Source organism: Arachis ipaensis, chromosome B7 (genome assembly GCF_059453495.1).
Source record: "Arachis ipaensis isolate K30076 ecotype BB chromosome B7, ASM5945349v1, whole genome shotgun sequence".
NCBI lineage: Eukaryota > Viridiplantae > Streptophyta > Magnoliopsida > Fabales > Fabaceae > Arachis > Arachis ipaensis.
In genome coordinates, this window is record NC_142442.1 from 141,419,264 (window position 1) to 141,480,770 (window position 61,507).

The window sequence follows — 61,507 nt, forward strand, 5'->3', positions numbered from 1 at the left end:
TAACCATAACAATATGCATGTTCTTTATTTATTCTTATACAAGCCCTACCAACATACAAGAAGACATATAATGAGCCTAAAAAAGAACTTTAATCTTACAATTCTAACATTCAATGGAGCTGCTTTTAGCTTGTGCTGAAGAGATAATTTTTTATTGCTGAAAAAGGCACACTAAAAAGAATTTAAATATAGTAATCTCTTTTGTAAAACCGTGACCATAGCAGTCTATGATCGTAGTTTTAACGTGACCGTAACTTATCTATGGTCACCATATTGTAAAACCGTGATCATAGCTTACTCTATGGTCACCCTTTTGAAAAACCGTGACTATAGTTATCTATATGGTCACGGTTTTAGCGTGACCATAGTTTACTCTATTTTTTGAAATTTATTTTTCTAAAAGCATAATCACATCCCAAAAATTATGATAATCACAAAATAAGTCTAAAAAGGAGAATATTGTGTTGTGTGACTGTAGCAGATCGGGAATATTGTGAGAAGTTTATAAGGTTCCATAGGATATGTACCAATAGTGAGGATGAGAAAGACTATGAGTTGGTCGCCTCTGATCCTGAGGAGAGAGTTAGTTTCCCCCCTTTAAGTCGGACAGAGCGTCCGTTTTTCTATGCCTATGACTACTTTTTTACCAAGTTAGGTATTGCCCTTCCCTTTACCGACTTTGAAACTGAAATCCTTTGGACCTGCAATCTTGGGCCTTCATGAACTAGGAGTTAGACCTACTCTTTGTTTGCTTTTATACTTGTTCGTGCTGACAAAACTTGGGGCGGCCAAGAAGAAAGCTTCTTGGATCTCTTTCTGGGCTAATCAAGGCAAAAAGGTTTTTGCCATTTTCGATGACTCCTTCCATGACTTTAAGAATTTTTATTTCAAGGTCCAGGCTGTGGGTGAGGTCCATCCCTTCTTTTTAGATGAGAATAAGGAGCACTCCTTTCCACTTTGGTGGCAAGAGAATCTGGTAGTGTTTAAGTACCCCTTAGAGAGCTTAGACGAGGTGGAGAGGGCCTTTGTGGGTGTGTTGGAGGAGCACTGGGGGCGGCCTCCTCATTTGGACACGAAGAAATTTTTAGGGGATCCTGCCCTTCTCCGTTCTGAGCTAGGTAGTACCCGACCTTCTTTGATTTTTACTATCTTGCTTTAGTTGTAATGTTCGTAACCGTTTTGTTTCTTATTTTCCAGAGATGGCTTCGGGGTCTGATTCCATGAAATTTCTACGCAAAACCAAGAAGACTATAACTGCTCAGAATTTACAGAGGAAGGCGGCGGGGGAGAGCACCTTTCAACTTCCACCAAAGAAGTCAGACTCGGGTCTTCAAGGTCCGAGGAAGATTATTCCGACCCCTCACGTCCGTTTGGCTCCTACCGACCTGCCTTTGGCGAGTTCTGATGCTGTTTCCTCTCTTTCTTCCTCCGAGCCTGCTCCCAAGAAGCAGAAGATATTGGGAGCTATTGATATTAACGACAAGGATTTTGATGGTGGGCCTTCACTGAGGAGCATATTGCTCCTTATGGTTTTGTCTCTACTGACAATGTGTCCATCCTTAAGAACTTTCATTATATGGCCCGTAACTGTGTTCAGATGGCTAACCTGAATGCTGCTTTGGCGAAAGAATTTAAGAAAGTCCGTATCAATGCCACCAGCGCTTTTCTGGGAAGCGCTAAGGCTGAGTTTGAGAGGGTTGAGGGTTTGAAGTCTGAGTTGGAGGCGAAGAATGTGGGGCTGGAGCTTGCACTGGAAAAGGAGAAGTCCCGAGCTACAGCAGCTGAGGCCACCTCTAATTTGGCGGAGGAGATGGCGAAGAAGGCTAAGGAGAGCTATACCAGGACATATGCTGAGCTGCTTGAAGCGAAGGAGAAGCTTCAATCTTCTTATGATGATTACGCCGAGCTTCAGGGTCACATGGTGAATGGTATGACTGCCATGTACGAGAATTTGAAGGAACAGATCCAGGTTCTGGCTCCCAATCTTGACCTCTCTTTGTTTAGCATGGATAATGTGGTGGTGGATGGTAAGATTGTGCCTGCCCCAAATGAGGATGAGATTCCTGTGCCCGACCCGAAGACTAAAGCTTCCCCAAGCCCTTCTGCTGAGGCTACCCAGTCCGAGGCCGGCCCTGATGTGGAGATCGTAAATGGTCTGGATGGTTTTGTCGGGGCTATTCCGATCTCGGTTATTCCTCCTCCTCCTCAGGATGCGGCCACAGGGGCGAAGCTCGACCCTTTGTGACTTTTACTTTTATGTCCCTTTTCAATTTATGTACTTGATGTGGCCCGGTCTATGAGTCTTTGAACACCTTTTTATGTAATAGCTGGTAGTTAAACACTTTTACCTTATAGTTGCTTCTAGAAACTTTTAAGTTTTATGTTTAACCTTTTGGGGTTGTTTACTTTGTTCTTCAACAATTTGCGTGTAGCGCTTGGTTTTTATTCTCAGTCGCTTCTTATCCGCCCTTGATGGTTGGTTGTGGAAAACACTTTTACCCTTTAATTGCTCTTTAGCAACTTTTGAGCTTAATGTTCATCCTTTTTGATATTTTGGTCGATTGCTTTGGTAGCGTAGCGAATGTCTCCTAGGTAATGTTCGTGGTGAACCTTTACCTTTTCGTTGCATGGATTGAGCCTTTCTGGACATTTGGGTCTTACCTTTCAGCTAATTTTTTATAGCTTTTGTAGGTAGTATCTGAGTTGCTTGGCTTGCGGGTATGTTGATTAATTTGCTTTGCTTTGCTTTTTAGTTGCCTTTTGGCAAATTTCTAGCTGGCGTTTGTGTGTTCTGAACCTTTAGTTGCGTTCTTCTTTTTAAGTAGTGTTCCTTCCAAACCTCTACCTTTCAGCTTTTACTTAGCAACTTTTAGGAGTAGTGTTCGATTTCCGAACTTCTACTTTAGAGGTTCCTTTGAATGTCTGCAGCCTTTAGGTTTTGTCCGACCTTTGCGCGGTCGAGGCATACATTGTTCCTTTTTAGTGATCCTTTTGGTGGTCCGACTTCTCTGTCGGGCCTTTTCAAGTTATTTCTGCAACTCTGTTTTTAATCCGACCTTGTTGGGTCGCTTTGTACGAGTTACTTTTATAACTTCTCATATTAATTTGAACCTCATCGCTTCATCCTGCCGACCTTGTATGGTCGGGCATCGATTTTTTGCGTTTTTTCGAGCATAAATTAATGTGCCTTGGTAGGAAACTTTTTAAGGAATGGATGATTTTATTAAGATAAAATGCAAGAAATGAAATATCTATACATGCCTGGTTACCCTGTAGTTCGGGGCTCCCTTAGTTCTTGACCTGGTGCCTCATTAAAAAACCATTTGCTGGGAAAAAGAGTGCACCTTGGTTCAAGTCTTTCTAGCTGTAGTACGTTCTCAGGTTACAGACGTGCCATAACCTCGGGAGCTTCCGCCCTTGGAGGTCGGCCACCTTATAGTAACCTTTTCCTAGTACTTATGCAACCCGGTATGGTCCTTTCCAATTGGCAGCTAGCTTTCCTTCTCCCGATCTGCCTACTCCGATGTCGTTTCGGATCAGGATAAGGTCGTTGGTCATGAAGCTTCGTTGGATTACCTTCCAGTTGTATCTGAGTGCCATTCGACACTTTAGAGCTTCCTCTCTTATCCGAGTTCTTTCTCGGACTTCTGGTAGCAGGTCGAGTGTAAGGCCCAAGACCTTTGAAAAGTCTTATTTTGAAATAATCCCAAATTATATATTTATTTATTTATAGTTTTAATTTCAGAAATTATTTTTATTAAAAATAATTAAAGGTAATTAATTGGATTTGAAATAAATTAAGATTTTTTATCCAAACTCTACGTATAGATTATTTTTTCATTTATGATTTAAAGTTCTAGAAATTCGAAAATAATGAGGTTTGGCTATTTAAATTAGAATTTTGTCTAATTTTATAATTATTAAATTATTTTCTATATTTAAATTATAAAATTGGAAGTTATGAAATAATAAGAATTTTATATGATTTGATTTTAGATAATTTAATTTATATCATTTAATACTTTAAGATAAAGAGAAATTAATTATATTACCATGGATTTTCAATTAGAGTAATTTATTGAGAATCAATTAGTACTTTTATACGACAAATAATATTTTAAAGTAATTTTAGAGATTAAATTAGTTTTTCAAATATTAATACTTTATGCTTCAATTTTATTAAAATTACCAAAATATCCTTATACCTAATTTTTACCAAAACCCTAAATTACCCAAAATATCACCTTAACCCTAATTTGCCCAAAAACCTAGCCGCCAATGCTAAACCCCCTTCATACCCCACTAACTGAAGAAAGAAAGAAGGAAAAAAAAAGAAAAAGAAAGGAAAGGGAGGAACAGAGAGCAGAGGGCGTTGAGGAAGAAGGGGAAAGGGGGAAGAGGGACGAGAGGGAGACGGCGCTGACAGGCGTCACTGCCGCCGCACCGCCATGTCACATAGAGAAGAGAGAGGGAGAACCAAAGAAGGAGAAGAGAGAGAAGGTCGCGCTGCTACCTCGCCGCCGCTCGTCGTGCCGTGTCGCATCGCCGTCCAGCCAAGTCGAAGGAGAGGCATCGCCATCACGGTTGACTGGGCTAGCTGAGGGAGAGTGAGAAATGAATGAGAGCGCTCACGATGGAGAAAGGGGAGATGTCGCCACTGTACCGGTCACTGTTGAGCCGCCGGGCAGAAGCTTCCATGGCCGTTGCCGTCGAGCTCACAAGTGAGAGAAAGAGAGTTCGCAGGTGAGAGAGGAAGGTGTTGCGTTGCTGTTCGTTGCTGTGCAGCCTCTGCCACGCCTTGTCGTCGCTAGAGTTGCCACCGCCGTGTGCCACCGCCGCTTCTCACCGCCGAGGGGAAGCCTTGCCTACGTTGCTGCCTTCCGGGTCAGATTCACCGGTAACCTTGTTTCTTGCTTTCTTGAACCCTGTTCCACTTCTATTCTGTCCCACTGTTCTGATTATTGTTAGTGTCTTTGCTGCCTTACTCACTCAGATTAATGCTACCGCCGCCAGAACGGGTTTCCTGGTATGATTTCTGCTTCTTGCGGCTCCACCGTTCTGTTCCTCTGTAGCTGTAGTGAGTTTTCCATCTAAAACCCTTATAATTATTGTTGTCATATGCTTGTTCTGATTCAATTTTTGATATATGTCCTTGTCTTCGGTTTCTTGAAACTATTTCAGTCACTGGGTTGTTATAAGAGGTGTCGGGGCTGTTGTTGTCTCTATGGGGGTTATTGTTGTCACTGTCGCCATGAATTGAAAGAAAAGGGAATTATCACGATAAATTACGCGGACTCAGCTAACTGAGGTAGGGGTGCTTTTCTTAAACTTGTTTTATTTTCCAGAGTTGTTGTAAATCGATATTAATGCGTAAAATACATCTTTGGTGATTTCTTGAGTCTTATGAATTGAATAGAGTTGTTTTGGATGAATAAGATTATTAGTTTGATTGATAGATGGATCGATTGAGAAAGCTGAATATTCTGATTAGTTGACTGATGTTGTTAAAGTGGTTTTCCTTGAATTAATGGGAGAGATTTCATAATGGCATTTAGTTTAATTTTGGAAACAATTCGATTTTAGGAAAGGTTTAGTATTGAAATTTGATGTGATATTGAACCCGATTTGATATTGGAATTTGATTTTAAAATAAATTTAGAAATGACTTAGTATTTGGAAACGATTTGTTTATTGAGAATAATTTACTATTTTGGTAATGGTTCGAACAGGGTTTGAGGAACGGTTTGGTTTGAAACTGTTTGAGAAAACTGAAAGTTCTTAATTATTGATTAATGCTGTTGAATGAGGTTGATTTAAACTGCGATTTATAGGATTGGTTGATTGGATTCTGGATTTTGCAATTTCCCTGTGTTGAGTGTGGTTGTTGTGAAAATTATTATTGGAAGTGATTTTAATGATTAACAGGTGTTTGGTTTGGTTTAGTTGGGACCCGAAAAGGGTGGCAAAATCCGAGTTTTAGAGGAGATGCTGCCGAAATTTTATAAAATTGGAAGTTTTGTTTGAAGTAATTATTTAAAAAGATTTAGTTCTTAAACGTTATTTGTTTCAGATTGATTTATTTAGAAAAGAAAGAATTATGTTTTAAATTGAGATTGTTGATTAACGAAAAGAAGGATGATGAGGATTAATTTGAAATATGATTTTTGAATGAATTTAAAAATGGGATATGGATTGACGAATGATGATGATATTGAGAATGACTTAGATATTGATGAATGATGAATGAATTATTTATATGGCTTATGAATTTGAAATATCTGAGATACGAGGTTCCCTGGATTAAGTGCCGTGGCTTGCCACCACGTGTACCAGGTTGAAAACTCGATACTCTGTTGACCCTACGACGTAAGTGTGACCGGACACTATATAAATTCCCGGGAATGATACCCCCATTGAGCAATATTGATTATTTGAGAAAAAGCTATGCATAGACTCTTGGGGATGCACGTCGGGGGACAGTCTAAGGACAATTCAGACTTGTCGGGTTGGCTGGATAACCGACAGATGAGCCTCATCAGCCATAGGACAGGCATGCATCATATGCATTTGTATGCTTTGCTTGGGTTTGAACTTGTTTTGGTTTGCCTAATTGCTAAACTGTTCTTAACTGCTACTTGAACTATTTGCTGTAACTGCTACCTACTTGTGCTTTCTTTGTCTATCTTGTCTGTGTTTGTTCTGGCGTGCTACATTTGAGAATGAACTTGGATGCTGAATTAATGATTGTGTTGTTTGATTGCGTGGTTGATTTCTGATTGAGATTTTCTTATAAGTAAGGAAGGATTTTGGATTTCTGAAAGATTAAACATTGTTTCTTTGAAAAGGATTTTGAACGATTTCCTATTGGTTTTAAAAGATTCATAAGGCAATGATAATCACTGAGCTTGAAAATAGTTTCTTATTAAATATCTTCTTATGAAAACTTTGAAACTCCGTGGTGAGACCGTGTGGTTAGGTTCTCACCCCTTACAGCTTTACCTTTTCAGGAACCGGATGAAGAAGTATTAAGAAGAGTTATACTGCGTTTGGTTTATATGCTGTTGTGTTAATTAGATTATTTTCTTCCCTCGTCTTTGTTATTACAAGTTTGTAAGAGGGATAGGAATTGTATGTTTTATATGTACAATATATTAAATTACTATGTAAGGAGTTTTGTATATGAATCTATGCCTGTTTGTATTTTTCTTAAGATAACGTTATTTATTTCTGGTTTTTCAAAGAAATCAGCGATACAGTGTCGAGTCATAGGCTCCTATTTTAATATTTAGTATGTAAAGTAGTCGTAATACTTATTGCTATCAGAGTAGCGCAGCCGGAAGCGTGACTTCTGATAGTGAGGGTGTTATATCGAGCTCTTCTCTCTGTGCTTAGGAGTTGATTTCCTCATTGTAAAAGATCACCCTGGGGGATCCTTCGTCTACTTCGACAGAAATCATTGCCTCTACCCCGTAGGCTAGTTAGAAAGGCGATTCACCTGTGGTGGAATGTGGTGTTGTCCGATACACCCACAAGACTTGGGGGAGCTCTTCTGCCCAGGCTCCATTTGCGTCTTGTAGTCGGCGTTTCAGCCCGGCCAATATGACCTTATTGGCTGCCTCTGCCTGTCCGTTGGCCTGTGAGTGTTCTACTGATGTGAACTGGTGCCTGATTTTTAAGTCGGCTACTAGGTTTCTGAAACCTGTATCAGTGAACTGAGTTCCATTGTCTGTCGTTATGGAGTAAAGAACCCCAAACCTTGTGACAGTATTTTCGTAGAGGAATTTCTGACTTCGCTGGGCAGTGGCGGCGGCTAGGGGTTCTGCCTCAATCAACTTTGTGAAGTAGTTTACTCCCACTATGAGGAATTTGACTTGTCCTAATCCTTGGGGAAAGGACTTGAGGAGGTCGAGTCTCCATTTTGTGAATGGCCAGGGGGAGGTAACGCTAATAAGCTTTTCAGGTGAGGCTATGTGATAGTCGGCGTGCTTCTGGCATGAAAGGCATGTTTTTACGAACTCAGTCGCTTCCTTTTGTAAGATCGGCTAATAGAAGCCGGCTTGGATCACTTTTTTAGACAGTGCCCGAGCTCCGAGGTGGTTGCCACACATGCCACTATGAACGTCCTCCAGGACTTCGTTTGTGATGGAGGTCGGTACGCACTTGAGGAGGGGCGCCAAGATCCCTCTTCTGTACAGAACGTCGTGCATTAGGGTGTAGTATTGTGCCTCCCTTATCAGTCTTTTAGCGTCTTTCTTCTCCAGGGGGAGTGTTTCAGACTTGAGGTAGTTGATTATAGGGATCATCCACCCTTGGTCTTGGTCCGATATATATAACACCTTCTCCTTGCTCGAGGTTGATGGGTGCTGCAAGGTTTCTTGGATGAGGCTTCTGTTATTGCCCCCTGGCATGGTGCTGGCAAGTTTTGAAGGTGCATCAGCTCGAGCATTTTATTCCCGGGGTATGTGTCGGACCTTACATCCGCCGAAGCTCTTGAGCTGTTTCTTGGTTTTGTCCAGGTATTTCTTCATAGTTGGGTCTTTCACTTGGTAACTTCCCTCTATCTGTGAGTTGATTACTTGTGAGTCACTGAAGATGGTGAGCTTCTGGACTCCGACCTCTTTGGCCAGCCTTAAGCCAGCCAGCAGGGCTTCATATTCTGCTTGGTTGTTTGAAGCAGGGAACTCAAACTTTAGGGATAGTTCTATTTGAGTTTCTTGGTCGCTTTCCAAGATGACACCTGCACCGCTTCTGGCCTTATTTGACAAGCCATCGACGTATAGGTTCCATGAGACGGGGTTCCCGGGGCGTCGGTGTATTCGGCGACGAAATCGGCCAGATATTAGGATTTAATGGCAGTCCGTGCTTCATAATTCAGATCGAACTCGAACAGCTCGACTGCCCACTGTAGGATTCTGCCTGCCAGGTCCGTTTTTTATAGAATGTGCTTCATGGGTTGGTTGGTGCGGACTTTAATGGTGTGGGCTTGAAAGTAGGATCGAAGTCTTCTGGATGCGAGCACAAGGGCATAGGCAAAATTTTTTATCTTCTGATAGTTTAGCTCGGCCCCTTGTAAGGCTTTGCTGAAGAAGTAGATAGCCTACTGTCCTTTGTCGTCCCCTTGAACTAGGGCCGACGCTATCGCCCGACTTCCGACCGCTAGGTATAACACCAGTTCCTCTCCTTGCTTGGGTCAGGTCAGGATGGGTGGTTGCCCCAAGAATGATTTGAAGTCTTGGAAGGCTATCTCGCATTCTGGGGTCCATTCAAACTTCTTTCCTTTTCTTAGTATCAAGTAGAATGGGAGGGACCTTAGGGCTGATCCGGCCAAAAATCTGGACAAGGCTGCCAGCCTTCCATTTAGCTGTTGTACCTCCTTTACACAGGTCAGGCTTTTCATGTCGAGTATAGCTCGGCATTTATCCGGCTTTGCTTCGATGCCCCTTTGGGTTAGCATGAACCACAAGAATTTTCCGGCTTCCACTGCGAAGGTGCACTTCGTAGGGTTTAGCCTCATCCCGTGCTTCCTTATGGTGCCGAATACTTCGGCTAGATCGGACAACAATATTTCTTCCCACCGAGTTTTTACTAGCATGTCGTCCACGTAGACTTCCATTAGCTTCCTGATGTGGTCGGCGAATACCTTGTTCATTAACCTCTGATATGTGGCCCCCACGTTCTTTAGTCTAAACGGCATTACGATGTAGAAGTAGTTTGCTTTCGGGGTTAGGAACGAGATTTTTTCTTGGTCGGGTTTATGCATTGGTATTTGGTTATATCCTGAGTAGGCGTCCATGAAGGAGAGGTACTTGTACCCTAAGGATGCGTCGACTAAGGTGTCAATGCTTGGAAGGGGGTAGGGGTCTTTTTGGACAGGCTTTGTTTAGGTTGGTATAATCTACGAACATTCGCCACTTTCCATTTGGCTTTTTTACCAGTACAACGTTGGCTAGCCAAAGTGGGTATTTAACCTCTCTTATGAATCCTGCCTCTAGCAAGACTTGTACTTGTTCCTCCACAACTTTAATCTCTCTGGCCCAAGCTTCCTACGCTTTTGTTGTATTGGTCGAGATCCGGGGTATACGGCCAGTTTGTGGCACATCAGGCCGGGATCAATGCCGGGCATGTCAGCGGCTTTCCAAGCGAAGATGTCTGAGTTTTCCTTTAGGAGTTTGATAAGTAGCTCTTTTAGGTCCTCCTTTAGGTTCGCTCCTATACTTGTTGTCTTATCAGGGGTATCTCCGACTTGTACTTCCTCAGTCTCGCCTTCTGGTTGAGGATGGAACTCTTCGCGTACTCGGGCCCCACCGAGTTCAATGGCGTTAGTCTCCTTCCCTCCGGGGCCACCCTTCAGGTTTAGACTTTCATTGTAGCATCGTCGTGCGAGCTTCTGATCTCCTTTTATGGTGGCTATGCCTTTTGCAGTTGGAAATTTCATGTATAGGTGTGGAGTAGAGACTACTGCAGCGAGTTAGTTTAAAGTCGTCCAGCCTATGAGGGCGTTATATGCCGAACTTATGTCGACTACAATGTAGTCGATGCTTAGCGTTCTGGACTAGGCTCCCTTCCCGAAGGTAGTGTGTAGTGAGAAGTATCCAAGAGGTTGGATCGGAGTATCTCCCAGCCCGAATAAGCTATTGGGATATGCCTGTAACTCCTTTTCTTCGAGCCCGAGCTTGTCGAAGGCGGTCTTGAATAAGATGTAAGCCGAACTCCCCTGGTCGATCAAAGTTAGGTGGAGGTTGGCGTTTGCCAATATGATGGTGATTACGACGGGATCGTCATGCCCTGGGTGGCGTCTTCTTTGGAAAAAGAGATCGTAGGGAGGTCGGGTAATTGGCTCTCTTCTCCAACATGGTATACCTCTGTGAGGTGCCTTTTGCGGGATGATCTTGAGATCCCGCGTCCTGCGAATCCTCCATTGATCATATGGACGTGTCTTTCCGGGGTGTGAGGGGGGCGTTCTGTCCATCCTCCCTCTTCATCCATTCTTCTCTTCCTTGGGTCGTCCGTTCTATTGGCTAGATATCGATCCAGTCGTCCTTCCCGTGCCAATATTTCTATGACATTTTTCAGATCGTAGCATTCATTGGTGGGGTGTCTGTAGAGTTTGTGATATTCGTAGTATTCCGTCCGACTTTCTCCTCTTTTGTGCTTGATCGGGCGGGGTGGTGGGATCTTCTCTGTGTGGCATATAGTTGTAGACGTCTACTAGGGATACCCGGAGGGGTGTAGTTGTGATATTTCCTAGGCTTCTCTGTAGTTGACTTTTCCTTCTTTTTTGGCTCTTTGTCTTTGTCTCGGGAGGAGTAGGAAAAGTTGGCTCTTGAAGTTTCTCCCAGTCGGGAGTTTTCTTCCATGTTAATGTATTTCTCAGCCCGTTCTTGCACTTCGTTCAGGGAGGTGGGGTGTTTTTTGGATATGGACTGGCTGAATGGTCCTTCTCGTAGGCCGTTTATCAGCCCCATGATGGCTACTTCGGTGGGGAGATTCTGTATGTCGAGGCATGCTTTATTAAATCTCTTCATATACGTCCGGAGGCTCTCCCGCTCTCCTTGCTTAATCCCGAGTAGACTTGGTGCGTGCTTGGTTTTGTCTTTTTGAATGGAGAATCTGAACAGGAACTTCTTGGCGAGGTCGTCGAAGCCGGTGATCGACCTTGGGGGTAGGCTGTCGAACCACTTTATAGCTGTTTTGGTGAGGGTGATTGGGAAAGCTTTGCAGTGAGTTGCGTCGGAGGCTTCAGTGAGGTACATCTGACTCCTGAAGTTGCTGAGATAATGGCTTGGATCGGATCCGCCGTCGTATAAGTCCATGTCAGGGGCTTTGAAATCCTTGGGGACTTTTGCTTTCATAATTTCCTCGATGAATGGGTCTTGCTCTCTGAAAGGGCTGGTCTCGCGGTTGGTTAGAGTAGTGCGGGATTTGATATTAGCCTCGAGCTTTTGAAGTTTTTCTTCCAGCTCTCGGCGTCGTCTTGTTTCCCTTTGAAGAACTCGTTCAGCCTCCCGCTGGTGCTCGGCCTCTCGCTCGAGCTGTTTTAGGCGATCCTGTTGTTCGCGAATGGCGTCTAATATTTTCCTGTTTGGAGGGTGTTTGTCAACCTTGGAGTGGTGTGTCTCCTTGGGTGATGGTGAGGGGACCGCAGAGTCTGGGTTTTTCGTCAGCATTCCATCCTCCAGTCCGGACGTCGTCGTATGTCCGTTGTTAGGTGGGTTGCTCGCAATGATTGTGGGGTTACTTCCAGGTTCCCCGGCAACGGCGCCAATATTCCAGAGGGTTACCTGAAACGTTGAATTCGGGCCAGACATGGAATCTGGGTCTTCTCTGAGTATTGGTTTCTGACCTTCAGATGTTGAGGTGCCACCTTATCCGAGCTCCTCGTGGGGTTGGGTGGTGGTACCTGAAAGAGACTCCAATGCTTAAGTTAGCAAAAGCTTTAGGTAGGTTTTTAGTAGAATTGAAGTATGAGTTATACCTGGGGGTTCCAGTGTATTTATAGTAGTGTTTGGTGACCTCCCTTGGGATAAGATTCTTATCTTATCTTATATCTTTGTGGCTAAGATCATGTCTTCTAGTAGCCGCCCTCTAGTGGGCGGTGGCTTCTCCGCATTGGGTCTTTTTGGGCCTCCTGGTGATCTTCCGGGCTTTTTGAAGAGAGGTCAGCAGTGAGGGAACCTTTCTTGAGGTTGGTCCTTCTGTCTTCTATCGACGCGACCCTATAGCTCGGGTCAGGGTATGAACACACAGCTTGCCATATTTTGAATAGAACAATCATAAAGAAATTTTTGAAGAAAAATCCTTATGAACTCTGGAAATGTCACCCACCAAACTTGAACTATTTACATATCTTTGGATGTAAATATTTTGTTTTAAATAATAAAGAAAACTTGGGTAAATTTGATCCAAAGGCATATGAATGTTTATTTATTTGTAGGATATTCCACAACTAGCAAAGCCTATAGAGTTTATCATCAAGATGCTAGAATTATAGAGGAGTCCATACATGTTACCTTTTATGACACTAACTTGGTTCAAAGTATTTTGGAAGATTGTGATGCAGAAAATCAAGTGCAAGGCGAAGAAGAAGAAACCCAAAATCAAGAGAAAGAAAATTCTGGGCCAGCTGTATTAGAAATTGTTGCTGCAAAAAATTCTACAGGAGACAATTCTGTTTTGTCTTATGAAACTGGCAAAAATTCTGAATACCCTTGTTCCTTGAATGCCTCAGTGACCGAATCTGCTTCCAAGTCCACAAGACCTTGTGAGTGGAGATTCTTAAAGAACTATCCACAAGAATTTGTCATTGGAGATGTCTCTCAAGGTGTCAAGACACGTTCTTCCACAAGAAAAGCAAATGAAGAAACAAATCTGGCTTTTCTCCCTTAAATGGAGCCACAAAACATCAATGAAGCTCTCAATGACCCTTCTTGGGTGAAGGCTATGGAAGAAGAACTTGGTGAATTTGAAAAGAACCAAGTTTGGAAACTTGTTCCAAAGCCTAATGGGAAGAAAGTAACTGGCACCATAGTGGATATTCAGGAACAAGTTAGGAGAAGATGGTAGCATTGCTAGAAACAAAGCAAGGCTAGTGGCACAAGGATATGATCAAGAGGAAGGGATAGACTTTGATGAATCCTTTGCACCAGTTGCCCGAATGGAAGCCATAAGAATTCTTCTAGCCTATGCTGCTCATTGTGGTTTTAAACTGTATCAAATGGATGTGAAATGTGCTTTTCTAAATGGTGTAATAGATAGAGAAGTATATGTGGTATAGCCACCTGGTTTTGAAAATGAGGAATTTCCTAACCATGTTTCCAAACTCTCATAAGCCCTTTTATGGGTTGAGACAAGCTCCTAGAGCTTGGTATGAAAGACTTAGCTCTTTTCTTTGGAAAAATAGTTTTCAAAGAGGCATCACAGACACTACTCTATTTATTAAAAACTCTAATGCTTCCTTCATTTTAGTCCAAATTTATGTTGATGACATTATTTTTGGATCACCAAATGAGACCCTTTGTACTGAATTTGGAAAACTCATGACAAGTAAATTTGACATGAGTATGATGGGTGAACTTAATTTTTTTTCTTGGGCTTCAAATTAAGCAAATTGAAAATGGCATTTTTATTCATCAAGAGAAGTATGCCAAGGAACTAGTTAAGAAATTTGGTATGGAAAATGCCAAACCCATGGAAACTTCCATGCACCCTAATTCAAAATTAGAAAAGGGTGAAATTGAGAAAGATGTATATGAGACTAGGTATAGAGAAATGATTGGATCTCTTATGTACCTAACTTCCTCTAGACCTAACATTGTGCAAAGTGTTGGAATGTGTTCAAGATTCCAATCTAAACCAAAAGAGTCACATCTTTCTGCAGTTAAAATGATTATTAGATATGTATATGGCACATCCAATTTTGGTTTATGGTATCCTAAGATTGATGAGTTCTCTGTAGTTGGTTATTGTGATGCAGACTTTACTAGAGATAGAGTGGATAGAAGGAGTACTTCAGGCATAAGCTGTTTTTTTGGGAAGTCTCTAAACGTCTGATCTAGTAAGAAGCAGTCCACAGTGGCTTTATCCACTGCAGAGGCTGAGTATATTACTGCTTCTTCATGTTGCTCTCAGCTTATTTGGTTGAAAACACAACTTGCTGATTACAAATTAAATGTTGAAAATATTTCCTTGTTGTGTGACAATATGAGTGCCATAATATTTTCAAAAACCCTGTTTTACACTCTATAACTAAACATATTGAGGTGAGATTTCACTCCATAAGAGAACATATTCAAAAAGGAAATATTAGTATTCAATTTGTTAAATCAGAAGATTAATTAGCATATATTTTCACCAAACCACTAGCTGAAGACAGATTTTGCAAGCTTAGGACAAATCTAGGGATTTTAAGTCATGATTTCCTGTTTGCACATTGCTGATGTATTTGTTGAAGTTTTTATCTCTCAGGTGTGGATGAGACAATTCTGAGAAAATGAAGAATCATCTTACTGAAGGTTTCTTTCTGGGCTTAAATAGCACGTTCTGAATCATCTGGGTCAATCCTTCAGTTTAGATATACAATGGTCCAATATGTTTCCTTAAAACCCACAATCTTTGGGCCCAATGAGTGTTACATGATCCATGTGATTTTTTTATTTTGTTTTGTCTTTTAGTGAAAAAGTTTCTTTTAAACCTATTTTGTTTTATTTGTTAATAAAATCAAATCAATTCTTTCATGATGTCAAGTCTTTTCAAGGTCTAGTCATAGATGATACAGTTGCATGTTTCAAGAAATCTTATTTCTTGGTGCAGTTACCAACCATAAATCTTCTCTCTTCATAACTCCTTTCTTCATTTCTTCGGTTCCTCCCCACTAGTGTTTTGTTTCATTTAAAACCAGGGTTCACTCCAATGAGGAAGAAAACTGTCATCCAAAAGAGTCTAAAGGCAAAAATCCTCAAATTTCCAAAGAAGCCAAGACCCTCTACTCGCTCCCAAGACCAGACCTTTACACATTCTCCTTCTCCTCCTACCTCTCCTCTTCGCACATACCCCATGGCTCGAACCAAGAACCCTTCAAGAGTTCCATATTCCTTCAAGCCAACCGCACCTCCCAGCGCTCCTTCCAAGCCAAGCACTTCAAAAGGGAAGCGCCCTGCTATAGAGGAATCTGCGTCTGAACCTACAAGACCTAAACCTAGGTCTGCTCCTTCTCGTCCTCAAAGAGGTAATCCTCACATTCCTCTTAAATATGTTAAAGAGCCCATCATTGATCCTTTTGCACATAAATCTCACTTCATGGCATCCCACTCAAACTACAATCTTCACCGTTTTCGATCTGCCATGAATAATGATTTTTATAAAGGTATCATTGCTCACCGTACCATATGTCCCACCTTTTTGGTTGATTTACCAAATTTGAAAAAGAAAGATTTTGTCTTTGCTGAAAATTTTGAATTTTTTGACTGGAACCATATTTTTAAAATCAAAAAACCAGTTTACCCTGACTTAGTCAAGGAGTTTTATGCAAATATGGCTTATCATGAGGGCAATGTTTGTTCTGATGTAAAAGGCTGTGATATAGTTCTGAATAATGAAACTATCAGTGATTCTCTGAAATACACTGATGTTGGTGCCTGTGTCTACACATCTGGTAAGTGGGATGAAGGGGTAGGTCTCTCTTACAATGATGCTCTGGCCTATGTATGTGAACATATCTCTTTGATTGATGGCATCACTCTAACTCACAAACCTCATGGTTACATTCGTGCTCAGTTACATCGCATAGTGAACCATATTATCCTTTCTCAAAGTGGCTCATATCAAAGAGTATCTTTCTGTGATACTTTGGTGTTGTATACTATTCTCACAAAAACTGAAATTTCTTTTGCTTACTTAATAGTAAGGTATATGTTTAATTGTGTTAGAAATGAGAAATATATATCTCTTCCTTATGGCATGTTCTTAACCTATATTTTTGAACATTTTGGTGTTGACCTATCAAATGAGTCATATAAAAATAGACACTCATATCTAAAAGGAGGTGGTTCAGTGAAACAGCAGAAAAAGGGACCAACTCGAACTAAAAGGGTGGTTCTTGATGATGATGATGATGACTATGAACTAGAAGAATCATCTCCTCCATATGCCTTGGGTACTTCAGCCTCCACTGGACACAAAACTGTTTTGTATGAAGTTGTTAAGAATGTGGTGCAAGAGTTTGTCTCTCAGTCAAACCATCTAATTACTATGAGTAAAGAGCAGAGGAAACTTGCCACCAAGCGTGAAAAGTTCCTCAAAAAATCCAGAGATAGAGTGGTAGTCTTCTTGAAATTCATTGATAACCTCCAAGAAGATGACAATGCTGCCACTGATCCTGAAGACGATGCTGGTTCTGAAGAAGATGGTTCAGATGCCTGATAAGATCTCATGTTGCTGCAGCCTTTTAATTCCTTTTGTCTCATAAAAACTCTTGTCTTTTCCTTTTGGACTTCCTTTTATTTTGTCTCGGATGACTGTAAACCAATTAACAACTGTTAATTTTGCTTTTACTTTCCAAATTATCTGGACTATGTCTTAACTGTTTGCTGCAGGTTTGTTCATGGTGCGTTTCCTCCCTTGATGACAAAAAGGGGATTAGAATTGGTATATTAAGTATTGGTACATTGTGTTTGCTCATTGTGTTTGCTCTATTTTTTTGGGATGACTGGTTTTAATGTTATTGGTACATTTTTAGCTTTGTTTCATGAGCTGTTGAAATTGTTTGAAAAACTTGCTGAATGCTTCATCCATAAACAACAGATTGCAATTAGTATATTGTGTTTCCTATGTGAGTATGTAAACAGGAAAAAAATATCACAAATTCAGGGGAAGCAACTCTTGGAAAGGAAAGGGGGAGCAAATTCAAAAGCAAGTGACATCACTAAAAGGGAACTACTTTAATGTTGTTAAATTAAATCTCTTTAATCAATTTCATAACTATGTTTGTCATCAAGGGGGAGATTGTTGAGTTAAGAAATTAACTAATTTTAATTGACAATGACAAACATTATTTTATTGGGTTAGTCACCCAATTAGTTTTGATTATGTTTGATTAAGTGATGCAGGCCAAAATCAAAAGAAACAACAACCCAAATGCAAGGAAATAAAAACATAGCTGGTGGGTTATCGAACCAACGAAGCCCATAGAAAATAATGCAAAGAAAACAAGTTGGGCTGGGTGAATCATATCCAACCCAAGTCCAAGAAGCCTCCACCAAGTTGAAGCTTTCCAAAGCTATTGTTCACATGCTTGCTTTGGTCATAATCAGAAAGAAAGAGAAAGAGCTTTGTTAGTTCTTCTTGTTCTTTCATCAAAAAAGAAAAAGAGAGAAAGGTAAATCACAAAAAGCTAATGTCTAGTCACTCTAATCAAAGCAAGCTAAGCTAAGTCAGAGGTAAAAGTGATTTATTTCCAATTGCATGCAATTTACTTTCTTTACTTCTTCTCCAAATCTCTGCAACTCTAATTTGGGATAAATAGATAAAGTGTTCTCTGTTAATCACTGTTGTAAATCAAAGGCTAAAATTGTTTCTTGGGGACAAAGCACTTGCTCAAGGGTTCAGATTTGGGTTTACCATTGAAACATTTTTCTCTGCTAATTTGAGGTCTTCGGTCAAGCAAGAAGACAGCTTTGAAATTCCTAATTTGGGGGTTAATTAAAGAAAGTGAAATGACAAGCTTGAGAAGCACACAGCTCAAGGAGTTGACTAAGAAAAGATCCAATATAGCAACTTGTGAAGAGGTACAAAAAGAAAAATTTTGTTTTCTGAAGACGAAGGAAAGAGAACCAGATTTTGAGTTTGTTCTGAAGAGTTTCTCTGTGAAGAGTTCATCAATTTTGGACAGTTCTTTCTAGTTAAAGAAGCATTCCACCAATATGAAGAACTTAATCAGAGTCAGTTGAATCCGGTTCAACTTATAGCAACAGAGGCTGTTAATGCATCAATCCTTTTCATGTTCTACAGTTTGTATTTTATTTTCAATGTATATCTTTCTGTAATTTCTTGAGTGGAAAAAGGCTGAAAGAGAGAAATCAAGAAAAAGCCTATGAGTGATAAAAGGCTGAGTGAAACACTTGAGAGAAAAGCCTAGAGTGATTTTAGATTTCTTTAGGTTGTTTCTATTGTCTTGTATTTTGTACCTGTGAGGTGCCCCTTTCTAAGTTGGGTTAGCGCTTAGAGTAAAGAGTTAGGTATTAGCATAACCAAGTCAAGTTAGTTGACAACTTGAGAGAAAAATGATTGTGTGAATCCTATGTAATTGGTGTACGTAATACTTTAACTATAGTGAATATTCCACCACAGTTGTGGTGGAGACTGGATGTAGGTTGCATTGAACAAGGCAACTAAACCAGGATACATGCCTGTGTCATTCTTCTTCCCTTTCTTTAAGTTCTGTTTTTTGATATTTATGAGACAAAATGAAATTGTCTCATAAAGTTTCCGCTGCACAGTTTGAACAGATTCTAAGTAAAAGTTTGTAAGTAAAGGCTTATTTCATTAAAGTAAAAGAAGGCCATAGATTCAACCCCCTTCTCTAAGCCTTCTACAACCTTCATTGCTAAATACTCTACCAGATTCTTAGGAGACATTTTGTATCTCTTTTACTAATTTTGCTCCGAATGGTAAAGTGAGCATGCAACTTGTTAAAGGTGGCATTTTAAATGAAGAGATGATAAGGAAGATGCAGAATTTTTCGTCACATTCCGAAATGTTAGTCACTGAAAATAGGGGAAGAAATTAAAATAGAGTTCAAAAGGGTAGAGGTAAAAGTAGGAGTAAATCCAAGTCAAGATACAAGAATGTTGAGTGTCATTATTGTCACAAAATGGGTCACGTTAAAAAATATTGCTTTCTTTGGAAAAAGAAGAACAAAGGTAAGCAAGAAAAGAAGGATGATGGTGGTAATGATAGTGTATCTTCTATTTCAGATGATCTTCTTACTGTTGATATTGTTGATTATGAGTACAAGGTCAATCTTGTTTCTGATGATGAGTTTAGTTGGGTAATTGATAGTGGCGCCTTAATACATGTTACACAAAAGAAGGCATTTTTCACTTCTTATACTCCAGGTAATTTTAGAGTGCTTAAGATGGGTAATGATGGCTTGGCCAAGATTATTGGTGTAGGAGATGTTTGTCTTGAGACTAATATGGGAATGAAGCTGCTACTCAAAGATGTTAAACACGCTACCAGATGTTCGCTTGAATTTGGTTTTAGTTAAAAGGCTTGATAATGAAGGCTTTATAAACACTTTCGGCTTTGGACAATGAAAGCTTACTAAATGCAATTTAGTGGTGGCTCGAGAAAAAGGTACTTCAAGTTTGTATGTGATGCATTCCATGATTGCAAAAGGTAGTGTGAATGCAGTTGAAAATAAAAAAGTTTGTAGCTTGTGGCACGGAAGACTTGGTCATATTAGTGAAAAAGGACTTAGTTGTTTGGCTCGAAAGGATGCTCTTTTCGGTTTGAAGAATGCAGAGTTGGAGAAATATTCTCATTGCATAGCTGGCAAACAAAGAAGATTATCCTTCAAGAAGCATCAACTTTCAAAAAAATCAGACTTCTTGAAATTGGTGCACTCTGATATTTGTGGTCCTTTGAAGGTACGGTCTTTTAGTGGAGATATTTACTTTATTACTTTTATTAATGATCATTCAAGAAAGCTTTGGACTTATACTTTGAAAACAAAGAACCAAGCTTTGGAAAAGTTCAAACAATTCCAAGCTTTGGTTGAGAAGTAAAGAGGTAAAAAGCTTAAATGTATTCGCACTGATAATGGTGATGAGTATTGTGGACCATTTGATGAGTATTGCAAGCAGCAAGGCATTAGGCATGAAAAGACGCCTCCTAAAATACTAGCTGGCTTTTATAGAAAATTCTATTTGTTCTTCGCCGCTTTGGGTTGTGGGGCTTACTTCCTAGCCCCAGTGGGAATAGTGACTAGCGTTATAGGTTGTTGGGCGGCCGGAAGGCTGCCATGAGTAAGTAAGTTTGGGGGACCGAAGCCCCTTTCGATGACCTGGCACCGGACACGTAGCTTACCGAATCAGTTGCGACACCGATGGGAATGCATGCTACGAAAGATAGGGTAGAGTCCGATACATCAACCGTCTACTCAATATCCTTGTACGAGTCCACAATCACTACACGAGATGAACCTTGGTTTGGTGAATTGAAGTTGGCCTTAGGTGTAAAAGGACTCCCAGTTACTACGCGCGATCGTATACTCAGGTGCTTCCCGCCGGTTGTTGGAACGACGCGAGCTGGGCCTCCATTCAGAAAGATGAAGGGTCCAAACAAAGGTAAAAATAGGGGGTTACAAATGCCCCATCTCATTGGGGGCGAAAAACGAATCGACATCTCGATGTGATACAGCCTTTTCCATTTTAGTTGGGAAAGAACAGTGAAGTCCATCCGAATCGTCCAATGAAGAATAAGAGGAGAGCAAAGCGCCAATGGCGCGCGAAGTGCATGCAAAACAGGCACGGAGAAAATAAGTGTGGAGGATAAGCAGCCGAGCTCATTCCCTTCGCTTCCTGGGCCCCAAGCAGTGCAGTCTTTCCTGGCCAAATCCTTGATTGGGGGGCTTCTTGCTGCGCTACTTAACTATAGAAAGACTTTTTTTCTAGTCATATATATTAATAGAAAGATAGATCTATCCATCTATCCTATTCGATTTAGATTTATATAAGAAAGAATTTTTTTCATTCAACGTTTGATTCAAAGAACTGCGCTAAGCCCCCCTCCCCCCCCCCCCCGCGCTCATGAAAAGGCTCTGCTGCAATGGATGGCAGAGGGTCTGTAGTATCCAAAGCACTGGAGTGGTCCAGTAGCCAGGAAGGGGCCTAGAAGTGCCTACTACTACACCACACTACACTCGGCTCTACACATTTACAGAGCTAACCCCTGTCCAGTCCCTGGCATAGTGAAGGGGGCTTCCGTCCTTTTTCCCTATCCCCTCGCTTTGCTATAAAAGCAGGCTAACGGGGCCTTACTTATTCAAGGGGGAAGTGGAACCCCGAGAAGCACTGTATAGAGGAAGATCCTCGGCCCCTCCTCATTCTCTACAGGGTTCCAAACCTTTCTTCAACATAGGTGACAACGAGCGGGGCAGAGATGGAAGAGATCGAACACGAGAATAAGAAGCAAGCTCGCCTTCCTTTTTGATCATTTTGATAGAGAGGGATGGAGAAAGTGGACAAAACAGAGTAGCATTTCCTAGTTGAAAAGAGATGGGTTCTCTTCTTGCATTTCTCATCGAACAAATACGGAAAAAGAATCATATTGAAAAACGTTCCTAACCCACCAACCCCTTCCTTCGTAGAGCCGCGTATTGTAAGTGATCCGAACCTGCCCGGAGCGAGTCTCCCATAGAGGCAAGTGAAGTTGGTGAGCCGTATGATGGGTAACTATCTCCTGCGGTTCAGAGAGGACTCAGCTGTTAGTTAGTACCCCCTTTTGGGGTGGACCTTTCACTCTATTTTATTATATACGCTTAGCGAAAAGAATGTACACCTAGGACATGGATTTTATATGAACCAATGGATCGTGACAAGTTGTTACTACTAGCAATGACTTCGTCTTTCATTACTTCATCCTTTCCATATCCCTCCCCCTTATTCTCAGTTACTCATCAAATGGCACTCAGTTCATATCTTTAAGTTCGATCATTGACAAGGTTCAAAGAAAGGGTGGCCCATTGATAAAGAATGGATTCCAAAGCATAATGCTAGCAAGGGCCTCCGCTTTTCTTTTCATTAAAGACAGTTCCATCCGATTAGTTAGCTCGTAGTCAGTCTTTACTTAACTGAAAAAGCAAGAAAACGATGCGCGTCATTAGCCTTTCTCTAAAGTAGGCTTTTGCGCAAGTGCGCCCCCTACTTTAGAAGCCGTTGCTTATTCGTTAGCCTTTCTCTAAAGTAGGCTTTCGCGTAGCTCAATCCCTTGCTTGTTCCTAAAAGTCCCAATAATGGGGAACTGGCCTTCGGCTTCATAGCCTGCTTTCTTAGCTCTCGAAAAGGAATTCGATGTCAAATATTATAGAATAGCGTAGTCCAATACTTAGATCTCTGCTAATAGAAGATAACGATTCTTTCCTTTGGATGTTCGAACCAGTCATTAATGGTATCTAGAGCCCTATAGAATGAAGAAAGGCCTTTGGTTCACATAGTAACCAAACCTGTAGGTTAGTGGCTTACGTACCTATTGGTAAAGCCGGCCTACACAACCGTCTAGGTGGGAAAGAAATATGTTTTTCCTATGACTTGAGGCCACCGGGCCTTTTAGCTATGAGTGATTACGTTCCTTAAACATGCTGTAGGGTTCATCTTTTTATTCACCATAGGAGGACTCACTGGAATAGTCCCGGCTAATTCTGGGCTAGACATTGCTCTACATGGGCGAGCCCTCCCCTTTGTCGTATCTTTTGCCTTGCGGAAGGTGGGCCTAAGAGGGAGACTGGCCTTAGCAATAGGAGGTTCTTGTAAAGGTTTGGCAGAAAAGATGAATAGAACATTGATTGAAAGAGTTAGGTGTATGCTTACTGAAGCTAAGCTACCTAAAGTCTTTTGGGGTGAAGCGCTACTTACAGCGGCTCATGTGATCAATCTGAGTCCTACAATTACTTTGGACAATGATGTTCCAGATCATGTTTGGTTGGGCAAAGACGTCTCGTATAGTCACTTGAGAGTCTTTGGATGCAAAGCATTTGTTCATGTTCCAAAGGATGAGAGGTTCAAGTTGGATGTGAAGACAAGACAGTGCATTTTTATTGGGTATGGTCAATATAAGTTTGGTTACAGGCTTTATGATCCAGTTGAAAAGAAGCTTGTAAGAAGTCGTGACATAGAGTTTATTGAAGACCATACCATTGAAGATATTGATAAGGCAGAGAAGAGTCAATCACAAGAGAGTAGTGACTTGACTGATGTAGATCCAGTTCAGCCGCCTCCTTCATCAGAACTAGCAGAGAATCAAGATCAGGAGCATATGCAACAAAATGAGCCTTTGGTTCCTGTTGATCAGGAGATGGGAGATCCGATTGATGCTCCAGTTGATGATGATGCTGATAATCAACTTGAGCTACCTGAAGATCCACCAGGTTTCCATCCTAGGAGGTCTACTAGAGAGCGACGACCTTCAACGAGGTATCCTTCTAATGAGTATGTGACATTTACTGATGGATATGTGACCTTGACTAATGGGGGAGAACCTGAATGTTATGCGAAAGCTATGGAAGTTGACGACAATAAGAAATAGTTTGATGCAATGCAAGATGAAATGAAGTCCTTGCATGATAATCAAACATTTGAGCTTGTGAAGTTGCCAAAAGGAAAGAAAACTTTGCAAAACAGGTGGGTTAATAGGTTGAAGTATAAAGAAAATTCTCAATATCCAAGGTACAAGGCTAGATTGGTGGTCAAGGGCTATAGGCAGAAAAATGGAGTTGAATATAATAAAATCTTTTCATTGGTTGTGAGAAGATCTTCTATTAGGACTATTTTGAGTTTGGTTGCAAGTCTTGATTTAGAGATAGAGCAGATGGATGTGAAAACTGCTTTCCTTTATAGTGATCTTAAGGATGAAATTTACATAAACATTCTGAAGGTTTCATGGTGAAAGGAAAAGAGGATCATGTTTGCAAACTGAAGAAGAGCTTGTATGGCTTGAAGCAAGCTCCAAGACAATGGTACAAGAAGTTCAAGTCTGTTATGGGAGAACAAGGCTACAAGAAGACTACTTCTTATCATTGTGTATTTATTAAACAGTTTGCTAGTAATGATTTTATTATCCTTTTGATATATGTTGATGATATGCTTATTGTTGGTCAGAATGCTTCTAGGATTGATATATTGAAGAAGTAACTTGCAATGTAATTTGCAATGAAGGACCTTGGACCAGCAAAGGAGATTCTTGGTATAAGAATCGAGCGTGATAGAAATGAGAAGAAACTTTGGTTGTCACAGGAGAAATACATAGAGATAATGTTGTACAGGTTCCAAATGGAGAAAGCAAAGGCCGTTAGTATTCCTCTTGCTACACACTTCAAATTGAGTCGCAAACAAAGTCCGTCAAGTGATGAAGAGAAGAAAGACATGAAAAAAGTTCCATATGCATCAGTCGTGGGTAGTTTAATGTATGCTATGGTGTGCACAAGACCGGATATAGCTCATGATGTTGGTTATGTTAGCCATTTTGTTTCAAACCCAGGAAGAGAGCATTATTGGAATGCGGTAAAATGGATAATGAGATATCTTTGTGGTACTTCTAGCATGAAGTTGTGTTATGGAAGTGATAAGCCTATTCTAGTTGGTTACACTGACTCAGACATGGCAGGAGATATTGATTCTAGAAGGTCCATTTCAGGCTTCTTGATTAACTTTGCGGGTGGAGCTGTGTCTTGGCAATCTAGATTACAAAAATGTGTTTCTTTGTCTACTACCGAGGCCGAGTTTATTGCCATTACCTAAGCATGCAAGGAGATGCTTTGGATGAATAAATTCTTGAAGGAACTCAGGTTTACTCAAGAGAGGTATGTATTATTTTGTGATAGTCAAAGTGTTATACATCTTAGTAAAAACTCTACTTTTCATTCCCGATCCAAACATATTGATGTGAGGTATCATTGGATACGTGATGTTTTGGATGTTGAGTTATTGGAACTTGAAAAGGTTCATATTGGTAAGAATGGTTCTGATATGATGACCAAGGCATTACCAAGATGAAAGTTTGAAGTTTGTTGCTTAATCGCCGGATTGGCGGTTACCTCCACATAGTCGTGAGGGAGAGATTTGTTGGGTTTTTTGGGCTCCCTTCCTATGTAAAGAAAAAACCCAAATGTTAGTATCAAAATCCATGAATAGTTGAAGTGGCTGAGGTGAGTTAGGGTTGAGTGTGTGAGAGGTCTCATTTGCAAAAAAGAACACCAAACACTAGAGACAAGAGAAGAGAGAAAGTCATTTTCGCACATATACAAAGCTGTCTCTGTAAATTGGTCACTGCAGATTCGTTAACCATTGGATCAAGCTCAAATTTGGACAGTGTGTTCCAAACATCTGGTTCTTTGTTCTCACCGTTCGGATCTTGATTTTCGATGTTTATAGCTGGAGATATTGGCCACACACAACAGCTCTATTTTTATGGTATTTTCATCTTCTTGTTCCTATTTTGTAAGCTTTGAAGCTTGGGTTGTTTGGCTTGTTGTATGTATGTTTTGTGCAGTAATTTGTGACTCTCTTGTACCCTATTTTTCATAATAATGAAGCTATTTCTTGGTCTTGGTGACTCGTGGTTTTTACTTCTCTTATTGAGGAGGTTTTTCATGTTAAAAATCTTGATGTGTTAACTTGTCTCTAATTTTTGGTTTATATGATTTTTTCGCTGCTATTAGGTATTATTGTGCTGCTGTTAATACTTGTTATGGGTGAGTATTGTTACTCTTCTAATTTTTACAAGTAGAAAATAGTGTGTTTTATTTCTATCAATTTCAACATCCAATTTTTAGTTCGGATTGGCCAAGAACCTGTTCAATTTATGCATATATATTCTTATCTAACGTGCAAGTTTCATTTCATTCAATTACTTGTTTTTTAATTTATCGCATAATCTCTTCGAGAAAAATGACGTTTTGCGTCTGCTTTTTGTATATTTTCTTTTTATGATATAATTTTTTTTTATTTTTTATAGATCACTTTTAAGAAAAAAAAAATGGTATATATCGCATCTTTGATTTAGAATACATTGTATACATCAAACCTTTTTTATAGATAGACATCTTTTGAATGCTTATATAAATTAACACAAATATTAATATTAATAAATTTACACAATTAACACAATTGATAAATTAATTAAACACTAATGAACTAATATTAATAAATTACCTAATCTAAAATAAATAAAACTAATATTAGTAAATATATATTTAAAATTTAAATAAATTCTAAAATTACAACTTAAATAACATTATAATGTAATTCAAAGGAAAAAATAAAAATAAAAACGCAAACAAAATTATTATTTTTTAACATAACTAATCAAACAAAATTAATAAAAATTATATAAAATATATATATAAAAAATTTGAAACCTGAATAGTGGTGGTGACAGCTGCCCTTACAGAATTTAGGATTAAGGTTACTTAAAGTTATTTATAACAAAATTTAAAATAAATTATTATAGTGAAGATTAGGTTAGGGTTAAGATATACCTGGTGGTTGAAGGTAGTGCGGTGGTTGGAGGTGGCACCAAGGAGACTCATCTGAGGGAGGGGTAGTGCAGCGGCGAGAGAGATAGAGAGAGAGAGACGGACTGTGGTGGCTACGAACGGAATCCTCTGCATCGATGGCAACGTGCACAACAACAAGGAAGATAATGGCAAAGACGGCGACTTCGTGGAGCGGTGGCGACAAGCCTCCTTGGTGCGGCAGTAAAGGAGAGTGTGAGAGGAGGGAGAAAGAGGAGAGAAAGATTTCGAAGAATGAGGGAGGAAGCCCTCTCACGCTTATTATTTCTAACTATTAATCTCCACATACAAGTTATTGACACATACAAGTCTAAACAAGTTCTTTTAACCTAATTCACTTCACGGGCGGCCTCTTCTTAATACTTCGTGTTCTTCTTCTTCTTCTTCTCCTTCTTTTTCGTTATTTTTCTTTTTCATTATTGCCGTCACCAATACCATCTCCTCCTCCTCCTCCTCCTCCTCCTCCTCCTCCTCCTCCTTTTTTCATTGGAATTTTTTTTCCTCCTTTCTTTTCCTCCTTCTCCTCCATCATCTTCATCATCGTAATCATCATCGTTATAGTCATCGTCATCTTATACGTATCGTTGTCGACGTTATTGTTATCGTTATCATAGAATTTTTGCCATATTGATGACCTTGCTTGATCCGAAATTGATTTGGATGTGTTTTTGTTGATATTTCAGTCATTTTTGTGTGTTGTTTTTAAACTGAGTTTGTGTGTCGCAATCAATAAAGAAATTCGGTGTAGGAGTTACTAATCTGAATTATTATTGTGATGAATCTGTTCCATTCTCGTTTAGGTATATTTTGGAAATCCTTCGGTGTATTGTGAAAATTTTTCGGTGTAATTTTTATTATAATAAATTCTGTATAATTCAAAACTTTTTATCTTCTGTTGCTTTTTTTTTCTTATTTTTCATCATCATCATCATCTTATTTTTTATTATTCATCTTTTCCTTCTTATTTTACCTTCTCATTTGAATTTCTTCTTCTCCTTCCTTTTCTTCTTTCTCCTCCATCATCATGATCATCATCGTTATTATAGTCATGTCATCTTCTTCTTATACGTATCGTCGTTATCATTGTCGTCATTATTGTTATCATTCTCGTAGAATTTTCGTCATATTGGTGACATTGCTCGATCCAAAATTGATTTGGATGTGCTTTTGTTGATAATTCAGTCATTTTGTGTGTTGTTTTCAAACTGAGTTTGTATGTCGCAATCAATAAAGAAATTCAGTATAGGAGTTATGAATCTGAATTATTATTATGATGAATCTGTTCCATTCTCGTTTCGGTGTATTTTAAAAAAATTTCGGTGGATTTTGAAAATCTTTTGGTGCATTATGAAAATTTTTTGGTGTATTTTTATTCTGATAAGTTCTGCATAATTCAAAACATTTCTGTGTATTTGTAGTAAATTTCGGTGTAAAACTAAGACATTAATGTGTATTGTTAAGAATTTTCGATGTATTTGTACTGATAAGTTCTGCATAATTCAAAACTCGTCTTCTTCCTTTTCTTCATCTTCTGTTGTTTCTTCTTCATCTTCTTATTTCATTTTCTCATAATTCTTTTTACGAGAAAAAAATCAAACAAAAATGCAGCAACAACAATAGCAATAAAAAGAACGATGAAGAGGATGAAACACACGAAAGAGAAGAAATGCGAAGAAAAATGAGAAGAAGAAAGAAGAGGAGAAGGAAGAACACGATAGTGGAGAAAGCGCGTGTTGACATACTCTCTAATTATTTTTGTTAGATTTAGGCCAACTTATATACTAAAAACTTGTATGTGTAGTAGGCATACTATTTCTAATAACGGTCGGTTTTATTAAAAAAAACCGACGGTAAGGATTTGATCATGACTGAAACGATGCGTTCTAGTAAATTAATTTACTGTACGATCAAAAAACGCGTGCCTTTTTTATTTATTTTTTAGCCACTTGTTACCGTCTAATCTACCAATAAAATTGCTGGTAAAAACCGATGATAAATCTTAACAATTTTTAGCATATTTTTTTGTAATGATATTTCAAATTCCTGTTATGATACAATTCAGATATGTAAACTCTTTTTTTTTCATTAATAATTAAAAAGATGTTTAGGAGAAATCTAATAAGATAATAAATCATTTATATTAATCTTAGAGAATAATTATCTCTCAAAATCATTTATAGTTTTTGCTGATCTCCTGATTCAATTTATGCATATAAATTCTTATCCGACGTGCAAGTTTCATTTCATTCAATTATTTATTTTTTAATTTATTGTATTATCTCTTAAAAAATTGATGTTTTGCGTCATTATTTTTTATATTTTTTATAATATAATTTTTTTTATTTTTTATCTATCACTTTTAAGAAAACAAATGGTATATATTGCATTTTTCGTTCAGAAGACATTGTACATATAGAACTTTTTTATAGACAGACAACCTTTAAATGCTTATATAAGAGAACACATCTGAATTGTGATCTTTATTTTATATTTTTAACCTAAAGGAAATTATTTAAGTAAATTATGAGTTTCTAAAAAGAGAAATACTACTCTTCATGCATGGAGAAACAAAAAACTATATTGCAAGAACACATGATAATATATATCTCTCCAAACCCCCTAGATCTCCAAATACGAAGGGTTAGATTTTTTTTTGATAGACATCAGAGTATAAAGTGCAAAAAAGAAATTAGACAAAAATTATCCTAAAGAAAGCAATTTCAATTAAATATGTATAAAAACTTAAAGAAATACACGAGAAAATTAAAAAAAATATATTTCAATTGAAGTTTATGTCTTTATCGTGCCAATCTATTCGCACAAGTATTCGTTTTTTGAAACTTGTGAAAGATGTTTCAATTGCTTAGCCTACTACATCATTCTTTAATAGCGAAAATTAATGCTCTTGTTCTTGTAGAGTGTAACTCCATGGTTTCTTTCATGCTAAGTTTTTATTTAAAATTTTTTATACACTTTTAAATTTAGAAACATTTAGAGATGCCTAAATATGTTTTGAAACTCAAGTGCACTACGTTCGTTGCTGAATCATTTTCCGTTAACGACGTGCTGATGTGGCTTGATGACCTTGACTATTAGTAACACGTGTTACTTCGTAGTTTGGCCACGTATACTAGTATGATGTGAATTGAATGTTGTGCATCAAATTAGTCTCTTCACTAATTTTTCTCCTTTTTTTATAAATTCAAATTTCTAATATCTTTAAATGCACTAATTTTAATCCTATTTTTCACATGTTTATTGTTGGATATTCATTTTCTTTTTCCTTTCTTTCTTCCCTTTTGGAGTTGCTGAGTTTATTAATCCTAAAGAACACGATAAACCAATTTAGCAGGTCATAGTTGATCTTACAGATGACAGAGTTGATTATAGCTTTGAGTGCATTGGGAATGTCTCCATCATGAGAGCTGCTCTGGACTGCTGCCACAAGGTGAACACTGCCATAGCAGTGCCACACTGACTCAATTGTTCAAATATTACTCTAGATGGACATAACCATCAAAATATATGTTTTGCTGAATAGGAATTTGCTCTGCATTCAACAGTATACACCATACACACCTTTTTCTTCTCGGGTAAATTCAAACACATCTTTTTTATTAAGACAAATCGAGGATGACCTTTAAGAATTTGGGACTTCCCAATTTTTAATATTATTCAAAACTGAGGCTTATTATTACAATTTTTTTATTCTTTATAAGAAGCACCCTTTTTTTTTTTTCCTCAATTTTATTTGGTGAACTGAAACGTGCTTGCCTTTTCTTTTTCTCCCCAACCAATATACAGATATTGAATCAAAGTTAAGAAGAATTGAGGATGACCCCTAAAGGATCTGGGATTTTTCATTTGCATAGTATTATTTAAGGAGTTAATTTGCAAGCTAATCTTGCTTTGAAGCCTTTGTTTGAGAGAGAAGTGAGTGAAGACTAAATTTTATATTTTCTTGTAGTATCTTTTTTAATATTTTTTATCCCTACTGGTATATTTTTATCCCTCAAATACTTAGATATTTGCTCGGCATGTGAAGTTTTTTTTTTTTCATTTTTGTTAATACTGTCTTATTCTGTTTTGCTGATTTTGTCAATAGTTTAATTGAATGATTCTGTTAAAGATGGAACAATTTATTTGCTAATTCTATTGAATTGATCAATTTTTTTGCTAATTTTTTGGTTATATGTTCAATTTAGTTTAGATTCTTTGTTTAGTTTTTCTTTTGTTGAATTCTCTAGCTTTGAGTGCTGATTTTTCTGATTTATTTTTTGTTGCTAATAGTTTGAATTCTTGTATAGGTTTGTTATTTCCAGTGTTGCTGAGTAAATCACCTGATTATTAGAAGTTATTGTTATCAACGCACAAAAGAAACAAATATGTCAAGGCAAAGGACAAATTGACATCACATCTCTGAAGTTAGTTTAGAGTTAGTTACAACTAATCTTGGCTAATCTTTAGTTTCTAGAAGTACTTAGTGTTAGTATATATCATTGTTTAGAACTAAGATCGAGACAAGTGTATTCACTCAAATATATTAATTTTTGTTGTTTGAACTAAAAATATATCTAGCTTATAATGTAAATTTTATGATTTAGATTTCTTGAATTTCTCCTTTTTAGACTTATTTTGTGATTATCATAATTTTAAGATGTGATTATGCTTTTAGAAAAATAAATTTTAGAAAAATAAAATTTCAGAAAACAAAGTAAGCTATGGTCACAATTTTAAAATAGAATGACCATAGATAACAATAGTCACGGTTTTTCAAAACGGTGACCATGTAGTAAGCTATGATCACGGTTTTATAATATGGTGACCATAGATAAGTTACGGTCACGTTAAAACCACGATCATAGACTGCTATGGTCACGATTTTACAAAAGATATTACTATATTTAAATTCTTCTTAGTGTGCCTTTTTCAACAATAAAAAATTATCTCTTCATCACAAGCTAAAAGCAGCTCCATTGAATGTTAGAATTGTAAGATTAATGTTCTTTTCTAGGCTCATTATATGTCTTCTTGTATGTTGGTAGGGCTTGTATAAGAATAAATAAAGAACATGCATATTGTTATGGTTAGTGGTTTCTGTGATTAACTTGTTACTAACCGTTCCCATAACTAATTAATATGTTGCACTAATCTCTATGGAAAAAAATCCACTAAAATAAGAAAAATTGTAAAGTTACAAAAAAAAAAAAAAGAGTTAATTATCATTGATTTTGTAATTTTTATCATATGTGAATATTACTGTCTTAATTCAAAAATGACTAAATTCTCATTTTATCGGCTTTTTCATTTTAGCGGAATTTAATTCAATCTCTATATTTTTATCGTTTTAGCTTATTCAATTTTTGAATGTCAAACTATAAATAGTACTTCATATATTGCAACTAAGATCAATTAGTAGTGACAAGAATTTAATCATGCATGGTTATTACTGATCGACTAGTTTTCTCCACTCAGGTCCTTTTGAAGCACGGCAAGATAAGAAAATACTACAAAATCTCTATTATTGTTTCCAAATGTACTATGAACTATTATTGTTTATAGGTGAATATCCTGTATTTGCTGATATTCTTGCTGATCTCACGAATGGAACCAATTGCTGCAAGCACCGTAATAAGGAAGCATGTGAAATTCAAAAGTTGGAGTGCATACCACTTTAACGAAGCTACTTTTATGTTCCTCTGAGCAATGTGCATTTGTATGGGGAAAAACACAATGAGTGGCCAAAACCCAATTGCTCCAAGTAGGGCAAGAAATGCGTGGAAGAATGGCATGGCCATGGCAATTATTGTCCCAATTACAACGAATATTGTCCTCCAAACTAACCTAAACATGTTCAACCTGAATTTGAAGATCCACAATTTTGTTGGGTGTTCTTTGTTTATGAAATCTGAATGTGGCCACATTATGTTAGCACCCATCTCAACTATGCGAAAAAATGGTTGAGCCATCACCTGTCACATCATATTCATGTGATTATTCAAGTTGACAAAATTGATATACTAAGAAATCTTTGAAGAAATAATAGGAATGATATCAAACCTGATATGCTCCCACAATGTGAATGACAATGAAAACATTACCAAGAGCAACCAACCAAAAGGGCTCATAGAATCCAAAGCCAGTGAGGATGTTGCCTGGTGTGTGTTCCCCAAAAGCAGCATAGCCAAGTCCACCACATGCAAGGAACAATACTGTCATCATACTGATCCCTACAACATTTGCCTTCTTCATTTGTTGGTTCTCCGGTGGATCTGATTTCAATGTGTCCTAAATATATTAAACACCATGAAATTAAATAATGCCGTTAGTACCCATTTTTTATAATCCTGTATAGGATAAAATAAGTACAAGTAACATAGTGAGATTTATTACCATGATGTCATAAACAACAGTGGCAAAAGAACAAGCAAGTGCAATGTTTCCCATAGCACTAAAGACCCTCCAAATTTTATCTGCTTCAGTCACCTCTGCTCCAACTTTGACTCCAGTTAAACTAGTTGCTTGTCCTTTTCCTGCTCATACCCAAAATGTCTTTTAAATATTAAAATAATGATACTTTTGGATGATCTTTGAGCGGTCACTTGATCTCAACATATCTTTTTTTCATTTTAGTGTTTGAATGTAAGCTCCGTTCAGAATATAGGTACAAGTAATAACCTGAGAGCAGCACTGCTAGGGAAAGTCCACTTCCAATAAATGCATAACCAAAAGAGGTGATAGCAGCAATGGTTGAGAGCCATGTCAATTTGTGGAAGTCTGGAATTTGGGACAAGAATATTTGCCCAATCCCAAAACCAATCATGTAGGGATTATTTGAAAACTTGCAATAAGCATCGTGGCCTTTTTCATGGAAGCAAATTGCTTTCTTTATAGCCCTGTCACATGCACACACTTAATAAATAGATTCAAGGTAGTGCTTTTAATTATTATATAGATGTTATTAGTTTCTGAATTTTTGTAACTTACACCAAACTTGTTGAAGTGGTGATTGCATATCCCACTGTCACACCAGCCAGCTTCCCATATAGGATCAATCCACAAAACACATGCATTTTCCCACCTATTTATCCATTTGAGATTCAGAAATTCATTAAAATATGTACGCAATTTTATAAAAGTATTTCTCTTGCTCCCAACTAGAAAAAAAAAATACCTAAATATGAGTTGACGGCTTGCATATAAGTGTAGTTCCTCTTGCCAGTAACAGGATCAGGATATCTATAACAATCAGCTATGAAATTGTAAGTGAGAATGGAGATGCATGAACATGCAATCATAATGCCAATGCCTGCTATCCATCCAAGTTGGGCCATGGCCCATGCAAGTGCCAACACTCCTGCCCCAATTACCACTGTTATTATGTGTGTTGTTGCCGTCAATACATCCCCTGCACGTATAAATAAATTGGTGAAAATTTACAGATAATTGTTTTTAGAATTTAATTTTTGATATATTAACAGTATAAACAATAGATATAACAAAAAAGATAAACAATCAATTATAATCAAAGGTACGGTTAAAATGGATACATGATAAAACATGAGAAGATTTAAATCCTATGTTAAGAAAATTCTTAATATAGTCTTCAATTTTCATCAAAGTAAATATAAAATTAATTTTTATTGAATAGATTCATATTTTTATTAGGCAAATATGTGTTTTAATAATTAGCAAAGTTCAGGTACCTAGTGCACTGTTCTTTCTGATTTTCTTCTGAGGAATTGTTATACAGGTTTACAAGATACTCCATATGACAAGCAAAATTTGCTTTAGAAATAAAAATTTAATTTTAATTTTAACGCTGCCAATGAGTAATAGCTCAAATAGCATAGTCTCTCCATACTCAATTAAGAGGTTGCGGGTTCGAGTCTCCTATCTTTGGTAAAAAAAAAAAAAAATTAAGTAACGCTACATAAATAAAAATAACTACCCTTTATATTGACCGCGTACAACTGTATAAAACGATGTAAATACACCAAAATTAAACTCTAGAAATAAAGAAAAAAAATTCAAATATAATATGCTTTGATAAAATATTTTTTTTTCTTAAAAATAGCAATGTTTTTTCAACTATTTTACATGCATGTTAAAAATTAGTAACATGTGTAGAATACACATTGAAATATAAAATATACATTAAAAATATTTAAAATAATATATATCATTGATTTTTTGTATTCATATACTATTTATTTTTTTTGTGATATTAAATGCATTAAAGTTCTTATATTGTTTAAGAAATAGAAAATTGTTAGGCATGCACGATATGGAAGGTTCTATTTCCATTCAAAACGATTACATGATTGGTTACCTTAAACTTAAGAGTAGTGTGATTTAATCGTAAGAACTTATGCATATTATTCAAATTCCTCAACGCGAAACCGTTTTTTAAAAATTTAATAATACAATTAGCATAAAATATTTTTTTTCCTTCGAAGTTTGCATGATATTCAATTATTCATCCTTAGGATGAGGATCGGAGACATGGTGAAGAAGATAACTAAAAGAAAATGAAGAGAAAAGAAAAAGAAAGAAGAGTAATTAATTAGAAGAGAGAGAGATCGCAAACCGGTTCTTTTGGATCTGCCATCATCATCGACTTCGACACTTTTGTGTGTGGCGGGAACAACGTTAGACGCTGCTTCTTCTTCAATGTCCATCTAGAATCAGATCTTGTTCCTGATCCTGAATTGAATTGAATACGCGCTAATTGGTTGTGTTCTTGAAACACAAAAGTGATATGAGGAGGAAGTTATTTAAGTTACTGTCTGAAGAGTTAGAAACCTTTTTTAGAATGAAAGTAGGATCTCTGATCTGTTGAGTCTTCGCTGAAACAGAGTGTTCCTTGATTTTTGCTTTATTTGAATGCATGAGAATCTCTATAATACCAATATCACTAACAATCATTATCTCTTGTTATATTATGCCAATAATAGATACAATTTTATTTTCATATACCTCGCTATTAAATAAAAATAATTATTTTTTATATGGATAAAGTATTAATTTAGTTTTTAATGTTTGGATCAAATTTTATTTGAATTTTAAAAAATTTTAAACGAATTTAATATTATTCCCTTATTAAATTTTACTTGAATAATTAACGAAAAATTTTTTATATTAGTAATTATTAGTGTGTTAATTTTATCTACGTATTGAAACTAAACGATATATTGACTCTTAAATATGTTAATTATTGATATCAAATTTAACTGTAAGACAATATTAATATTTTTGCAATTTTTTAAGACTAAAATAAAAAATTTAAAACGTCAGTATTTAATTAAAATAATATTTTTTTATATGAATAATTATCTAAAATGACCGACATATATTAAATTATCATGTAAATAATTTGTGCATGAAAAATAATTTATAACAAATAATAAATTTCTCCTTCAATAAACAAGGAAAACTTGTAATTGTTGTTGATGATTTCTCTTACCAAAAAATTGTATTTTTTTTTCAAAAACCATTTAATTTGTATTAATTTTTAGTATAAATAAGTTTTATAAAGATATTGAATCATGTTTTTTTTTTCGGTGTCTTAATCATGTATTATCTTTGTCTACAAAATAAATTATTTTCGTTGTCGGTATTATTATTATTATTATTATTATTATTATTATTATTATTATTATTATTATTATTATTATTATTATTATTATTATTATTATTTATTTATTTAGCCTATCCAATAAGAGAGTCACTCCGATAAAGGCTTTTAAAAAGTCTTTTTTTTTAAATATTTTTTAATAATTAAAATTTAATACATATAATCGATTAAATTGTGTTATTTTTATTAAAATTAGATCAGACAAATTAATTTGACCAAAAAATGGTGAATCAAATTTTAAATAGGTCTAAATTAATATTATTTTTTATAAAAAATGACTACAATACCCTTATTATAAAAAATAAATAAAATACTTTTATTATATATATTAATTTTGAAAATCTTAAATTCTAGCCTTTTTTTTTTCTGTCGTCACCATTTTTTGGTCAAATTAATTTGTCTGATCTAATTTTGATAAAAATAACACGATTTAATCGATTATATGTGTTAAATTTTAAATATTAAAAAATATCTTTAAAAAAAATATTTTAGACATCTTTATCTAAGTGACTTCCATCCAATAATAGAAATATTGACTAGAATGTTTATGGTTTGTTTAGTTTATGTTTTTCACCTTTTTGTATATTTTATTTTTATGAATTTTTAAAACAAAATAAAAAGTGAAAATAATAAATTTTGCTTACAGTTTGTATGATCACCTACTTTTAATTTTCATTCACAATAATGTTCCAAAAACAAAAACGAATAAAATTAATAATGTCAACCATTTGAACGATTATTATATATTATTTTTATGGCTATTGCATTGTTGAATCAATATTTACAGTTCTTTTTCATGGATGAAACCAAAAATATCCGCAGTCAAAATTAAAATAGTAACCAATCATGCATCTTTCACTTAGCTTACAAAGCAGTTACGGCGTGATTGGTTTGCTTATCTTAAATTTTATTTTCAGTAAAAATGAAAAAGAATTTTGAAAAAATGTTTGCTTATCTTTCTTTTTCCTTTAGTTCCAAATTTTATTTTATTTTTATTTGTCTTGTACCAATATCACTGGATATATAAATGATAATTTTTTAATGGCAATCTTTCTTAAATTATTTCTTTGATTTGAATTAATATAATCAAACTAATAACATAATACAATTATTTGTAGCAGATTAACTAAATTAGCAAACTAAAATATATTCATAACTTTTATAATTTTATTAAAATATAATTATGTTATTTCTAGTTTTAAAATTAAAAATAAAATTTGAAAATAGCTAAAACACGCATATTTCCAATATTTGAAGATAAAACACGTTTCAACAAACTAATCACATTTCTTAAAATGTAAAAAATTAAAAATAATATATAGAAAATGAAAATAAGAAATATTTAGGCGATTAAGTGTTCACTTGAGTTTCAAAACATATTTAGGCGTCTCTAAACATTTCTTTTTTAAATTAAAATATTTTTTCCATTAAAAATCAACTTTGAATTCTTCACTTAAGTCTTAATCTAAAGTTAAAAGTGTATAAAAAATTCAGAATAAAAATTTATCAAGAAAGAAATCCATAACTCCTAATAATCTAACACTATGTGTTTGGAGATCTAGGAGGCTTGGAGAGATATATATTATCATGTGTTCTTGTTATATAGTATTTCGTTTCTCCATGCATGAAGAGTATTCCCCTTTTTTAGATACTCATTTTTGGGATAAATGACAGTATTAAGCCAGTTTGCATCAGAATTTATATGATTAAGTCAAACAAAAAAGTGAGACATGGATCAACCAAAAGCATATTTTTATATAATTCGAATCAAATATATTCGAACTAAAAAGCTTAGTAATTTGAATCAACCATGTTCGAATTAGTAAGGAAGTTTACAGTGTGAATAGTTCGAATCAACCTTATTCAAATTAGTGAGAAAATTTGCGGTATGAATAGTTCGAATCACACTTATTTGAACCATGCAGTGTGAATAGTTTGCAAGTGTGAATCGTTTTTATTCGAACTTCACCTTGCATGGTTCGAATCAGTGTGATTTGAACTATTCACACTACAAACTCCCTCACTCATTTGAAGGGGGTTGATTCGAATTATCTAACTTTTTAGTTCAAATAAGTTTGATTCGAATTATATAGAGACATGTTTTTGGTTGATCCATGTCTCATTTTTTCGTTTGACTTAATCATATAAATTTTGATGCAAGCTGGCTTAATACTGCCATTTACCCCATAATTTACTTAAATAATTTGCTTTAGGTTTAAAAAAAAAAAAAATCACAACTCAAATGTGTTCTTATATGAGCATTCAAAGGATGTCTGTCTACAAAAAGGGTTTGATGTATACATTGCCTTCTGAACAAAGAATGCAATAATATATACTATTTTTTATTAAAAGTAATCGATAAAAAATTTCTTTTATATGACGCAAAACATCATTCTTCTCGAGAGAGAGAATACGATAAATTAAAAAAACAAGTAATTGAATGAAATGAAACTTGATAATCGTTAGATGGGTAAACTATCAAAAAACGCATTCGAATAATTTGTCGTCGATATAAATGCATCTAAATTTTATTATTGATAAAAATATTTTTAAATAATTTAAAATATGATAAAAATATTTAAAAAGAATATTATTTTTTTATAAGTGACAAATAACTTTTGTATTTGATAAATCACTTGTGTATTTGATCTAAAATTTTATACGAATAATATTTAGATAACTGTTTAAAAAATACACGCAAAAAAGAGATACAAATTTGATCTCTATATTTTTATTTTTTTAAAAGTATTATTAGTTGTTGACAAAAAAATCACAAAAAAAAATATATACTTAGCAAAAAATCACCAAATTTTAAGAATAAAAAATATCTCATTTTTCTAATTATGTTTGTAAAAAATCGCATCAAAATTCAATTTCTAAAGCAGTTTTTGAGAATACATATTTAATGTTAGACATTTTTGTCACGTTTTTAAATTATTTGAGAAAATTTTTATTGATAACAAAATTTGAGCACATTTTTGTTAGCAACAAAATTATTTAAGTGTATTTTTAGTGGTTTATCCGATAAAAAATTTATATGCTTATAAAAACTGAAATTAAATCAGGGGATCAACAAAAACTATAAATGATTTTGAAAAGTGATTATTCTATAAGATTAATATAAATGATGTATTATCCTATTAGATTCCTCCTAAACATCTTTTTAATTACTAAATGGAAAAAAAAAGTTTACATATCTATATTGTATCATTATAAGGATATGAAATATCACTATAAAAAATATGCTAAAGAACATTAGATTTATCGTCGAATTTTATCAATAATTTTACTGACAGACTGGACGTGAATTTTATCATCCCACAATAATTACTATCGAATTTACAAAACCGCTCCTAAATCCGATGGTAACATGTGACGAGAAAATTTAGTGGAATGCACTATTTCGGTCATGATCAACTCGTTAGATCGGTTTTTTTCAATGAAAATTTTGAAAGTTATTTGAAATAATAGGCACGAGAGGGCCTCCTACCTCATTCTACGAAATCCCTCTCTCTCTCTCTCCTTTCACACTCTCCCTTGTTGTCGCACCAAAGGAGAACTGTCGTTGCCACTCCATCAAGTCGTCGTTGCCTTCCTCGTCATCATGCACACTGTTGTCGCCACAGAAGACTCCGTTCGATGCTGCCATAGTCTGTCTCTCTCTCGCCACCACACTCTCCTTCCCTCCGACGAGTCTCCCCAGCACCACCTCCAACCATTGCGCCACCTTTAACCACTGGGTATACCTTAACTCTAACCTAATATTCACTATAATAATTTGTTTTTATTTTTTTTGTAAATAACCTTAAGTAACCCTAATACCAATTTTTGCAATTACAGCCACCACCACCACTGTCCAGGTTTCAGAATATATATATATATATATATATATATATATATATATATATATATATATATATATATATATATATATATATTTATATTATTTGTGTTTATTTAATAATACTAAAAAATAATAATTTTATTTATATTTTTATTTTTATTTTTCTCTTTGAATCACATTATAGTGTTGTTTAAGTTGTAATTTTAGAATTTATTTAAGTTTTAAATATATATTTATTAATATTAGTTTTGTTTACTTTAGTATTATATTTGTGTTAATTTAGTGTACATTATGATTGAAATTTGGGTGTTTTGTTTTTGTTAGTCTATGTTAAGTTAGTTAGTTTCGATTAGTTTAGTTTAGTTTATGTAATTTACTTAATTTTTTATTTTATTAGGATTTTATTTTTCTTTGAGCATGATTAGTTTGAATCGTAGGTTGTTCGTGTTAGTACTGAAGTTGGTTTTATATTTCTAAATATATTAAATTGTTTAAGTTTTATGTTGGATTTTTTTTAGAATAGAGTTTTTGGATGGAAATGGGAGAAAGTTGTCTAGTGATGCCTTCTTGACCCCTTGTTTACTGAAAAATTACGGAGTAATAAGGAGATGCGCACTAGAACGGCTAAGATTTGATGTTTGCTTAAATATTTTTTTGTTTTAATTTATGTTTGTAATTGTTTCCTCTCTGAAAATTGATAAAAAAATTTTGTGAAGGTCTCTAAATGAAGGAGAAATTCTGTCAATTTTTTCATTAAAATCGTTTAAAAACATGTTTGATTTGTAAAAAATTAAAGATTACATTTGGTGGAAGTTTCTAATTATAGATAAAATTTTGCTGCTAAAAAATTTAATAAGTTGTGTTGTTGGTTGAATTCTAGGTTGTTTGTGACAAAATAATTCCAAGTCATCGTTTATGCATGTATGATAGGCATAACGCTCTAGCCGCTTTAACTTTTCCGTCAGCTCCGCCAATGTCGCCTCACGCTTCAACGACTTGGACTACACATATTAAAACTAACTAATAAAATAAATCAAGTAACAGTTAATTCAAGTAATAATTAATAAAGATTAGCAAACTACATACCAGTCTGCTCTTCGTCTTTATTAAAGTCGTCGACCCACCGTATACTTTGACGACCTCGGTGAAGCCCAGTTAGTTTTGTTCATCAGACGACGATGCATGAACCCCTCATCAGTACTAAAATAGACATCAAATCCTTCTTAATATCTGGGCGGAGCCAAATCATGTGGTGGTCGCGCCCCTCACGAATGTTCTGTATTATCTGCTAAAGTCGTCTAGCTATCTGGTGGTCGTAGATCTTCTTGATCAAGATATTATGTTCTCTATCCCATATAATGCTACAAAAAAAAACATTGAGTACCTTCGGATTCGTCAAATAAATCCAGCAGTAATCAATTTATTGTTAGATTTACCATCGAAAATAATCAGCCGGTATAAACCTCGCCGGTAAATGGTTACCGTTGAATTTAGCGACGGGATATGGTGAATATGAAAACGGATCTTGGTGGATGTTACCGTCGAATAATCTCACAGTAACATTTAGCGCCGCTTCATTCGTTTTCCCGCCATATTACTAGTGGATTCATCCGACGGTAAAACCAACGGAAATGTTATTTAAAATTTTTTAAAAAATAATGTTACCGTCAGAATAATTTCGACTGTAGTATTTTTATTTTTTTAAAATTATCTTTTTTCGTCTATTTCTAGTATGCTCTGATAATTAACAATTGAAATAGTGCTTCAAACCTAATGTTAAGTACGAAAAGTTTAAATTACAAATACCGAATGATGGTAATTAAAATATCTGAAACAATGCCAACTATATTACATTCGCAAAACTATATTTACATTCACTGAAACATATATTACAGATACGCAAAATTTCTTAAAGAAATACATATCACAAAACTATATTTACATTAACCCTAGTCAAATTCATCATCTTCTTCCTCTGGTTCATCATCCTCCTCTTCAGATGTAGTTTCCTGATTATCATCAAACTCGTCTTCCTCTTCTTCGTTGCCATCAACTCCGTATTCTTCTTGAATATCGTCGTTCTCTGGTGGAAGTGCATCGAAATGTAGTCTAAGGTCAATGATGTCATTATCCATAACAGCAAACCTAAAGGAGATCAGCTCACCAGTATCAAGCACCGTTTTCGAAGGAGTTGGATCGTCAATCTGGTAAGTTTCCTGACCCCTCTATCGTATCATCAAACACGATGCTGCCTTTTGGCTTAGTCATAACCACAACTACCCAACTAGACTTACATAAACTCGGATAAGGCAAAAAGTACACCTGTCGCGTGCATTTTGAGGTAAAATAAAAGGATCGCAGTGCCTATATTTCCTGGTTAAATTAACTTCAGTGATATCGTAGTTCTTGTACTTTCGTGTTCCTTATCGCGAGTTAGGATCATACCATTCACATTTAAACATACACACATTGTACGTAGTGTGACAGAAATATTCCAATTCAACTATGTTGTGCAACACACCAAACCAATAAGAATGACCACTGCTTGAATTTCCACGAACCCAAACTCCGGCGTTATCTGTTTTCTTCTATATCGACCACTGTAAGGTATGGAACCGATATCCATTAACAGTGTAAATCGGGTAGCTAGTGGCCTTATTCATTGGGTCCCAATAAGTACAACTAGTTCCGAATCTATTGTGTTAGATAGATGCACGCTGACGTATTCTCTGAACTAACCTGAAAAGTTGTACGATGATGTAATACGATTTGCCTCTTGAAATAACCTATATGATAGAATAGGATAAAGAAGTTTTGATTACATTAAGAAGTTAGAATGTTAATGATTACAATATTTACAAGGACTTAATAAACTCACATGAGGTCCGGTGAAATCTTGTCACAGTTAAGCAACACATGCAGATGTGTGACATCAATTTTCTTCTGCTCTAACCAGTAGTCACTGCCTATACCCATTGCAGCTCCTTCCGGAGCAAAGATTAGGTATGTTGTTCCAACCGACAATAATTCTCCCTTCTCATCATTCTTTGCAATTCTTGTTCTATGTGACTCAACATGAGGCTAAAAATAGAATGAGCAAAATGTGGATGTTTCCTTAACTAGGAATGCTTCGCAGATGCTACCCTTAATTTGACTCCTGTTTTTCACGGTGCGCTTGAATGAACCAATCATCCTTTCAAATGGGTACATCCACTGAAATTGAACCGGCCTACATAGTAATGCTTTGAGCGGTAGGTGGACTACTAAGTGTTCCATAATGTCAAAAAAGAATAGAGGAAATACCATCTCTAGCTTACAAAGTATGATAAAAATGTTCTCATGCATGACTGTGAGATCATTAATGTTAAGTTTGGTAGCACATAACTCCCTAAAGAACTCACTTATTTCTATGAGGGGTTTTCAAATGTTGGTTGAAAGTTCTCTGAACGCGACCTAAAGGAAAGATTCTATGAAAATGTGACAACCATGGCTCTTCAACCTAGCAAGCCTACCCTGTGACACATTTACACACCTAATCAAGTTAGAGGCATAACCATTAGAAAATCTCAATCTCCTAATCCACCTACAAATATTTCACCTCTGTTCCTTTGTTAGAGCAAACACCACCTTTGGTTTAGCCCACCACCCATTATTAAGTCTCCTTAAGTTCAGATCTGGCTGCCTGCAAATGTCTATCAAGTCTAACCGTGCCTTATCATTATCTTTTATTTGCTCATCGTCCATTACTGTGTGCATGATATTATCAAACACATTTTTCTCAATGTGCATCACATCAAGACAATGTCAAACCAAGTTGTCTCTCCAATAAGGTAACTCCCAAAATATACTCTTTTAATCCAATTATGCTCCGTGCTATATCCCGGAGGTCTCAAACCGGCTCTGTTTTCGATGATCTTTGGGATTCTACTAACATGATGCCAAACTTGCCTACCACTTATCTTCGCGGGTGCCTTTTGGTGTTCAATAGTATTCTTTTTGAACGAGTCCTTGTTGCACCGAAAATGATGATCCATGTCAAGAAATCTTCGATGCCAGACGGCTCTGAGTGGACCAACCTGACAACATCTCATACGCAAAAAAGTCGTTAATAGTCCACATCAACACAACACGTAGTTGGAATTTTGCCTTCGTCGAAATATCATACGTTTCGACACCTTGGATCCACAAGTGCTTTAACTCATCCACCAAGAGTTGCAAAAAGACATCTATTTTTGCCTTTGGATTGTTGGGACCAGGAATGATGAAAGTTAGGAACATGTATAGGTCCTTCATGCACATTTTGGGACTCATGTTATACAATGTCACGACTACAGGCCAACAAGAGTACGCATTACCAAAATTGGAATTCGATGATAACTCGTCAGAGTACAAAGCTAGTCTAACATTTCTCGGCTCACTCGCAAATGTAGGATGGACCCAATCGAAATACTTCTAGGCTTCTCTATGTGACGGGTGCGTCATGATTTCATCATCTCTCTTGTTGTTACTATTCCAGGTCATGTGAGGGGTCAAACTCATTTATGCATACAATCGTTTCAGCCTAGGGATCAAGAGCAAGTAGTGCATCTGGTTCATTGGAACTCTCTTTAACCGGCGTTTACCAATCTGTTCTCTGTCAACTTGGAACCAGGCGATTTACAAAATTTGCATCCAGTTAGGTCTACATCCCCCTTATAATACAACATACACCCATTCAAACAACAATCAATTTTCAACGAATTTAGACCTAATTTCGAAACTAGTTTCTTTGTTTCGTAGTGGTTTCGAGGGATGCCAGAAGTCCCGACAGGTACCAGTTCGTTACAAAGAGTGGCTCACTTATCAAAAGACTCTTACGTATGATTTGACTCCGACTTAATAGTCATCATTCTAACACATGTAGACAACTCTGAATGAACGCTTCCCTCGAACAACGATCTCACAACAAATTCTAATAGATGATAAAATATCTTTGTCTCTGGGTTAGGATCTTGTTTAGCCTCTTCCTGCTCTGTAACACCTATTGAATCAAACACCATCTCGTTGTATCTCTCTTGGTTACCCTCCCAAGTCATGCCTTCCATGTTTAGTTCTCTTTCTACCCGAACCCTTATTGATCGATAGTCAAACCTATTGAAATTCAAGCCAGACCTATTAATTTTCTGTTCGTCCACTTCTCCGTGCTCCGTCCATATCAAATACCCATCCTCGAACTCAGGGACAGATCAATATTTAACTATGTGGGGGCAAGTGCCCCTATTGAATTTTCATTAAATTTTATCTAGAATACATAAAAAAAATATTTGCCCCAACTCAATAAAAAAATTTGACCCATTAATTTTTTTTCTTAGTTCACACTTTCCAATGTATATAAATGAAAAAAAAAAAAACATAAACATTAATCAATAATAGATATATAAAAGCACCAATATGAAACACATCAATTCAATTTTAGTTGATGAATCTATTATCATTAAAAGTAGATAGTTACATTACAGATAATATTAAAATAAAATTATTTTTTATTTACTAATTTAGTGTTTAACAAATTAAAAAAATTAAATAAATGTAACGAAGAGTCAAAATTTGACTCTATTAAATACTTTTTTTATTATAAAAGATTAAAAATTTATCCATGAAATATATATTTAGTTCGCTTAATATTAATAAAAAATTAATATCTAAATTATTTGAATATTTAAAAATAATTTTAGATTTTTAGTATGTTTATGTAAATAAATATTACCAAAGGATTTTTCTTATAAATTACCTATATCAAAATTTGTAGCAAAATTTTAAAATCTAATTAATGGTTGAAGAAAGACCAAAAAAAGAATAGATTGAAAATAAAATACAAAAAAATGTTGTCTGAAATCAAATGACTTAGTTTTTAAAATAAAAAAAATATTTTTACAGAAATTGATTGAGATTCGAAAGAATATTATTTTTTATTGATATTTTTTTAAATTAGTTAAGGTTTGTCAGTAACAACAACATTAGTTGAAAAAGCCTATTCTACTATAAATATTATAAAGAGTCGATTTTGTAATCATATGAAAGATGAATTTTAAATAATTGTTTAATAATATATATATATATATAGAAAGAAAAATATTTGATTGTATTGACAATTGAAAGAAAATATAAAACCTATTTAACTTACTATTTTAGTGTTTAAATTTATTCGTTAGATAATTTTAAAACTAATTATATTTTACAATAACAAAATATAATTATAAAAATTATTGTCATATTATATATACATTGCCCCCACTGACAAAATTTTCTAGATCCGTCACTGTTTGAACCCAATATGGTAAAGGTGAAGCGTTATATTCACAGGTCCTAACCACTTAGTCAGACGACACTTTTTACTTGGACACCTAGATACCCCTTCAAACTTAAACGATTCCATGATGAACACATGCCCAACAAACGCATCAACCCCCTTAAAGAATTCAGGTTTTAATCCCCCCTCTCCGTCCACCGTTATCTCTATCATACTTCCAGAGGCGATGACTTGGAATTATTTTGAATCACACAACCTAGAATTCGACGAACAAGACAAAATTATTAAAGTTTTTATAATTTCTGACAGAGCATATCCTATAATTAGAATCTTCTGCAATCCAAACAAGTTTTAAAATAAATCGCACAAAATTTCGGCAGATCTTTTCCTTAACTCAGAGACATCCATCAAATAAATATAACAATTTTCACAAAGAAAAGAATTACAAGCATATATTAGAACAAACACAAATTCAATAACATATCAAATAAATCATAACCGTTCTAGTGCGCAACCCCTTATAATTCTACAATTTTTCAGCAAATAAAGATTTTGAGAAGGCGCTTCTATGCGACCTTCTCCCACTTCCATCCTAAAACGCTATCCTAGGAAAATTAAGTCAAACATAAAACTTAAACAATTGATTATAGATAGAGATAGAAAACCTACCTAAAATACGGATGCACATAATACAGAAGAAACGAGATCCAATTAATCTCAGATAAATAGCACCGTCCTAATAAAAAAAACTTATTAAACTCACAAGATGAAACTAATTAATTCAACAAATTACACAAAGTCAAACACTGTTAATCTCACCTTACTTAACCTACATTAACTTAATTATAATTTCTATTTACTTTAAATTAACATAAGAAAGCATAATCACAAACTGCATTACCCTATTTTAATTAATAATTTGATAATAAAGTACATAACAAAATTCTACACTCATAAAAAAAATGAGAAAACTAAAACCACAAACTCTATTACCATAATTTAATTAACAATTTGAAAAAATACCTAACAAAATCCTAAAGTCACAAAAAAAATCTGAAAAACAGTAAAAAGCCTATACCAAATCCTAATCACAAACTTTATTACACTAATTTAATCAATAATTTCATAAATTATTTAACAAAAAAAATCCTAAACTCATATAAAAATCTTAATAAAATTAAAAAATTATCCCAAACTTACCTTTGATGGTGGCTGCAAGATGTGATGGAGTAGTGTTGGTACCAGTAGTGACGGCAACACTGACGGTAGCGGCGGCGTTCACAACCTCCCTAGCAGTGACTAACAGCTCCAGCGACAATAACATCCAACGGCGGTGGCACCAGAGACTTCGACAGGTAACGGCAACGCTGGCAGCACCTCCTTTTACGGCGGAGCACGAGAGAGAGAGAGAGAGAGAGAGAGAGAGAGAGAGAGAGAGAGAGAGAGAGAGAGAGAGAGAGAGAGAGAGAGAGAACTCAGACAAGTGAGGGAGAAAAAGTTCGCATTTGAATTTTTAACCAGTTGCCGACGGTAAATTCGTCGGTAACTGTGGCGCCAACAAAATCATATTTCATGCCACTAATCACCGTCGGATTTAGTATCGGAATGTAAAATTCAACGGTAAATATTTTCGGGTCTAAGTTACCTTGTATCCGATGCAAAACTTGCCGCTATATCCGTTGGTAACCGTTGACACTAAATCCAACGGTTCTCAGCATTTTTCTAGTAGTGTAAATTTTTTCTGCACAAAGTAATTCAACAACATTATTTAAACAAAATAAAATACAGTTAGTTCAATAGCATTAGGTCCTTACCACCCACTTCTGAAACCATTACTCTCTGGTCTCAGCAAGAATCTTCGTATAACTCGGTCATGGGTTGTCGTACATGGTCTTAATCACATTGGAGATCTTCTCTGTACATGTATTGTTGTTTGGTGCAGACCTATCAATTAAAAACATAAGATCAGCAAACACATAAAAACACATAAAACTTAACAAATTCAAAATAGATTGCGGATAAAAAAATATTAAAATAGTACTCACGCCTGCATGTCATTAGGCCAAATCCTCATCCGTATGATGGGCGGTGGTGGAAGAGCATCTGGCTAGGATGCATTAGAGGAATTACCCACTGCAGTCTCTATCGTTGGAGTTAGAGCGGGCGTAGCAGAAGGAGGCATGTAGTTGGGGTTCGGGACCATGATGAACTGCTAGCCCGGTGGTCCCGCCTATGACGTTACAGGGATCAACGAGGTAGTCGGAGTACAGGGTGATGACTGAGAAGTCATTGGGGTACCGGTGGAAACCCTCCCTCTACCACGACCATGAGACAGACTTGTGACACCTCTGTTACCTGTCATCATATCTGCAAAGAGAATACTAATTAAATCAGCATAGATACAACCCAAATCCTTCAACATTTATATTATTTCAAAAAAAATTGACATAACCTCCCCTAAAATGGGATATATATCTACCTTTACGATTCTTACAAATCCAACTAATCTCAATCCACAACTTCAGTTATGCAAAACTCAATTAAATTCACAATATTTCAAGCAAAAATATATTAATTTGTTTATATTATTGTATACATTTATAAGGACATCATATATATTGATATTTAAATCTCAAAGAATGTCATTATGTAAGTTAATCATTATACATTTATTTAAAAATATAGGAAATAAAGTTAAATTTCACCAAGATTTAAAAAATGAGTGTTAATTGTTGCCCTAAAATAAATTATTTCTTCAATAACTATACATATGAATTAGAATAATTCTACAAATAATGCACTTACATTAACATAGTAAATCAATACAATCTAGTACTTTAAATCTAAGGTATCTTAACAACTTAAAACCTCTAGCTAAAATTAAAAATTAAATCTAACTTGAAGATAATACTAATTATCAACTAAAACACAAATTAGACATAGAGGCATATAATCAAGCATTTGGGATACAAAAGTATCAAACAACAAGAAATAGTACTAACCAAGTATTCCTTCAACATCAATTCACACAAATCAGCATCAATGACACAACAATCAGCAATACATTGTAGAAATTCAGTAAAAAATCAATCAATCAAATCCAAACAAATTCAAATTGAAATTCAAGAAACATAACATGTTGAACTATATATAAACTAACAGCAATTTCTAATAAGAAAAATCCTAATCCTAATAATCTAAATCATCTAACTAGCAGAAAATAATGATAACCAATTCCACTTACTAACTAGAAATTAACATATAACTAAATCCTAAATTAACTTGAACAGAGAGTGATCATGGAACCTGAGCTTCGAACAGAAGAAGTTTCGGTGAGGGGGAGAGGAGGCAGCAAAAGGAGACTGTAGAGGCGCTGCCGGCAGGGCTAACGGAGTGGTGGGGAGAGGAGAGGGTTAGAGAGAGAGAGTGAGAGAAGAGAGGTTAAAGAGAGAGGAGAATTCAAAATGAAGGGGGAGAGGGTTCGCACTTCGAATTTTAGGGCTTGTTATCGTTGGATTGACTGGCGGATAAATCTGATGGTAATGCATTGCAGGTCACCAAAACGCAGCATTCCACTAACTGGGTTTATCAGCGAAAAAATCTGCCGGTAAATCCCAAGCTACATTTCACACTTATTTTTTCCGTTTTTCCTTTAATTATTATTGACAAATTTACTGTTGAAAATAGAAATCCGCCGGTAATTATTTGACCTAACAATTTTGACATCTAAATCGTCAATAAATTTACCAATAAAATTGATACTAATGTGTAATATTAAATCTGACGATATTCAACATTTTTCTTGTAGTGTCAGTTATTTTCTTGTCGTGATATCAATAATTGTGATGATTATTATTATTGAGCCAACGACTAAGAATTTTCTCACTCCACAATCCACATATATAACTTAAGATCATAATATAATTAGTACGATACACATATAAGAATTTTCACTTCATATATAACGTAAGACTATAATATAAGTACCATATATAGTCATATAGATAATGCTTCTTTCCAGTGGTATTGTAGAAGAGATGAAGCTATATTTTTGTTAAATTGTGCATGCATGATAATAAATTTATTGTTGTTTTTTGACTTTTTGTTCGGCCACGGTATTTTCTGACCCGTTAGATAAAAGATTAATTTGTCGTGAAACGAAATTTTATTTAAAGATTTATTGCTGACTAATAAGATATTGTATAAGATAGAATTCAAATTTTCGACACTTACTTAAACGGATGAGAGAGCTAACCACTCGATCAACTCAAATAGGTTATTATTGCATTTTTATCAAAATCTAAAGATTATTGAGTAGGATTGAGGTTGTAACTAAGGAATGGAATGCTGGGGTAGGGGTTTAGAAATTAGAATGCAATGATGATAGTTACATGCTAAGTGGTGGGGTTGGGGGTGGCAGTGTGTGATAACCACAAGCACAATAGAGAGAACATCATTATTATTCTTATGACAAGCATAGTTTGACAAAAATTAAATAAATAAATAAATAGATAAAGAACATATATAAAAATAAAAAGGGACCAAAAGCATGTTAGTGGTGCAAATTTAATGGTTATTATGTGAAACTTTTGCTATTTGTGGTGGTTGGAATATAAAGGGGCAATGTAACTTGATTTAATTTGTTACACAAAGGTGCAAAGATATACTATTATAATTATGATGGAATTGAGCTTCAAATTCCAAAGAGAAAATTCCACTCCCCTCCTCTGTCGGGATGTTAAAATGACACTTCCTTTTCCTCTATTTTATAAATGTACATTCTCCTCCCTTCTAACTTTTAAAAATATCTTCTTTAATCCATTTTAAACCTTTTGAGTTAACTAATGTTAACTTTATCCATTTTTTAAAAAAAAATAAATTATTTTTTTAAAAAATACCCATTAGCAAAAATTTTATTTTTTATCATTAAATTTTGCTTACCAAAATACTCTTTAATAAATTATTCTTTTATTGATTAAATTGTATTTTTAAAAAAATTTAATAATTATATTTTTTTCAAAAATACCCTTTAATAATTTTTTAATTATTAAATTATAATTTTACCAAAATTTTCGTTAATAATTTTTTTATATTTTACTATTAATTTTTTGATATCTATATATATTATTTTAACATTAAATAAAAAATTTTAGTAAGATTGTTTTTCAATATCAATATATATTAATTTTTATACATATTAACAGTAGTAAGATTTTTTTATTTAATGTTAAAATAATATATATTGATATCGAAAAATTAATAGTAAAATATAAAATTAATTGTTAACAAAAATTTTGGTAAAATCATAATTTAATAATTAAAAAATTATTGAAAAGTAGGTATCTTAGAAAAAATAATTTAATTATTAATTTTTTTAAAAGTATTTTGGTAAAAATACAATTTAATCAATAAAAAAGTTTATTAAAGGATATTTTGGTAAGCAAAATTTAATGATAAAAAATAAAATTTTTGCTAATGGGTATTTTTTTAAAAAATAATTTATTTTTTGTTAAAAAATGGATAAAGTTAATATTAGTTAACACAAAAAAATTAAAATGGATTAAAGAAGAGGTTTTTTAAAAGGTAGAAGGGAGGGAAATGTATATTTATAAAATAGAGGGGAGGGGAGTGTCATTTTAGCATCTCGTAAGGGAGGGGAGTGGAATTTTCTCAATTCCAAAAGATAGATATTAATATGCAACTTGGCGCAAATTATAATTTTTTTTTTACCGAAGATAGGAATATTCGAACTCGCGACCTCTTAGGTGAGTATGAAGAGATCAGACTATGTCATTTGAGCTATATAACTAGAAGAGACCGATAAGTAGCGAGAAATCCTAGTTTTGTTAACTCTGCTTTAAAATGATTGCTAATTTGAATAGAATAATAAACTAAAGGATCAATGTATATATCTAAACCCTAAAATTAAGATCCTATATATTAGGATTTATAGCTTGCAAGTCAAACAATTAAAGACCACGAATTTATTTGTGTCATTGCTCCAAAATACAGTGATGAGTAGCATTGATATGTTACTGTCAAAGAGAAGAAGCCACAAACTAGAAAAGCTGCAACAAAGTAATAAAGATCAAATTAGGTCCCCTCCCAATACTTGTGTTATGTGTGGAATTTTAATTATTTCATTTTTTTATTTCTAAAATATGAAAATGTCTCCCTTATTCGAACCCTATATACACAACCAAAAATAGAAAATGAAAATGGCAAATTGCTACTAGTTTTGTTTGAAAATATTTTTTATTAGACAAAGGGCTATGACTGCTGTTCTATTGGTCTGCTATAACTCACAGAACTAGCCAAACAAAAGATAAGTTGGTGTGCTAACTGTTATATTAGTTAGAATTTCGATTTAACTCTTAAAATTTTTTTATATTATATTTTTAAATGAGTCAACTAAATCTGATAATTTTATGATTTAAATCTTGTTATAATTTTACATTTTACATACTTAATTTACCGTTCCAATTTCACATAAAATCTCAATTTCTTTTTACCTTGCTTCTTATAGTAACCCTTACTAACAGAAGCTATTTGAATTCGTCAAACGATAAGTACAATTAGGTCGAAACACACAATGATATACTTAGCAGCAATTATCTTTATTGTTTTTGAATATCTCGCGTCAAAATACTTTTTGCAGGTATATTTTGGAGAATCTTTCTATAGAAAACAAATGTAATATTTTGGACGAGATCTTTTGTATTTTTGATCACATACTTTTTAATGTTAACTACTTAACTATATTTTTTCCAAAAATAGTAAGTTTACAAAAAAAATTAATTACCAAATCAGTTATTATCATGTGTATATTCAATTATATTAGGTGTATACTAAAATCAGCACTAATATAAAATATATATTAAAAATAAATTAAATAACACATAAATATACACAAATATATAATAATTTATTTTAATAACTAGTTTTAGTATACCCATAATATTTTTGGTGTATATTAATTCATATATTTTTCTAACAAAATAATCAATTATGTCACAATAGAATAATCAAATCAATCATAATAGAATAATAAAACCTGTTTATAATATTATAATAAAAATTTGTATAAAATGTCAAATATATATATATATATATATATATATATATATACGTAATAATTGATTAGTAATTATTTTTTATATACATTTTTTTTTTTTTTGGTTTTTGGTGAGATTCAACTTTAGGTCATTAATTTTGAAAATTCTCTATTATGGGTTACTCACGTAGGGCCATAGACCCAACAATCCAATCCATGAAACTTGAACCATAACTTCGTACCCCAACCCCAAAAAAAAGACAACACACACACCAACTCGAATCCTATTGTGACGAAAAAAAAAAATTTAATCCTATTTGTGGCTAACCAAGTCATCGAGTTTTTGCGTTTAAGATCTTTACAATACCCAAACAAAAAAAAGAAAGCATAAAAAAAACATTTAAAAAATACGATAAATATATAAAAAATTCGTTATTAAAATATTTATTATTTATTTGTATATATTTATATATATTATTTTAAATATTTTTAATATATTTTATATTCTAATATATATTTTATATAAATTATTAATTTTTTATATATGCGTAACATAACTTTTTTTTTTGGAGTAATTTTTTTGTGCTCCAGGAGAAACTTCGTTCGTTATTTCCAATAAATTTTTATAAACTAAAAAAGAAAAAATATAAGAAAAAATAATAAATAATAAAAAGACTAGATACCGTAAAAGAAATAATTGACGTTTTAGGGTGTGTTTGGTTTAACGTTTGAGTTATAAGATTGCACTTTCTGAAAAGTTTCGATTTTTTTTTTTTTAAACACAAATGTGATTTTATATTTCAATTCCCGTTTACTTGAAGCAATAAATGATAGTTTCTGTGTTATAGTTAAAGTTGGAAAAATGATTGAAGAAATATAATTTTTTCTAACTTTATCCTTCATTCTTATGTGATGTATATTGTTGTATGTCTTTTTTTATGTGAGGTATATTGTTGTCTTTTTTAATGAAATTTTTAGTGTTTATTATTCATATAAAATTTTTAATATTTTTACTAATACAATTTTTTATGGAACTTTTCTTTATTATTTTTTGTTTGGTTCGTATAATTTTTATCAGGGTTCTTGAATTAAAGTATATTTTGTTTATCATTGTTAATTTTTTATAATATGAATTGTGGGATTTCATTAGAAAGGTCAAATTAAATAAAAAAATAATATTAAAAAATACTAAAAAAATTATGAATGAGTATTAAATTTTAACATATAAATTTAAGTTCTTTTAAAAAAATTATAACCAAAAGAGTGTTGAAAAACATTATGGTTTTAAATAATATAAATTTATATTTTTTTAATAATTTTTATCTAAACCTGATTTTAAATAATAAAATCCAAACAACATTCATTTTATTATAATCTATTTTCATATAAAAATTACCAAATATAAATCACGTTAGCATTAATTTATTTTTTATCAAAATAAAATTTAAAAAATTAATTTGATACAAAAAAAAATTTTAAACTTTAATTCAAACACACACTTATTTCATATTAAATAAAAAAAATTGATAACTTTAATTTATGTCTTTAGAACACATATTAATTAAATCTTTTAATTTATTAAGTGTACATATATGCTGTACTGTTGGCAGTGGTTGCATGAAATTTAAGTTAAATTATGAATTATGAATTACATAAAATCAGATAATATTATAATAACAACGACCTTAACTCATGGCTCTCTTACATTTAAAAACTTTTATTCTCTCTCTCTTTCTCTCTCTCTAGACACACACATACACTATTGGTGGATAAAAAAAGCTTCAATAAAGGGTAAGGGTTTCGGCACCCACATTATTTCATTTGATTTGAGCAGCTTCCTTCAATAACTGAAATAATATTAAGATAGTGACCAAATAAAGAAAATAGTAATTAATATTAAATATTAACAGATCATGAAGAATATATAAGACATCTAACTTATTAAAAGCGTTACTTATCGTTAGTTGCTCACCTCATCAAATCGTATGGTGAAATTAAATAATAAGCATATATATGATCATAAAATGGCTGCAAATTAAAATTAGTATAGTGAAAAAAACTTTTCATTAGTCAATATAAATTTAATTTTAATATACTGATAGTTAAAATATTTTACATAATTGTTCAATTATATATGTTTCTTTTTGAGTTATCGCAATTTATGTAGTTAATACAAAAAAATAATTATTTTTGTTGATTTAGCATTACGTACTTAAAAATACGTGTAAAATTATTTTATAATGACAATGTATCAAAATTAAATTTAAGTTAATATTAACCATTTTTAAATTTTTTTTTATTATTTAAAAAAAATTAGAATTAAGACTTTAAAATTTATAATTTAAAATTAAAAAATAGTTTATATTAACCAAAAAAATTTTGATTTATTGGTTGAGCTCATAATATAATATAGGTTTAATTACTCTTTTGGTCCCTATAGTTTTGCAAAATTTTCAATTAGGTCTCCATACTTTTTTTCCTTTTAATTGAGTTCTTGTACCAATTTTTTTTTTAATTAGGTCCCTATACTTTTTTTCCTTTTATTTGGTCCCTGCACCAATTTTTTTTTGTTGGGTCCCTATAAAATTAATCCAATTACTGCTAATAAGGACCTAATTGAAAAAAAATTCGGTGCAGAGACCAATTAAAAGAAAAAAAAGTATAGGGATCTAATTGAAAATTTTGTGAAACTATAAAGACCAACAGAGTAATTAAACCAAAACCCTAGTTTTCAGCACTCTCTCTCCTCACAACACACTAAACACGCTGAAAATGGAGGCTATGGAGGGAAGAACACTCTCTCAAGTTCTCTCCCTTTTATCTAAAAAGTGATACCTGAAAATAAGTCTCAAGCTTCTTCTTCAAAGTTATATACTCTTGCTTGATTTGTTGGAAAGTCCTGAAGCATCTGAAAAAGACAAAATGTGTATAATCGCATTGCCAATAACACATATATCAATATAATATTGTTAATAGTAGAAATTATACATAAAATTAGTTTTTTTTTCTAATTATTTTTCAAACATTTTGATATACTAATATGGCAAAAAAATATATTGCTGCTAGATTATAATTTTGCAGAAAAGTTTGATGAGGAATTACCCGTCATAATTTTGTACTTCACAATATTCACCAAATCCGTTACATTCATTCTTCACCTTCTTTGCTCCGATGCTGTACGTATGCATGTCAAAGGAATTGAAAACATATTATTATTATATTTTTTGGTTCACAAACATTGAAGTTTCTAAATATTTAAAAGGATAAAATATAGTTTTTGTCCCTCAAGTTTGACAAAAGTTTTAAAAATACTCTTAAATTTTATTTTATTTTAATTTTGTCCCAAAAATTTTCGATTTGCATCAAATATACCCTCAACGGCTAAATTTTTTAAAAATTTAAGATCAATCTAACAATAATGCATGAAAATTATGTTTGATTTGCTTGTATTTAGAGTTATTCTTATGAAATTATTGTTGAATTGGTCTTAAATTTTTTGAAAAATTAGTTGTCAGAGGTATATTTGATGCAAATCGAAAATTTTTAGGACAAAATTGAAACAAAATAAAATTTAGAGGTATTTTTGAAATTTTTGTCAAACTTTAGGGACAAAAAGTATACTTTACTGGTTTACCCTATTTAAAAATATATTTAAGTTTCTGTGCTCTTCAAAATCTAAGCACATTGATTTTTGAGTCTAATTTGTTCTATTTTAAAAATTCTCTCATGTTTAATTTTTTCATTGAGTCTGATAGATCCAAATCAACATGAGAGATCGATATGTTCAAATTTTAAAAATATCATAAATTTAAATGTATTTTCAAATTTTTAAAGACTTAAATGTCCAAAAATAAAAAAGTTAAAGACTTATTTATCATTTTCTATTATTATTATTATTATTATTATTATTATTATTATTATTATTATTAGGTTTGAGTAGGTACCTTGAGCAACTTCCCTTGAATTGATGCATGTAATCGTCTAATTTTGTGAAGTCAGTTGGGTTACTCAAACTGAGTAGGAATATAAAGATATATCAGAATTGTTACATTTATGATATAATATAATATAATATAGATACACTATTGGTGGCTTACAGTGCTTGATCAATGTTGTAGATCAATCTTGCAGAGTCAGTGTAGAAAAGGGTCACAACTTCTTCCACAAAATTGGGATTATCATTGTCTTGCAACTCTTCCAGCTGAATGAATTGCTCATCCAAATATCCCTAAATATTAATATCAATATCAAATTATGATGATTATTAGTTAACTTTGTACCAAGTTTGTTTTATTTAATGTTTGTATCTTTATTACTAGATCCTGACAACCACATTTTAACAAACACAAAACTCAAAATATTACAATTCATCTACATTTCGACCAGGCGCTTTTTTTTTTCTAAAGATAGAAATACTGGCACTACAAAAAAAAGAGCTATTTTAACGTGATTTTTTTTAACAGTTATAGTTAAGTATAAAAATTAATATATATTTTTGACAAATATTATAAATATTAAATTTTTTATGTTTTTTGATGAATAATTTGATTGTAGAAAATTACTCCTTAATTTTGACACTCATTTATTTTCAACTTACTCTATTATTCCTTTTTTTCGTTGAGCTCCGTCAATTTTGGCATCACACTGCTCTTAGTTTAGGATCATACTACTCATTCTTCATCTTCAAAATCTCAGTTTATTCTTCAGTTTCAAGATTTCATCTCATTCTTTGTTAAAAATTTTTGTTGAGAATTTTTTATGGTCAATAAGTGTCAAAATAAATAGTATTTTTTACGGTTAATAAGTATCACAAAAAATATATTCTCAAATTTTTCTAACAAATTATTTTTGACGGCCAATATTTATCAAAATAAGATTTAAACTTTTTTTTACAATTACTTATATGTTAAAAATACTACTTTTGACAAAATTTTTATTAACATATTTTTATAGTTAAAATAGTGTCAAAATTTATTTTTTTTGACACATAATAATCTTAAAAAATAGTCTATATTGTTGTAGTGACGAACCCAAGACCTCTAGATAAGTATAAAAAATTATGTCATTTGAGTTATAATTCGTTGGCGACCAAGCACATTTTAAGAGACATAAACTTGAATTATATCTATTAACATAAAATAATTTTGTAGTGACTATGATTTAGTCATATGCATATTTTTATATGAATTATATGATATAATAAGTGGTTGTAACTTGTATGTATCATACATTTTTACTAATGTGATAATATTTTTCCCTATTGGATGTTTGTGTCAAAATAAAAAAGATATTTAGAAAAAGTCCATGCTTTAATATCCAATGCAAATTAATTTTAATACGAGAGATACATTAGTGTAATATGTTAATATTGGGTTATAATAGTGTATATATGTAATACACTATAGTAACAAGAAAAATTATCATTACTGATTTTTAATTTTTTTTTTCATTCAGATAAAAAATTATTAAATTTCAGTTAATTGAAATTGTTACTAACAATTTTTTTTTTAAATTAAAAGCGTTACTAATGATTTTTCCTTTTTCAGTAACTATTTTATATTAACGAAATTTATCAACAAATCCTAATATTTTAATAAACCTCAGATGATAACTCAATATTAAAAAAAAATCAAGTCTTAATCCAAGCCATTTAACTTTATTTTGTGGTAAAATTTTGGTTTAATTACTCTACTGGTCCTATAGTTTCGTAAAATATTTAATTAGGTTCCTATATTTTTTTCTTTTTAATTGAGTGCTAGCACCAATTTTTTTTTTTAATTTGGCCCCTATATTTTTTTTTCTTTTATTTAGGTTCCTGTACCAATTTTTTTTTTAGTTGGATCCTTATAAAATTAAGTCAATTACTACTAAGAGAGACTTAATTAAAAAAAAATTGATACAGAAACCCAATTAAAAAAAAAGTATAAAAACCTAATTAAAAATTTCACAAAATTATAGAAACCAACAGAATAATTAAACCTAAAATTTTCCGCTGAAAAGTTTCTGGAAACTAATTAAAGGACATATATAGCTTTAAGAAAAAAAATCGCAGCCGCTAACTTTATTGATGTAGACATTTTTTTACAAAAAAAAAAAATAAAAAGAAAAAAGAAAAAAATATAAAAAATAGGAATAACAAACTTATTAATTTACACACAAAAAAAAAGGTGCAAATTAAATTAAATACCTGATCAAGAAGTGAGCTTCGTATGAAGGCAGCTTCTCTCTGCAACCGAACCTTGTCCATAAGCCTTTGATAAAATAAAAAATTTAATAATAAATAAATAAATAAGACGATTATAATTGATATGAGTATTATAGTTTTTCACTTGTTCTAGATCGATGGCTAACTACGTTGTGCAGCAATCAATATTTATAGCATTGCATTGAGGGATATAGTATCAATACACTACACCTTTTTTTTTTTTTAAATAAAAAATTGTTCGTTTTCTTGGTATAGTGATATCAAAAAACAAAATAACAATTAAAATAAATAACAGAATACCACTAAGTAACTATCATTCACTCATTCATTCTTTTTTCTTCTTCTATCGAAAGCAACCCTAGCTTTATATGCATTAATGTGTTTATTAATTTATTTGTATTTATTAAATATATATATATATATATATATATATATATATATATATATATAATAAAATTAAAATAATTGATAGGATAAATATCTTATGTTTAGTAACTTTTTTTTTATAAATGATATATAATGATATGTATATATTTAAAAAAAATTAGATACTAACTCTTAATATTCTCAATAATATAAAAAATATATGTGAATTTAATTTTAATATATTAATAGTATAAGTATAAAATAATTATTATTATTTACGTTAATAAATAATAAAAAATAATTATTTTATTAATATAACGATACATAACTAAATTTATACAAAAAAAAAGTTTTTAATATTATTTATACATCAAAATTAATATGCTCTTATAAATTGATTGCTCTAAAGTAGAAGATGCACCAAAAAGGCAAATTGCTGAACGAACATATTATCATCATTATCATTTAGGAGTTTCTATAACAGTAGCACTTTTCATCATATCATAAAATTTCTGCATTTCAGAAAAAAATAAATAATTGAATATATATTTTTGAAGGCATATATTTCTTTTTCGGATAGTTCAAGAATCAAAAGCAAAAGCAATCTACCAGGGATAGAGCCAACTGGTGCATTTCATTCTGGGACAGCTATAACTTGTTTGATATGATATCAAAAGTGCAAATGTTAGCGATGATTTTGCTGTAGTATAATTTGTCGCTAATTAGCGACTATCTTTTAGTCAATTTTTTCTATGGAATTAGTTTTTACTGTAGTGATGGATTTGCGGCTATTTATTTGGTAGCTAAAAATTTTTTCGATGAATTAGCAACTATTGTGTTTTTTCACTGATCTGCGACTTGTAATTAGCGAGGAAAGCATTAATTGCTAGGCAGTAGTTAATCCGTCACAAATTAAATTTGGCGTCAGATTAACGATGATTTTACGACTATTTTTGTGGTAGCTAATCAGCTATATTCTTGTAGCGGATAGATATGTATTTTTTAAATTAATTAATTAATTGGTTGTGGCTTAATATTATTAGGAGATGGAACAAAAAGAACTTCAAACAGATGATGAGAACACAATGCTAAACACACATTTTATTATTGTTTCAATGAAAATATGCTGGACTCAATTTTATTTACTATTTCAAAAGTAGTAATAATATAGAATTTACCAAATAAATTTAAAATTTACGAAAATATATAAATCAGGGTACTGAGTCATCAATTTGCGCATTGTGCATATCTCTGGTATTGAGTTTATATTCTATTTTTTTTATGTATTTCGGGTACTAAGACTTCATACACATACAGACTGAGTTTT

General features: G+C 33.6%; 2 protein-coding genes across 3 annotated transcripts; both read right to left on the bottom strand.

Annotated features, from left to right (window-relative positions):
• Window positions 1-32,153: 32,153 nt before the first annotated feature.
• LOC107606284 (amino acid permease 8-like) lies at window positions 32,154-35,718 on the bottom strand. Of its 2 annotated transcripts, XM_021106580.2 has the most exons (8): window positions 35,591-35,718; window positions 35,376-35,491; window positions 33,960-34,193; window positions 33,773-33,866; window positions 33,464-33,681; window positions 33,179-33,318; window positions 32,846-33,073; window positions 32,154-32,757 (listed from the first exon to the last, which is right to left on the bottom strand). In XM_021106580.2, the coding sequence occupies exons 2-8, from the start codon at window positions 35,464-35,466 to the stop codon at window positions 32,335-32,337; spliced, it is 1,428 nt and encodes a 475-aa protein (XP_020962239.1). In that variant the 5' UTR covers window positions 35,467-35,491; window positions 35,591-35,718; the 3' UTR covers window positions 32,154-32,334. The 2 variants fall into 2 exon arrangements, with proteins under 2 accessions (XP_020962239.1, XP_016163810.1); XM_016308324.3 differs by having other exon boundaries at window positions 35,376-35,653.
• A 19,514-nt stretch (window positions 35,719-55,232) lies between these two features.
• On the bottom strand, window positions 55,233-59,941 carry LOC110264753 (histidine-containing phosphotransfer protein 4-like). The gene is made up of 6 exons (XM_088493301.1): window positions 59,797-59,941; window positions 57,707-57,837; window positions 57,554-57,622; window positions 56,712-56,783; window positions 56,445-56,517; window positions 55,233-55,456 (listed from the first exon to the last, which is right to left on the bottom strand). The coding sequence occupies exons 1-6, from the start codon at window positions 59,854-59,856 to the stop codon at window positions 55,427-55,429; spliced, it is 435 nt and encodes a 144-aa protein (XP_088349427.1). The 5' UTR covers window positions 59,857-59,941; the 3' UTR covers window positions 55,233-55,426.
• Window positions 59,942-61,507: the final 1,566 nt, after the last annotated feature.

What these genes read in the sequence shown, in the direction of transcription:
- LOC107606284 (XM_021106580.2), bottom strand. Translation starts at nt 35,466, where the DNA reads ATGGACATTGAAGAAGAAGCAGCGTCTAACGTTGTTCCCGCCACACAC. An exon ending in TGGCAGATCCAAAAGAACCG is followed by an intron (nt 34,194 to 35,375) that starts GTTTGCGATCTC and finishes TTATACGTGCAG; the next exon opens with GGGATGTATTGACGGCAACA. An exon ending in ACCACTTCAACAAGTTTGGT is followed by an intron (nt 33,682 to 33,772) that starts GTAAGTTACAAA and finishes TGCATGTGACAG; the next exon opens with GGCTATAAAGAAAGCAATTT.
- LOC110264753 (XM_088493301.1), bottom strand. Translation starts at nt 59,856, where the DNA reads ATGGACAAGGTTCGGTTGCAGAGAGAAGCTGCCTTCATACGAAGCTCA. An exon ending in TACAACATTGATCAAGCACT is followed by an intron (nt 57,623 to 57,706) that starts GTAAGCCACCAA and finishes ATTCCTACTCAG; the next exon opens with TTTGAGTAACCCAACTGACT. An exon ending in AGCTTGAGACTTATTTTCAG is followed by an intron (nt 55,457 to 56,444) that starts GTATCACTTTTT and finishes ATATTATTTCAG; the next exon opens with TTATTGAAGGAAGCTGCTCA.